Source organism: Pelobates fuscus, chromosome 3 (genome assembly GCF_036172605.1).
Source record: "Pelobates fuscus isolate aPelFus1 chromosome 3, aPelFus1.pri, whole genome shotgun sequence".
NCBI lineage: Eukaryota > Metazoa > Chordata > Amphibia > Anura > Pelobatidae > Pelobates > Pelobates fuscus.
Window position 1 is genome coordinate 229,162,191 of NC_086319.1, and position 72,089 is coordinate 229,234,279.

Consider the following 72,089-nt stretch of genomic DNA (forward strand, 5'->3'; position numbering starts at 1 on the left):
ATACATTCAGCATTTCAGTTCCACCTTTGGATCCTCCGAAGCTGGCATGCGCTGATGCAGGTGGCGAGGGAGCACTTTCCACTGTTCAGCTCCCTCACATGCACCGCAGTGATGCCAGAGCCAGAATATGACGTCACTCCAGCTCCGACATCACTAAGAGGTGCGCGAGGGAGCTGAGCAGGAAGATCAGAGCTCCTTCTCTGCCTCCACTATGAGCCTGCCTGCCCAGCCATCAGCAGCCCCACTGGACACCAGGGAAGAATCCACTCCATCACTCCCAAAGGTAGGGAGGATGAGTGGATTAAAAAATAAAAGTAGAAAATTGAGAGTGTGTTAGTGTGTGTCTGTTAGTGAGTGTTAGTGTTTGTGGCTGTTATTGAGTGTGTTAGTTTGTGTCTGTTAGTGTGTGTTAGTTTTTGTGTATGTTAGTGAGTGTGTTAGTGTGTGTCTGTTAGTGATTGTTAGTGTGTGTGTGTCTGTTAGTGAGTTTTAGTGTGTGTCTGTTAGTGAGTGTGTTAGTTTGTGTCTATTAGTGAGTGTTAGTTTTTGTGTCTGTTAGTGAGTGTGTGTGTGTTAGTGAGTGTGTGTCTGTCACTGAGAGTGTACATGCATTTGTCAGTGAGTGTGTATGTGTCACTGAGAGTGTGTGTCTGTCAGTGTGTGTATGCCTGCATCAGTATGTGCATGCGTGTTTCAGCATGTAAATGCATGTCTGTTAGTATGCGTATGCATGTCTGTCACTGAGAGTATGTGTCTGTCAGTGAATGCGTATGTCTGCTAGTGTGTGTCTGTCAGCTAGTATATGTGTGTCTGTGATTCAATGTGTGTGTCTGACACTGAATGTATATGTCTGTCAGTGAGTGTTGTATATGTGTTTGTCAGTGAGTATATGTTTGTCCCAGTGTGTGTGTGTCTGACACTGAGGGAGTGTGCGTCTGTCAGTAAGTGTGTATGCATTTCTGTCAGTGAGTGTGCATTTGTGTCTTGTCAATGAGTGTGTATGTGTCTGTCGGTGAATGCACGTCTGTCAGTGAATGTGAGTGTGTATGTCTGTGAATGTATGTTTCAGTGAAAGTGTGTGTTGGTTAAACAGTGTGTGTGACAATGACTGTGTATCTGTAAGTGAGTGTAGGTCAGTGCATGCATCAGTGAGGGCATGTGTCTGTCAGGAAGAAAAATTTGGAAGGGGTAGGGGGTGCCCAAGTTTTGTTATGCCCTGGGCAGCACAAAACCACAATACACCACTGGCTAGAAATACACCATTGTATTGCTAGCATTATAGTATTCCTTTAAATGTATTTGTAGCTAGTAACAGGTATTCTGATGAAAACTTGATATAACTTGACTGTACTGAATTGTGTTAAAAAGTGCAGTGAAAGCTCTCCTTCCTGGACATTTATTTACTTAAAGGGGCACTGTAGTCACCAGAACAACTACAGCTTAATGTAGCTGTTCTGATAAGTGTAGTGAGTGAGTGAATATTAAATCATTTGGAAAGCTTATCCAACAATATTAAATCAAGACTTGAGGTTAAATATTTTTAGATACGCTTTTTAAGTGATTTAATATTTTTGGAAATCTCACTTTAGTTAATAACATTGAACAAACAAGAATACTGCACTGTAATTGTATAAGTAATTTTTTTTATATATCTATGTTAACTAATCTCACGTCTACGACTGATAAAGTAGTGGCAATGCCTCAACTCATATATTTGTATTTGAGTTGTATGGTGCTTTATGGGTAGAAATAAACTTAAAAAGCTTTCTTGAATTTGAATTACTGATTTTTTTGGCATGTTTGTTTTCACCAGTTTGTTCAATTTATATGGCGAGGCAAAAAAAAAAAAAAAAAAAAAAAAGTTTGTATGTAATATTTATCCATAAACCTACATAGGAAATTAGTAATTTAAATTGGCTTGAACAATTTTCTTTATAGCAGTGTTGGGCTCCCTCTGCTGACCTGAATACAAAAACACAATTGAAAAAATCTAGCTGGTAGGTGTGCAACTGTAGGATAGAACTATATTTTAAAATGACTAAAGCTTCTTTCTGGTATTTTAATTAGAAATATTCTACAAATCTGACAGTGACGGACCAAGGCTAGATGAGAATTCAAAAAATGAAAATTAAAGTATATATACAAATTAAGTGATTAATGGAGCAATGCAAATAGATATTGTAAACATGATCTGATTATGGGTGACACTTAACAACATCACTGAAGTAAAGTGAGTTACAGGAATATTATAAATTATTAAACACATGGGTCAACCAATTTCCAAATCCTGATGGGATGTTCTTGATCTGGATGCAAACCTATCATTTATGATTGCTAGATGTATACTGAATTTCATAGAAGAAATAGGGGCTACATTGGTAGAAGAGAGATAGGGGCTAAATAGATTAGCATGAGCTATATAATACACTATATAAGTAATAATGCACTTATGGTAGCTTACCTAAAAAGTGTTCATCAGTGTAGCATCTGGATCTGGTTCCTGAAAGGGTTGAACAGCTTTTTTTACATTTTCTATTTTCTGAATTTTGTGTGCTTGGAGCTTTGCCTGTTGGTCTATAACTTCAAGAGTTATCATTAGTAATGTGTTGCAACATGTACTTTAACCCCTTAAGGACTGAGCCTGTAGCGGTACTTACGCTTTCCAGGGGCCGTCCGGGGTCCTCTGTTCAAACCGTGCGCGGTCCTGCTGCTGCACGAGCTGCGCGCGGCTCATCCAAAGGCAGGAACAGGAAGGCGGGCAGTGACCGCGAGAAGCATTCACATGTCCCGCCTGACTCTAAGAGCGAGAAAAAATTGGAAAAGGCCTCCCATTGGTCCCTGTCATGCCACACTCCCCATACACTTACCTTTTGGGGGCGTGGAGATGACAGGGACCAATCAAAATCGATGTTTCGTTATTTATACTCACCTTTTCCCCTTGGTTCCTTGCCCTATCGGGGTTTCTGTTTCAGTTCCCTTTAGCGCTTGTTGTATTCAGTTGTGTTCCTTCGTACTTGACCTTGGCTTTGTTTTCTGACTACGTTATCTCTTTATCCTTATCTGTTCTGTTTGCCGGCTTGCTGTTTACTGTGTACCAGACTCCGGCTAGTCCTAGTTTACGCTGTCTCTTTGTGTCCTTGACCTCGGATAGTTCCTGACTCTGTACTTCTCCTATATACGTTGAGTCCGGACACTCTAAGGTCCGGTAGACGTATCTCCCCTCTGTGTTGTCTCTGTTTAGCTGAATCCTGCGTGTTGGGGTATATTCTCGTTACAGAGCCAAATGTACACGTTGTGAACAAAACAAAACGTAAACAAAACCTGGCATTTGCGCTATATGTCTGTCCAACCGTAATTCACTTCTTTCATATTAAATGCACCCACCCTTATTATATATAATTTTATTCAGGGGAAACAGGGCTTTCATTTAATATCAAATATTTAGCTATGAAACATAATTTAATATGAAAAAAATGGGAGAAAATAAGAAATGTTGTTTTTTTTTAGTTCTACATGACATTTTAAATGTCAATGTCATAATACTGTTTGCTTTTTTATTATTATTATAAAATTATTTATTTTTTATTATTTTTTTAATTTTATTTTTTAACGTATTTACATATATATTTTTATATTATATATATATATATATATATATATATATAACAATAATTATATATATATATATATAATCAGTATCAGTCTACGTTTAATTTATATTAATATATATATATATATATATATATATAATTATATGTATATTAATAGTAAAATACACCTAGACAGTCTATGTTTGTGTATGTATATGTGTATATATATATATACTTAGATCATAATATATATATATATATATATATATATATATATATATATTTGATCTAAGAATATTATTATTTTTTTTTACACTTATTTTTACTTTATTTGATTTTATTTCCAGCCAGCAGGGAGACTACCTGTCATTACAGGCAGTCCCCCTGCTGGCAATGCAGCAGGCAGCTAACCCGGCCATGTGATTGTGAGGTCCTCGCAAGGACCTCACTCTCACATGGCCGGGGGGGGCTGCAGCAGGACGGATCTGCTGCGGGGGACTCCCTGGGAGTCCCCACAACCAGGTAAGTAAAAAAAAAAACAGAGGGCGTACTATTACGCCCTATGACGTTTAGAGCCGCTTAGAATAGGGCGTAATAGTACGCCCTCCGGTTTTAAGGGGTTATCAAATAGTAAACTGACACATAATTTACTAGTTACATCTGAAAAGGTTACTACAGCTTGGGGCACTAACAACAGCACAAAGCCCTATGTATGACCCTCACAGAAAAATATCTCAGGCCTAAATGGCTTTTGGAACCCCTACATATCATTCATTACCATCCACCAAGGCTGGATGGGAACACAATTTCACCTTGGGCTTTCAAAGGCAAAATTGCTCAATCTGAGGAGGCAGAGCTAGTGAGGGGCATGTTGGGTCATCATCAATAACATACACTTCCCAGTTTGTGTGCATGCCTCCAGAGTAGCATGCCCAGAGCCCTGACGAAGAGCTCTGGCATGGGAAAAATGTCCTTTGTTTGCTTAGCAAAAATGTCCTGTGTCTGTTTAGCAAAGTGCAAGCAAATTTAATGACACACTTGTTTTTCATTTGCAGAAATCTTGTCTCTCTTGTGTCCCCATAAGAAAAATACCCAAAAACTAAATTGGGACAGGTTTAAGAGTGTGTGCATGAAAGAAGTGGGGGGAAGTCTGCTTGTGGGGTTGCATAAAGGTTAGACTACCTGTGATATTGTGTGAGTGTTTGTGGAAGGCTATTTGTGGGTTTGCATTTGTGAGGTTGACTGCCTGTCATGGTGTATGTTTGTGTGTATGAGGAAGCTGATTGTGAGTAGGCATGTGCATGTGGAAAATTTTCGGTTCGGTTCGGCATTCCGAAATTCGGGATTTTCGAAATTCGGGACTTCGGCAATTCGGTACTTCAAGACTTCGGAACTTCGGAATTTCGGAACTTTGGAATTTCGGGACTTCGGCACCTCGGGACTTCTCTTGCAGCCACTTGGTAGATAACTCCCTAATTCCCATGGTATTGGTCTTTCAGCCAAATTTACTAATACTAAGTAAAAATAACTTAGTATTAGTAAATTTTGTCCCTACTTGCTATACGGCGAGTAGGGGCATGTCTAGTAAACAGTGAGCAGCCTGTGACTGCTCACTGTTTTAAAAAAAAAAAAGGCCCCCCCCGGCCCCCACCCCTGAGTGGTGGGTGGGGGCCCTAAAGTAAAATGACCTATTGTCCTCCCCCCTGGCCCCCACCCCTGAGTGGCGGGTGGGGGCCCGAAATACTAATAAGGGGGGACCTAATGTCCTCCCACCTGGCCCCCACCCCTGAGCGGTGGGTGGGGGCCCTAAATACTAATAGGGGGGGACCTAATGTCCTCCCCCTGGCGCGGCGGGTGGGGGCCCTAAAGTAAAATGACCTATTGTTCTCCCCCCTGGCCCCCACCCCTGAGCGGCGGGTGGGGGCCCTAAATACTAATAAGGGGGGACCTAATGTCCTCCCCACTGGCCCCCACCCCTGAGCGGTCGGTGGGGGCCCTAAATACTAATAGGGGGGACCTAATGTCCTCCACCTGGCCCCCACCCTTGAGCGGTGGGTGGGGGCCCTAAACAAGAATAGGGGGGGACCTGATGTCCTCCCCATGGCCCCACCCCTAAACAGTGGGTGAGCCCCTAAACAAGAATAAGGGGGGGACCTAGTGTCCTCCCCCCCGGCCCCCACCCCTCACCCGTGGGTGGGGGTCCTAAATACTAATATGGGGGGACCTAAGGTTTTCCCCCCTGGCCCCTACCCCTGAGCGACGGGTGGGGGCCCTAAATACTAATAAGGGGGGGGACCTAATGTCCTCCCCCCTGGCCCCCACCCCTGAGCGACGGGGGCTCTGTGTTATTTTACACAGCCGTGGGAAAGTTCTTTGGAGTTTTCCCACGCTGTGTAATTTGACTCATAACTCTCTGATTGGTGGATTAAGTAACCAATCAGAGAGTTATGCGTCAAATTACAAAGCTTGGGAAAATTCCAAAGAACTTTCCCACGCTGAAAAACGGATAGGCTGGACCATTTGGATGCTAATGATAGGCCAGTGGCACCATCTGGATTGGTTACTCCAGAACCTACTGGTCTTTCAGGCACCCTGAGTGGAAAATGTATTGGTCCACTACAGAACCCCAATATCATCAACCCAGCTCACATTGTACCAGCAAATATTAAGAAGGATAACTTGGAGGTCAAGGATGTCAATCTAGTGTCTCTGCTGATTGCCTCCCAAGATATTCTGGAAAACAAGACATAATCCTATGGCGATGTCTCGGTCGTACTGAAAGCTAGGGACCCCAGGTTGAATAGGAAGTTGTTAATCCCTGAGTTCGTTCTGGCTTTTGGTAGCTACATGTTGTGCTCAGTTTATCCTGAACGCAGAGAGGAATTTGACCTGTATTTACACAATTTGGTGGACCTGGGGCATAAGTATGGAGGTACATCATTTTATGATTACTACAGATCATTCTCCGCAAAAAGGCATCTGTGGCCCTAGCTCAGTTCAATTTTCAGACAGACTGGAGCCAGTTGGATACAGAACTGTTTTGCAGGCACTTTGCGGGCCTCAGGTCCCCAGCTTGTGGTGTTTGCTCTTCGTCCTCACACACCACGAACCTATGTCCTAATACCCCTGAGCTGGGTGCTGCCTTTCCTTTCCCTACTTCCTTAGCTAAAACTGAGAAAGTGATTAAGGACAAGCTCGGCTGTAATATTGTTTTTCTGGGTAAATTCCAGATTTGCAATAACTTTAATGCAGGTTCCTGTGGATTTAGTGCTTGACAGTTATTGCATTGTTTCAGATCACATGCCAAGACGATGTGTCCAAATAAATTGTTTCCCAAACCCTACATGGCCTCAATTAATGTGACTTGTTTCGCCGACTTACTACAGAATCATCCCTCACCGCACTTGGTGGAGTTTTTGGTGACGGGATTCACGGAAGGGTTCCATATGGAAATCATTTACATGCCATTCGGCATTGTAGAATGTAAGAACCTACAGTCTGCCCTTGCCAATCCAATAACAGTTAACAATCTGTTACAGATTGAACTGGATCAAGGTTTCCTACTTGGGCCATTCAGTTCCCCACCTTTCTCAGTATGGAGAACTAACCCTATTCGGGTGGTCTCTGGTAAAAGTTCAGCCAAGCAAAGGTTGATTATCGACCTCTCTGCTCCCCACTCTTCCATGATCCCCAGTCTAAACTATCTCATTCCTTCAGAGGAATTTTCCCTACAGTTTGCTACTATTGATAACGCCATTGACGCAATCATGACAGCAGGAAAGGGCCCATGGCTCAGTAAGACAGACATTATTAACGCCTTCAAGCTTCCATCCTTCTTTGTGGCATCTACACGGTGTTAAGTGGCAAGTTTCTTATTTATTTTTCACTCATCTCACTTTTGGTGCAAAATGTAGCCCCAGGATTTTTGATACCTTCGCTGAGACTTTATGCTGGCTACTGCTCAATGTCTGTAGATGCCCCACAGTTTTTCACTATTTAGATAACTTCTTGACTATTGAAAGTAACTTATTTCCACTTAGTAGCCTGAGAATCACAATCCAGCTATTTCAATACCTGGGGGTCCCCGTCTCCCCTAAAAAGAAAGAAGGACCCGACACGTTGATTAATTTCATGGGTATCACGCTAGATTCGGTCAATATGTTTGCCAGTTTGCCTAGAGATAAGATTGAGCTCATCCTATCATGCATCGATCTATATCTCTCTGCTGGATCTTGTAATCGTACAGAATTACAGTCTCTACTAGGCTCCCTCAAATTTGCCATGGAAATTATCCCACTGGGCAAGGCTTTCATATTCAGACTACTCAATCTGTTTCCCCGCTTTCAGTTTGATATTTCCCGCATTTCACTAAACGTGCCGACTACCTCGGATTTGCGCATGTGGCAGGAATTTCTCATGAGATGGAATGGGAAAAGCATGTTTATCCCTTTACTTACCTCTGACTCCCTTACTAATTTACAGGTGCAGCGGCTGTTGGACTTTCAGGTTGTAAATTAACATTCAATGGAAACTATTGTAGCTTTCACTTCTTTTTGCCACCTTAAATTAAAATTATCTTACAACACCATCAAATTATATCTGACAGGGATACAACACCATATACTTACACTTTGGCCAAACAACTACAGTTTCTTATCTTCTTATCAAATAAAACCATAGTTAAAGGCATTAAAAATTCAAAACCCATACCACCATCTCCTAGATCACCGATTCATAGTCAACCTTTCAAATCATTATCAGACCTCATGGATACAACCCCTTTCGAATCACACACCAATCATGGCATAAAAACCACTATCTACTTAGCTTTTTATGGGTTCCTCAGACCCGGAGAGTTTACCACTACAAACATCACACCCCAAGATGGCATTAAGAGATGCCAGATTGTCAAAATATAAGATAACTACATACTATCCCTCATCCACACTAAAATCACACAGAGGGATCAACTGGTAAAGATCCCCTATAACCCTACCAGCAACAAATGGTGCCAGGTACAAGTACTAGATAAATTCCTAACCACTGTTCCAGGTTCTTCTAACAAACTTTTGTATACCTTACATGGCAATGCTCTCACCACTAGTAAATTTATGGTCTATATTAGAGTATTGCTGGCTAGGTAAGGTCTTAATCCATCCCACTACTCAGGACACTCCTTCTGCATTGGAGTAGCCACCACTGCTTCCAGCAGAAATATAACGGTACATATTATCAAGACATTGGGACAGTGGAATTCATCGGCATATACCAGATACATACCTCATCCAATTATGGAAATATGTGAAGCTTTTTGTCACATGAACATGACATATATGACTGTCATTGTAGGCTGAATAAATCTTGCATGGTGTACTCTCTTTGCCCTTTTTTATTACAGGCCTACCACATCGTTGGTTTCGGCACACCACAACCGACTGTTTCATATTTTCTATGTTATCATATGGTATAAGTTATACAAGTTATATACTGTCATTACAGCTTTCTATGCCCTGAACACAAATGGAAGGCTGGGCCTGTAGTTGTAGGAGGGGCATGATTTCCCTACTTAAGGAGTGCCGGACCCCTCCTCATTACCGTTGTTGGTCTGGCGATTTACCCCTCCCACCGCTCACTTTACTAACAATAATACTCAGGGTGGGCCCTCTTTTATTACAGGCCTACCCCCATCGTCGGTTTAGGCACACCACAACCGAAAGTTTCATATTTTTTATGTTATCATATTGTATGAGTTATGTAAGATTATTGCGGCTTTCTATAACCTAAACACAAATATATATATAAATGTTTTTATTTTATTTATATTAAATATATATATATATATATATATATATATATATATATATATACATATATATATATATATATATAAACAAAATAATCCTTTAGGCATTCACCCCTGAATGGTGTATAGATAAAACTTGCCTCCGGTGCTTCCAGCGTCGTATATATATCCACCAATGAAGAGGAGCACTCAGAAGGACTTTACAATCGTGAATTTATTATTCAAGTAGTTTTACATCAGCATGTAAATCCTGTGATTCAACGTTTCGACCCCTCAGGGTCTTTTTCAAGAACAATTTACAAGTGAACTAAGCATGTAATATATAGGAATGAAAACAGTGCACTCACCAATCTCGTGTGTGTAGCCGCCCATTCAAACCCGGAAGTGTCACGAAACCAGCCCCACGTGGTTTCCATAGCGTGCGTCAGTACGTGTGACGTAATTAGCGTCGTTGCTAGGTGATATTTTGTCAACAATATGTTATATTCGTGTATACTAGCAACCAGACTTGGCAATGTGTTCTAAAGGAGTGAAAGGTGTCTAATCGCTAAGGAAGAGATCCCTAAGTATAGAATAAATCTTAAGTAAGAGGATCTCAAGGGATGAGTGTGTGTCGATATGAGACATGTGAGCGAAGTGCCAGAAGTGCCAGATAGTGCAAGATAAAGGGCCAAAAGTGTGCTAAAACTATAGTGCCAAACAGAAAAAATTAAAAAAACATAAGGCAACATCAATCTCAAATATTGCAATTTAAAAACAAAGAAGGAGAGAATTTCCTGAGTGTCGAGACTAGATATACAATGAAATTAGTTATAATATACCAACACTTTGTGGAAAATACTGTATGTTATATTATCTTAACTAATAGCAAATAATTAAAAGATTAAATAGCGGGATGATGATCTGAGAACCCAACGTGTTCTTATTGGGACGACATATGGTTTAGCGTTAGCAGAACATAGAAAATGAAATACATTCATTGAGTCCCTTGGGCATAACTGTGTCAAGTCGATGTATCCAATACGTTTCTCGTTGGAGTAATGCTCTAGATCTGTCCCCACCTCTTGGATTCGGTGGAACATGATCTATGGCAATGAATCGTAAAGTAGGCAGCCTATGGTTGGCTTGGAGAAAGTGTTTGGCCACCGGCTTGTCTGATTTTTGATCCCTAAATGCCGTGTTGATGGTTGATCTGTGGCCTCTAATCCTGTCCCTGAGCGTGAGATCTGTTTTCCCCACGTATGAGAGACCACAGGGGCAAGTGATGAGATATATCACATGGTCGGTGGTACATGTGATATATTGTGTGATGGGGATCCGAATTCCACTATGTGGGTGGACAAATGAGGTATTGGTATTCATGTGACTACATGTCACACAGCCGCTACATCTGTAGCAACCTTTTTTGATGGGTCCTCTTGATTTTTGGTAACAAGAAATTGGATCACTTTTCACCAATAGGTCTCTCAGATTTTTGTTTCTTTTTAAACTAATCGTGGGTTGCTGCTGGAAAATTGGTGGCAGATTCTTATCTGAACGTAGAATACCCCAGTATTTATTTACAGATCTTTGGATCTGTGTGGTTCCTGTGTGTAACGTTAAGGGTAGGTACATTTTAGTTGCTTGAGAGGCCCTGTTGGCAGGGGATGTCATCCGTTTCATGGCTTTCTCTTTCGCCTTGGCTAGTATATCTGGATTATATCCTCTCTGTTGGAATCTGTCCGTCATTTCTTGCAATTGTTGCTCACGTTTCTCTGGGTCGCTGTTATATCTCAATACCCGCATATATTGCGATATCGGGAGGGATTCTTTCAGTTTCTGAGGGTGGTAGCTATTGAACTGAAGTAGCGTGTTCCTAGCCGTCTCCTTACGATATAGGGTGTACCCTAATCTGCCGTTGTCCTTATAGATGGATACGTCCAAAAATTGGATCTCTTGGGTGTTTGATGATAGCGTCAATTTCACTGGGCAATCGGCTTCATTCAAGTCGGAGACCATAGTGTCTAGGTCAGAGCTAGTTCCTGTCCAAATTAGGAAGATGTCGTCCACAAAGCGATGATATGTGAGTATATGTTCACTATATCTGTTCAGAATGGATTGGGTTTCGAAAATTGACATATAGGCATTGGCATATGAGGGTGCCATGGCCGCCCCCATGGAAGTACCCGTCAATTGAAGGTAAAAGTGCTCTTCAAATTTGAAATAATTGCATGTAAGGGCTATAGATAACAGCTCCATGATAAATTCAACGGGCGGTCCGCAATATTTTGAAGAGTTGCTCAGAATGTGTCGTAGTGCTTGTATACCATCTGTATGTGGTATAATGGTATACAGATTTTTTACGTCCAATGTAGCTAATATATATCTCTCTTCTATCGAAGTGAGGTTCTTAATGTGCTCCAAAAAATCATTAGTATCTCGTAGACACGTTGGAAGGTCCATGACAGTCGTTTTGATGTAATAGTCGATGTATTTCGTAATTGGTTCAAGTAGACTGTCTCTGGCTGAGACAATCGGTCTCCCTGGTGGATGTTGTGTATCCTTATGAATCTTCGGTAGTGTGTATAACACTGGGTGTTTCGGGTGGTCTACGGTTAGGAATTTGGCCATATATGTATCTACGAACCCCATTTGTATACCAATGGTGATGGTACTCTTTATCCGGTTCTGGAATTTTTTCACTGGATCGAATGTTAATCTCTGATAGGTGTTTCTATCAGATAGTTGGTTACAAATTTCCTCCTTGTACTTCGCGTATGACATAACTACTATCGCTCCTCCTTTGTCGGCGGGTCGGATAATAATGCTCGTATCTGTCATCAGATCTCTTAGAGCCATCTTCTCGGCTTGGGATAAATTCTGTCTATTGTCTGTTGGATTTTTTAGCATCTTGTGTGACTCAGTTTTCACTGACTGCATAAAAGTTTTAATGGACATATTGGCAGTTTTCTGGTCTGCTGTGTTTTTGACTCTCAACGGGTTCTTGGGTAGAGTGGTGTTGTCAGGCATAGTCGATTTATCTTTCCATCGTTCATGTTTGGTCAAAATCTGTTGTATTCTAAAAAATTCAATATCTGTTTGGAGAGGTGCCGGTTTGGATACAGGGACGAAAGTCAACCCTTTTGATAGCACGGATATGTGGTGTTCAGTAAGGTTTTTTTGGGATAAATTGAATACTAATGTCTCTTCCCTCTTGGGGGTTTGCCCTTTACTCCTGTGCTTCTGGTGCCCCTTCTGTCCTCTTCTGGTGACTGTGTTCTTTTTCCTCCTCTGCTCTGCATTTGTGAGGTTCCTGGAGATTCGTAGGGTCGCATATTGGCCTCTAAAAAAGGCTGTTGCACCTGTGTATCTCTCACTTCTTTATTTTCCACATCGGAGGCTGATTCACCTGAACTGTTGTCAATGGTTTGGAACGTCGGCTTTCTAATACGATATTTGTATTTAGGGAACGATTCCCTGTTGGGTGTCTGAGTGCCGCTTAGCCATCTATATACCTGATGACATTTGTAATCGTAATTAACTTTGTCCAGTTTTTGTCTCTTAAACCGGACAAGTTCGTTCTTGTATTTGTTTATATCATCCTGTAATTTCAGCATATGTTCAGTGGCAGCCGCTGAGTGTAGTATGTCTGTATTGATGTTTTCCACCTCTTGTATCGATTGCTTAACTCCAATCAGTTCCTTGCCGACTTCCTCCACCACGATCACCATCCAATCCAGAGAACATTTGTTGGCGATATTCATCCATTTCCGACAGAAATCGGGATTTTGCCTACCTATGGTTGGAGAGTTGCGAACTCTAAATCCCCTCGGGATCCGCTTAGCTCTATGGTAATCGGAGATAAAAATACCGTGTAGATCCAAATCTACCTCTCTTCGTTTCAATTTAATTAAATCATTGTATAAGTCTTTGACGGTATTCGAGTGTGACAAATCTTTGGCTGTTCTAGACCATAGAATCGCTTGTGCCTGATCTTCAGAGATAGACAGGGTTTCAGCAGTATCAGCCATCCCACCCGCTCGCACTAGAAAATCATCCATCGTGACTGGCTTGAAGGTGTGCCTGAACGCACAGTAAGTGAATGCGGTAACAATTTGATTTCAACTTCGGGGGTGCCCAAAATGGTGTGACGCCACCATAAATATATAAACAAAATAATCCTTTAGGCACTCACCCCTGAATGGTGTATAGACTTATACAATGATTTAATTAAATTGAAACGAAGAGAGGTAGATTTGGATCTACACGGTATTTTTATCTCCGATTACCATAGAGCTAAGCGGATCCCGAGGGGATTTAGAGTTCGCAACTCTCCAACCATAGGTAGGCAAAATCCCGATTTCTGTCGGAAATGGATGAATATCGCCAACAAATGTTCTCTGGATTGGATGGTGATCGTGGTGGAGGAAGTCGGCAAGGAACTGATTGGAGTTAAGCAATCGATACAAGAGGTGGAAAACATCAATACAGACATACTACACTCAGCGGCTGCCACTGAACATATGCTGAAATTACAGGATGATATAAACAAATACAAGAACGAACTTGTCCGGTTTAAGAGACAAAAACTGGACAAAGTTAATTACGATTACAAATGTCATCAGGTATATAGATGGCTAAGCGGCACTCAGACACCCAACAGGGAATCGTTCCCTAAATACAAATATCGTATTAGAAAGCCGACGTTCCAAACCATTGACAACAGTTCAGGTGAATCAGCCTCCGATGTGGAAAATAAAGAAGTGAGAGATACACAGGTGCAACAGCCTTTTTTAGAGGCCAATATGCGACCCTACGAATCTCCAGGAACCTCACAAATGCAGAGCAGAGGAGGAAAAAGAACACAGTCACCAGAAGAGGACAGAAGGGGCACCAGAAGCACAGGAGTAAAGGGCAAACCCCCAAGAGGGAAGAGACATTAGTATTCAATTTATCCCAAAAAAACCTTACTGAACACCACATATCCGTGCTATCAAAAGGGTTGACTTTCGTCCCTGTATCCAAACCGGCACCTCTCCAAACAGATATTGAATTTTTTAGAATACAACAGATTTTGACCAAACATGAACGATGGAAAGATAAATCGACTATGCCTGACAACACCACTCTACCCAAGAACCCGTTGAGAGTCAAAAACACAGCAGACCAGAAAACTGCCAATATGTCCATTAAAACTTTTATGCAGTCAGTGAAAACTGAGTCACACAAGATGCTAAAAAATCCAACAGACAATAGACAGAATTTATCCCAAGCCGAGAAGATGGCTCTAAGAGATCTGATGACAGATACGAGCATTATTATCCGACCCGCCGACAAAGGAGGAGCGATAGTAGTTATGTCATACGCGAAGTACAAGGAGGAAATTTGTAACCAACTATCTGATAGAAACACCTATCAGAGATTAACATTCGATCCAGTGAAAAAATTCCAGAACCGGATAAAGAGTACCATCACCATTGGTATACAAATGGGGTTCGTAGATACATATATGGCCAAATTCCTAACCGTAGACCACCCGAAACACCCAGTGTTATACACACTACCGAAGATTCATAAGGATACACAACATCCACCAGGGAGACCGATTGTCTCAGCCAGAGACAGTCTACTTGAACCAATTACGAAATACATCGACTATTACATCAAAACGACTGTCATGGACCTTCCAACGTGTCTACGAGATACTAATGATTTTTTGGAGCACATTAAGAACCTCACTTCGATAGAAGAGAGATATATATTAGCTACATTGGACGTAAAAAATCTGTATACCATTATACCACATACAGATGGTATACAAGCACTACGACACATTCTGAGCAACTCTTCAAAATATTGCGGACCGCCCGTTGAATTTATCATGGAGCTGTTATCTATAGCCCTTACATGCAATTATTTCAAATTTGAAGAGCACTTTTACCTTCAATTGACGGGTACTTCCATGGGGGCGGCCATGGCACCCTCATATGCCAATGCCTATATGTCAATTTTCGAAACCCAATCCATTCTGAACAGATATAGTGAACATATACTCACATATCATCGCTTTGTGGACGACATCTTCCTAATTTGGACAGGAACTAGCTCTGACCTAGACACTATGGTCTCCGACTTGAATGAAGCCGATTGCCCAGTGAAATTGACGCTATCATCAAACACCCAAGAGATCCAATTTTTGGACGTATCCATCTATAAGGACAACGGCAGATTAGGGTACACCCTATATCGTAAGGAGACGGCTAGGAACACGCTACTTCAGTTCAATAGCTACCACCCTCAGAAACTGAAAGAATCCCTCCCGATATCGCAATATATGCGGGTATTGAGATATAACAGCGACCCAGAGAAACGTGAGCAACAATTGCAAGAAATGACGGACAGATTCCAACAGAGAGGATATAATCCAGATATACTAGCCAAGGCGAAAGAGAAAGCCATGAAACGGATGACATCCCCTGCCAACAGGGCCTCTCAAGCAACTAAAATGTACCTACCCTTAACGTTACACACAGGAACCACACAGATCCAAAGATCTGTAAATAAATACTGGGGTATTCTACGTTCAGATAAGAATCTGCCACCAATTTTCCAGCAGCAACCCACGATTAGTTTAAAAAGAAACAAAAATCTGAGAGACCTATTGGTGAAAAGTGATCCAATTTCTTGTTACCAAAAATCAAGAGGACCCATCAAAAAAGGTTGCTACAGATGTAGCGGCTGTGTGACATGTAGTCACATGAATACCAATACCTCATTTGTCCACCCACATAGTGGAATTCGGATCCCCATCACACAATATATCACATGTACCACCGACCATGTGATATATCTCATCACTTGCCCCTGTGGTCTCTCATACGTGGGGAAAACAGATCTCACGCTCAGGGACAGGATTAGAGGCCACAGATCAACCATCAACACGGCATTTAGGGATCAAAAATCAGACAAGCCGGTGGCCAAACACTTTCTCCAAGCCAACCATAGGCTGCCTACTTTACGATTCATTGCCATAGATCATGTTCCACCGAATCCAAGAGGTGGGGACAGATCTAGAGCATTACTCCAACGAGAAACGTATTGGATACATCGACTTGACACAGTTATGCCCAAGGGACTCAATGAATGTATTTCATTTTCTATGTTCTGCTAACGCTAAACCATATGTCGTCCCAATAAGAACACGTTGGGTTCTCAGATCATCATCCCGCTATTTAATCTTTTAATTATTTGCTATTAGTTAAGATAATATAACATACAGTATTTTCCACAAAGTGTTGGTATATTATAACTAATTTCATTGTATATCTAGTCTCGACACTCAGGAAATTCTCTCCTTCTTTGTTTTTAAATTGCAATATTTGAGATTGATGTTGCCTTATGTTTTTTTAATTTTTTCTGTTTGGCACTATAGTTTTAGCACACTTTTGGCCCTTTATCTTGCACTATCTGGCACTTCTGGCACTTCGCTCACATGTCTCATATCGACACACACTCATCCCTTGAGATCCTCTTACTTAAGATTTATTCTATACTTAGGGATCTCTTCCTTAGCGATTAGACACCTTTCACTCCTTTAGAACACATTGCCAAGTCTGGTTGCTAGTATACACGAATATAACATATTGTTGACAAAATATCACCTAGCAACGACGCTAATTACGTCACACGTACTGACGCACGCTATGGAAACCACGTGGGGCTGGTTTCGTGACACTTCCGGGTTTGAATGGGCGGCTACACACACGAGATTGGTGAGTGCACTGTTTTCATTCCTATATATTACATGCTTAGTTCACTTGTAAATTGTTCTTGAAAAAGACCCTGAGGGGTCGAAACGTTGAATCACAGGATTTACATGCTGATGTAAAACTACTTGAATAATAAATTCACGATTGTAAAGTCCTTCTGAGTGCTCCTCTTCATTGGTGGATATATATATATATATATATATAATACGTGTGTATGTATGTATGTATGTTTGTGTATATATATGTATATACATATACATACAATACATATTATATGTGTGTATATAATACGTGTGTGTGTGTGTATGTGTGTGTGAGTGTGTGTATGTATACATATATACACACACAGACAATTTTATTTCCTATATATGTATAATATATTGTAAAATAATGAAAGCATTATAAGTGTATTTTGAGATATCGGGGTGTGACGTCCTGTGTGTTGTTTTCTGAGAAGTAAGGTTGGAGGGTGTCTGTCACTTTGGATATCAGGGTCGGGTTATTCAACAATTGCTTGTTTAACTTTCATTGGAAGGTGTGTATTGGGAGGGAGGGAGTTTGAATGGCAAGAGACAGGGATGCGTGGTCTGACCATGTGATGGGGACATATTTTCAGTTCTCGATTAAGTGCAGGAATCTGTGTGGAAGAAAAAGCATGTCTATCCTTGAGTAGGTTTTTGTGCCTGGAGAATAGTAGGAGAAGTCTTTGGAGTGTGTGTTGGTCACCCGCCATGTTTCACATAGTTGTGCTCGGTCTAATAGGTGGTTCATTTGCCTGCGTGTGGGTATTTGATATGTGGTGGACCCTGACGTGGTATCCATGTTGGAGTCTAGGGAGACATTTAGGTCTCCGCCCATGATCAGAATTCCCTCCTGGAAGGATTCAGTGGTTCTGAGGTGTTTTCTAAATTACCTACACTGGTTCCTATTGGGTAATTATAGGTTTGCTAGGGTATAGGTTTGCTAGGGTTACCATGTTGTGTCAGCGTTAGGTAATTTCCGGAGTCAGGGTATGAGACCATGCATGGAGCGAAGTTTGGATGAGTTAAGCTAAGCTCGTCAGTAATCCGTGAGTGTTTATGGGAAAACCTTTGATGGGGGGAGTGAAGGGGGGTGTAGGGGGGAGTAGGGGCAGGAAGGGAGGCAGAGTGGTGGAGGGGCGGTATGGCAGGTGAGGGGAGGGAAGGGGCAGGGCGGCCACTCAGGGTACCTGGGGAGCAGGCATAAATATGTAGCGTTAATGGACTGGTTTCTTGACCTTGATGTCTACAGAGCCCTGTATACATATAGCATTTCACAACCATAATCATAGTCATCACCATAACGCGCCTGTGTGCACCACACGAGCGCTCCATGCCGGGCAACACAAAGCAATATTAACAGAAACAAATAACATTTGTAGTCTGAGTACATGACCCCATCATTTACAGATTTTCATGTATATTTGGGGACCATCCCCGCTGTCCCCCCGTCCCGAGCCCCCACCAACTCACCGGTGGGGTCTCCCCCGGGCATAACTGGAGTAGGTAGGCCGGCAAGGTAGAGAACTCAAGGGATCGGTCAGTGGATTAGGCCCAGAGTCCGGAGAAGGGAGGGCCGGTGCAAGCCCGAGATAGGAAAAAGAGAGATTGTATGCTGGGCATAGGATTGGCTGGGGAGGGCACAGGGCAAGGAGGTTACCTGGGTAGAAAGGCCCTTGCTGGATGGTCCATTCACTGCCACCTTGTCCTGGGAAGAGTGTATCTCCGGCAGGTTTGGTACTTCACATCAGGGCACAAACAGGGGTCATGTCCACTCTGTGTCGGGAGTTGGAAGAGAGGGAGGAGATGTGAGGAGGCCTAGTCCCGTTGTATGGATTTTGAGTGGCCTTTAAGGAGCGGGTTATTAACAGGACGCTCTTGGCGTTTTGGGGCCTAAGTCCTGCTGGGATCCTCCTGGAACGTTCATCCTCCTCTTGGACGGGGTTTGTCCTCTGCCATGTTGCGGGAGCTGGGTAGTGGATGAGCCGGGAAATGCACCGCACCAGTACATTACATTTGTATCCGGTAAGAGCAGGGCTTGTGTGAATGTTTGAATGGAAGCAATTTGGTGCGTTGAGCCCATGTGTGTTGCTATGAGGGTGAGGGGGAAGCCCCATCTGTATTTAATATTTCTCGAACTAAGGTGACCCGTGATGGGCTTTAGAGTTCTTCTTGCTTGTAGGGTGGCCCAGGATAAATCCGGATAGATCTGCACCGGGGAGTCATGGAATAATAACGGCTGTGAAGTTTGTCTCAGAGCTTTAAGGATATCTTCCTTCAAGGTGTAGCATTGCAGCCTGCATATCACATCCCTTGGTGCTGCAGAAGGGGCTTCCCTCGGTTTTAGGGATCTATGAGCTCGGTCTAGGAGTATTTGTGTTTCAGGAGACCTGTTGAGGAGGAGATTGAATAGCTCTGTTTGGGATGCCACAAAGTGTTCCTGGACTCTTTCAGGTAGGCCCTTAATAATAAAAACAAAAGGCATGATCAAAATCTAGAAAGCAATATAAATTCTGGTACTGTTTTCAAAAACATGAGATATTATAGCACAGAGTGTATAAATGTTAAATGAATGTATGTTGTGTGGTGCTTGCTATACCCACAATGAATATTTCATGTTTATCTACCATCTGTTATTGTTTCTTGAAAATTACTGACTGGAGGCAAAACAAAAGAAATATCTCAATGTTCTTGAAAGTTTGATATAAACATTGGGCTTGCTGTTTAACATTTATTATGTGCAAAATAAATTATGTTTTAAATATATAAAAGAAAACACAGAGAGGCTAAAAAAGGGGAACAAGGGACAAATGGGCTGGGGAAGGTGGGATGAGACAACGAGAGGGGTTGTGTGAAAAGAGACACAGATGTGCTGGGGCAGAAGAAAGAGACACACAGAGGTGTTGAAGAAGGGTAAAAGAGAAACACAGGGGGAGTTTAGGGGGCAGAGAAACACAGAAGGGTTGGGAAAGAGGAGAAAGACGCAAAGCGACTGAGGCTAAGAGACATGCAAAAGGGGCACACAAAAAGGGCTGGGGAGACATACAGAGGGGTTGAAGAAGGGTAAAAAGAGTCACACAAAGGGTCTGGAAGGAAGCAAGGAATAAAAAAGGGAGGATGTAAGGGACACACAATAAGGGGGAAATGGAGAACAAGATACACTATAGCAGGTAGGACACTCAAAAGAAGGCATAAGAAATACAAAAGGGGGCAAAACATATAAAAGGGGAGTTGAGAGAAACATAGGTGAAGATACATTTTGTATCTTTGCCTGTTTCTCCTGCTCTCCCTGTACCACATGAGTCTAGGCCAAAAAGTTGATTGACAGGCAAGAGAAATACCTATTAAAGAGGTTTTTATTCCAATATATACATTTTACACAATGTACAGATAGAAGTTGCAATTGATGGGATTCTGACAGCAACATATAAACACATATTTATAAATGTGTATTAGTAAGATATATAATTATGCCTATAATATTTACACATATATTAATATATGTATATATATGCACAATACATACAGAAATGTGTAACTATGTAACTATCTAAATATGTAATATATATATATATATATATATATATATATATATATATATATATATATATAAAGAAAAATAATTTTTTCTTGCACTCACGCTATAATATGCCTTGTGTGCAGGGTGCTAAGCCAGGACTTGGTTATCCAGGTATCCAAAGAGGTAGCAGCACTCACGGAATGTAAAAGTTCTAGTCTTTATTAATTCATTTAAAAAATATGACCATCAACGTTTCAGTCCACTAAACGGGACTTTCCTCAGGATCAATATTGATCCTGAGGAAAGTCCTGTTTAGTGGACTGAAACGTTGATCGTGATATTTTTTTAAATGAATTAATAAAGACTAGAACTTTTACATTCCGTGAGTGCTGCTACCTCTTTGGATACCTATATATATATATATATATATATATATATATATATATATATATATATATATATATATATATTTAAAGTTCCAATTGCTTGCACTCCTGGATTAATAGTAAAAATCCTAGTGCTTAACAGTCAAATAATAGAAATAAAGTAATGATAGCACTCCAAGGACTTCAAAAATATTGTGAAAAAAACTTAGCTTTTATTCAGGCATCTGCCACAGAAGATCAACGTTTCAGTTCTCTAAGGAACTTTCGTCAGGATCGAAAGCTCCTTAGAGAACTGAAACATTGATCTTCTGTGGCAGACGCCTGAATAAAAGCTAAGTGTTTTTACAATATTTTTGAAGTCCTTGGAGTGCTATCATTATTATATATATATATATATATATATATATATATATATATATATATATATATATATATATATATATATAATGAACATGTATTTGCCCAGTCTTGTTGCTAGGAGTACACTCCAGCACAATAACATATTCAAAGTGAAGAAGTGAAGAACACACTTGTTGAACTTCAAAATAAGCAAAATGACCAAATTTTTTTTACAACAACATACATTTAACATTTAAGTCCTATTACCAAAGTTTCTTAAATATGTCAAGGAAGTTGGACTGAAACATTGATATATGCAAATGCATGTCTGCTTAAAATAATCATCTCTTTTGTTTATTTTGAAGCCCTACTGTCATGCTGGTGTAATAGTTTTCAACTTTAAGTTATCTTTTCTCCCTATATGTCATCACACATAGCACACTATGCTGGCGCAACGCATTATTAGGCTGGTATAGAATTTATTTTTTACTCAAACATATGGTCTCAAAGGCAACAAAGGCCTAGCAAACTAAGCTGGCAAACTGAAATGAGCAAGCCCTGTATTTGACCCTGGACATGGGGAGTGCTGTTGCACTCATGAGACATGACTGAACACAATTATGAGTGTATTAGAGCAGTGAAAGGTATAATGCCGATGATATCATCAGTGAAATTGCAGTTTCTGTATGAAAAATGCAAAAAACAAATATTAACTTTGGACAGGGTTTATGGCTAAGTGGCTACTGAAATAGACTGGACCCATTTTGAATACCCTGGTTGTCTACTTTTGCAAATGGTATGCCAGACGGCCTCAAAGGCAACATAGCATCAGAAAACCAATTTCTATGTGTAAAAACTAAAATGAGCAAGCTCTTTATTTAAGCCTGTAATTATCCAGAACACCATGAAGGGCATTGTTGTACTCATGCAGCATTGCATCATATTCATTTGCGTGTTTTGTTGCAGTAAAAGCTACCAGTATTATGGCATTCACAATTAAAATGTCATGCAGGACTTGAAAAATAACAACCTTTCTTAATATTACATACTTTAAAAAAAAAAAAAAAATTAGTTCCATATATAAATATTTGATGTTAGGTAGCAGAGTCCTAGTCCTGGCAGGGACTTTTCTCTGCTGTATCAGCAACAGTAGAAATCAGGAACAAGAAATTGGCAAGTATATAGAACACCTACTCCCCAGCAACAGGACGACACACAGTTCTGGGAGTACAACTAAACTTTATTCTGCCACACACAGCTTTTATGCATTGTCCCTAGCAAGGGGTTTCCAACTCAAAAACACAAGGGTTTCTTTCCCTTTGTGTTTGAGAGATAATTGAGCTCCAATTAAGGTTAACTCAATTATCTCTCAAATACAGAAGCTTACACATATTTTCAACATACCCCCAAAATACATGAAAAGAATACAGGACACCCACAAAAATCATATTCCTGAAGAGCCCCGACCTGAGCGCACAACATCGGTTCAGTGGAATGAAAGCTATGTTTGAACAAAGTTTTTAACCGACCGGTCGGCTTTTGGGGGTTCATGTGCAAACATCGACGAACACTTCCCCTTGTTCCTATGGAGCAAATGCTCCCCCTGTGCAGTAGATCCTATCTCCCGAACACCATTTGTCTAGTTGGTCATAAAGTGGGATGGGCAGCGGTACCATCTTTGCCCGGGTTTGCTGATGTGCCAGTTCCAGGCGTTCAACAACCAGGTACCGCTGCCTGCGTTCGGGGCCAGCATGCACTGACCCACGTGCGTTCGGTTATACGAATGGTGGCCATGCAGGGAAAACACTCAAGCGGAGGTGTCAAGTCATTAACTTGTGGTTGACAGCCAGGGGAGGTCTGTATTCACAGGGGCCTAACAAGGGACCACACACTAGTCATTCGGGAGACAAACGAGGGGGTACGGACAACTGAACATAAAGGAATGGAGTCTGCTACAACCTATTTCCCCCCAACAAAAATATATATAATAAGTGTGAGTGCACTTAATATGAAAAAGGTAAATTCTGATTGAACGAACATATAGCTCAAATTCTAGGTTTTGTTTTGGTTCAGGACAATTGCCTTTGTCGTTAAGTGGTTCATTTTGATATATAACATTTAGCAATTTATATACTTTGCCATGTACTTTGTTAGATTTTTCTCTTTGTAATAACCAATTGCCTCTTTTTCTGATGTTGCTATATTTTCTTTTCTTTTTATTGGTTGCCAAAGCAACTTGGAATTGCAAAGGCTATAAGGATATTAAGGTATTACTGGTTTTGTGAAATGTTCTGTTGTCTGTATACTTCACCTTGATATATGTAGGACTGAGATAGCTAGCACAGAAAGTTCAATAACACTTTGTTTTCTATTGTCTATGTATCGTGATATAGTATTGTGGTGGAATCTCGGTAAAAATAAATTTAGTAGGCCGAGATTACCACGTGGCATGTGTACGTGCATATGCTGATGTATCGGTCGGTTGGTTGCACGTGGCAAGATACGATCAGTAGTGTACGGAGCATGTGCGAGAATACAGGATGTAGTATTCCCCTCCTCCATTGTGCTGGACAAGCCATGCGGTCAAGCAGGAAGTTAATTCTTATTTGTTTTGATTGGTTAAGAGAATGTGCGGGTGGAGCTTAATATGGGAGGTGTTATATGCCTATATAAGGAACCTGCACTATTGTGCGGGGCTCAGAACCTGTTGTATTTTGGTGACATTAGTCCCTCTGAGTCCCAATCGGTGAACCGAATAAAGAATCTCTTCCTTCCTGAAGAAACCTGTGTCCATCTCTCTGTGCTTGGCTTCCGTCAGTTTCTCCGGTATCATTTGGTGCATTGGCCGGGAAGCTCATCGTTCAACGGTAGCTGAGAAGCAGAGGCGTGAGACGGTCTATCTTTGCCCACGTTCTCTACGACTGCACCCCTGAACTTCTGCGTGGACCTCCCTTCATCTCGGCGCCACTGGTCTGTTGTCCAGGAGATCATCAGCCTCTACGTAGTAAGTGCTGGGGTGTCCCCGTCGATGAGTGTGAACTCAGGTTCACGAACGAGGAGGTAAGACGACCGCTGTTTTAGACGGCGGACCCACTAGGGGTATACCGATTGTGCGGTAGGCCCATAAGGGGTTAATCTGTGTATGGAATCTGCCCCCTCTGTCGGAGGGAAGGAGCGAAGGCGCACCGCTCAATTGAACGCTCTTTAGTAAGACCGTTTGATTTGGTTTGGAGTCAGGCGGGGTTCTGTGTAAATAGCCCTAGCCGGACACCGGTGTCTTGTCTAGACTAGCGTTCTAGGGTGTACAATTTGTTCGCTAGGTCGGAGGGACCGGGAGACTAAGCGGCGTCTGTGTAAATTCGGTCCGCTAGCTCTCAACCTATCTTGGCTAAGTGGGAAGGCGTGTAAATTTGGAACCCACTAGACTATTGATAGAGTAGAAAGACTAAAAGGGTTCTGTTGTAAATTCCGCCCTCTAGTTCGCTATATGTGGTGCTTGGGCAGTGTGGCTAACCAAAACGGATGTAGATAGTTTTAGGTAGTCCATCAAGGTACTGGCCAATAGATTAGTTGGGATTTTATATGTGATAAAGATTGTTTAGTAACGTGTATATCTTGTTAGATAGCGTGAGCTCTGCCGTCTAGCGAGAGTGTTAATAGTGTGTTGCTGTATTATAGTGCACGGTACCATAACCCTGTATATTTACTGATACTGTATATAAGTACTAATCATTGTCGTTTATTGCATGTCTAACACCATAACTTTAACTGGGCAGACTAGATGGGCCGAATGGTTCTTATCTGCCGTCACATTCTATGTTTCTATGTTTCTATAACCACTAATAATTGTATTGTGACCTTAAATTGTACTTTGACCTATGCTAACCGTACTGTAACTGCTGTTTGTAAAAGACGATGTTACTGGGGTGTGTTATAGACGGGTAATTCATATATAGAGAATTATAGCGTGGGTGACGGTGTAGTTTCGCCAAAGGGCATAATATTGATTACTTAGTGACTGGTGTAACAGCTGTGTGTGTACGGGAATTCCCTGAGTGTTTTTATTGTGTTACTGTGTACGTTTCACTTGGTAACTGTACCACGTGGTGCTGTTGCCGGAAGAAATGGGTGTGACTGTTGAATAGAGTGTGTGTATAGCATTCGTTGTCAACGACGCTCCATTGATAAGTATGGGCGCGTCGGAGTCGACGATTTCGGATCCCTTAGGATGTATGGTAAAGAATTTTAAAAGGGGGATTTCACAGTATGTGATTTTGGGGTTAAAATGTCTTCTGCCCGTTTGATCACTTTGTGCACTAGGGAATGGCCTACTTTGGTTGCGGCATGGCCGCCACGTGGCAGTTTGGATCCAAATCTGGTACAGCCTGTACACGTGGCTGTATCAGGTAGGCCTGAACTTTACGGACAGTTTCCATACATTGATTGTTGGAGGCAGGCCGTAAACGACTTACCAAGATGGGTCCGAATATGCCACGAGGAGCAATGTCGCCTCATGGTGGCCAGGACTTGTTTGTCCACTAGGACCACGGTTAAGCCCATTTCGGACACGCCCCCTGAGTCCGAGATCCCTATGCCGCCCCCTTATTTCCCTATAGAGGAAGGTGATACAAGTACAGGAAGTTCCACACTCCCTCACCCATCTACTTCCTCCTCTAGCTCTGAATCCACCCCATGCCGTAATAAACCTCCCCTTCCGACACCAGCCCCCGTTAAGTCCATCTATTCCGATTTGGCGCCATTTCAAGCTTCCGGTCAGGCTTCCTCTAGCCCGGCCCGGAATATTTTATTCACCGGCCTTCCCCATGATGAAGCTTCTCTATCCCCACGCCTTATTACCCCCCGACCGGAACCTCTAACCGACGCCCCTCCACGAAGCCCTATACTAACCCGACAACTGACCGGTACCCAACAACCCAAACATTGCCAGATGCCTCTTCGTTTGAATCCTGGGTCAGCCTATCTTAATGCTTTAGGTCAAATGGTGTATGCTGACCCAGTCTTCGTATATGTCCCGTTCACGACTACCGATCTCTTGAATTGGAAGACCCACAATTCCTCATATACTGAAAAGCCACAAGCCATGACCGACCTGTTCACCTCGATAGTCCAGACGCATAATCCAACTTGGGCTGATTGCCAGCAATTATTAATGACATTATTTAACAATGAGGAGAGGACTAGGATAAATCAAGCGGCTATTAAAGCACTGGAGGAAGAAGCCCGTACTTTAAACCAAGCAAATCCAGCAGCATGGGCCGCAACTCATTATCCTAATACTGATCCCGACTGGAATGTTAATGGCGCAGATATGGTTCGACTAAAAGCCTATAGAGACGCTATAATTGCTGGCATGAAAGCCGGAGGGAAGAAAGCCATAAATATGTCGAAGACGGTTGAGGTGATTCAGAAAAGTGATGAAGCGCCTAGTGTCTTTTTTTTTTTTAATTCTTTATTTTTCTTGTGCATAGATTGACATTAAGCGTGAAGAGTCACAATAGCATCAACAAGCTTGACCATAACATTACAGATTGTGACAGATTAGCTGGCACTTTTTTTGTTTTTTACATGAAAATATCGAACAAGTAGGCATCAAATAAACACGCATTGTTTACGAGTAATAAACAATAGTGGGATGACAGTTAACACATATTAGACATATTGAGTAGGCTGACAATAACGCTGTCAAGGAAGAGGTCTCGTAACATGCTACACTATAATTATTAATACTGTAGCTTAATATGAGCACAATTTTATAGATTTTGCAATAGCTTGACTTTCCAGAGTAGACTAATAGCAAAACTAAGCTAGTGTAACTAAAACTAAACAGTTGTAAAAGAGAGCAGGGCTGGTCTCCATGCTATTGGCATTGTATCAGCGCCTAGTAGATTATGGGATATGTATGCAATAAAGATGGGCATATAAAATATAAAAACAATGACAATAAGGGAGTAATGCTGGACTTGGAAAAAGTCTGATGAGAGCTTCTCCCGGCACAGCTGCAGTACGTCTCTCAGGTCGCCAAGCCTCCAGCTGTCTTCCCCAGACCGACTCCCGCCCACTGTCCGAGCCCCCCATGGCGCTGTGGGCACTCAGGAGCAGAAACTGTCCACTTGACCCCCACACCTTGAGTCCGCGGGCCGTCCACTCCCTGCACCTCCCCATCACCACCCAAGACTCAGTGAAACGCGTGCCCCAATGTCTCTCCCGGTGCCGGCCACATACTTGGGGCCGGCGCACACCTCTCCCGGCCACTGGTCCACCAGAAGGACTGCGCAGACCCACCCCACAGGGCTCTCAGCATCAGGGACAAGGCTTTCCGGGGACCCCCGACCCAGAAGCCGGGGCACTCACTTCTCCAGTGGGTGGGTAATCAGCGCGGAGGATCCATCCGGCGGTCAGCATTGCCGAAGTCCGCACGAGCCGTCCTGATCCGCTCCTCATGGTGAGTATTTCTCATTGTTACTCCATCTCCAGCCGTACAAAGGTGCATTTCAGCCGGTCCTAAAAGAAGAGGCTCCATAGTAAGCTCCTCCGCTTCTGACTCCATCTCCATCTGCTCAGGTCTTCTGGCGGGCTGTTCTCCAGACAGCCTGTGTCAGTATAGGCGAACAGGTATGTTCCAGCACGGTGCTCCCGTCGTCCGGAGGGCCGTCGCCATGAGGCCGGGATAACCCCCGCCGGCCAAAGGGGGGGAGCGGGGGCCGCACCGCCGGTGAGCACTGTTCGTGCAGTCTCAGTCTCTCGCTGTGGGCATCCGTGATAGGGTAACCCCACTTCATCGGTCCTCTCTCATGCTGCTTGCATCAAGGCTCCCAGCCGCGTGTAGGCCGGGGATGTCGGCATCCCCCTTCCCGGAATGCCTTTGGTGGCCCGCGGGCATCCCACGGAAGCTGGGGTAATGCTCTCCACCATGATTGTGATTATGTCGGCTTTGGGGCGCTCTGCACCCGCTTTTTTGGCCACTTTAAAGTGCTCGGGTCTGGAGCTGAATCTTGTGGCGGCCTGTCCGCCCGGTGGCCCGGCCCCGCCCCCCCTAGTGTCTTTTATGACCGATTATTGGAGGCATACCGCTTGTATACCCCCTTTAATCCGGAAGACACTGATAATTCCCGAATGGTAAACTCTGCCTTTGTCAGCCAAGCTTATGGAGTTAAAATGTCTTCTGCCCGTTTGATCACTTTGTGCACTAGGGAATGGCCTACTTTGGTTGCGGCATGGCCGCCACGTGGCAGTTTGGATCCAAATCTGGTACAGCCTGTACACGTGGCTGTATCAGGTAGGCCTGAACTTTACGGACAGTTTCCATACATTGATTGTTGGAGGCAGGCCGTAAACGACTTGCCAAGATGGGTCCGAATATGCCACGAGGAGCAATGTCACCTCATGGTGGCCAGGACTTGTTTGTCCACTAGGACCACGGTTAAGCCCATTTTGGACACGCCCCCTGAGTCCGAGATCCCTATGCCGCCCCCTTATTTCCCTATAGAGGAAGGTGATACAAGTACAGGAAGTTCCACACTCCCTCACCCATCTACTTCCTCCTCTAGCTCTGAATCCACCCCATGCCGTAATAAACCTCCCCTTCCGACACCAGCCCCCGTTAAGTCCATCTATTCCGATTTGGCGCCATTTCAAGCTTCCGGTCAGGCTTCCTCTAGCCCGGCCCGGAATATTTTATTCACCGGCCTTCCCCATGATGAAGCTTCTCTATCCCCACGCCTTATTACCCCCCGACCGGAACCTCTAACCGACGCCCCTCCACGAAGCCCTATACTAACCCGACAACTGACCGGTACCCAACAACCCAAACATTGCCAGATGCCTCTTCGTTTGAATCCTGGGTCAGCCTATCTTAATGCTTTAGGTCAAATGGTGTATGCTGACCCAGTCTTCGTATATGTCCCGTTCACGACTACCGATCTCTTGAATTGGAAGACCCACAATTCCTCATATACTGAAAAGCCACAAGCCATGACCGACCTGTTCACCTCGATAGTCCAGACGCATAATCCAACTTGGGCTGATTGCCAGCAATTATTAATGACATTATTTAACAATGAGGAGAGGACTAGGATAAATCAAGCGGCTATTAAAGCACTGGAGGAAGAAGCCCGTACTTTAAACCAAGCAAATCCAGCAGCATGGGCCGCAACTCATTATCCTAATACTGATCCCGACTGGAATGTTAATGGCGCAGATATGGTTCGACTAAAAGCCTATAGAGACGCTATAATTGCTGGCATGAAAGCCGGAGGGAAGAAAGCCATAAATATGTCGAAGACGGTTGAGGTGATTCAGAAAAGTGATGAAGCGCCTAGTGTCTTTTTTTTTTTTAATTCTTTATTTTTCTTGTGCATAGATTGACATTAAGCGTGAAGAGTCACAATAGCATCAACAAGCTTGACCATAACATTACAGATTGTGACAGATTAGCTGGCACTTTTTTTGTTTTTTACATGAAAATATCGAACGAGTAGGCATCAAATAAACACGCATTGTTTACGAGTAATAAACAATAGTGGGATGACAGTTAACACATATTAGACATATTGAGTAGGCTGACAATAACGCTGTCAAGGAAGAGGTCTCGTAACATGCTACACTATAATTATTAATACTGTAGCTTAATATGAGCACAATTTTATAGATTTTGCAATAGCTTGACTTTCCAGAGTAGACTAATAGCAAAACTAAGCTAGTGTAACTAAAACTAAACAGTTGTAAAAGAGAGCAGGGCTGGTCTCCATGCTATTGGCATTGTATCAGCGCCTAGTAGATTATGGGATATGTATGCAATAAAGATGGGCATATAAAATATAAAAACAATGACAATAAGGGAGTAATGCTGGACTTGGAAAAAGTCTGATGAGAGCTTCTCCCGGCACAGCTGCAGTACGTCTCTCAGGTCGCCAGGCCTCCAGCTGTCTTCCCCAGACCGACTCCCGCCCACTGTCCGAGCCCCCCATGGCGCTGTGGGCACTCAGGAGCAGAAACTGTCCACTTGACCCCCACACCTTGAGTCCGTGGGCCGTCCACTCCCTGCACCTCCCCATCACCACCCAAGACTCAGTGAAACGCGTGCCCCAATGTCTCTCCCGGTGCCGGCCACATACTTGGGGCCGGCGCACACCTCTCCCGGCCACTGGTCCACCAGAAGGACTGCGCAGACCCACCCCACAGGGCTCTCAGCATCAGGGACAAGGCTTTCCGGGGACCCCCGACCCAGAAGCCGGGGCACTCACTTCTCCAGTGGGTGGGTAATCAGCGCGGAGGATCCATCCGGCGGTCAGCATTGCCGAAGTCCGCACGAGCCGTCCTGATCCGCTCCTCATGGTGAGTATTTCTCATTGTTACTCCATCTCCAGCCATACAAAGGTGCATTTCAGCCGGTCCTAAAAGAAGAGGCTCCATAGTAAGCTCCTCCGCTTCTGACTCCATCTCCATCTGCTCAGGTCTTCTGGCGGGCTGTTCTCCAGACAGCCTGTGTCAGTATAGGCGAACAGGTATGTTCCAGCACGGTGCTCCCGTCGTCCGGAGGGCCGTCGCCATGAGGCCGGGATAACCCCCGCCGGCCAAAGGGGGGGAGCGGGGGCCGCACCGCCGGTGAGCACTGTTCGTGCAGTCTCAGTCTCTCGCTGTGGGCATCCGTGATAGGGTAACCCCACTTCATCGGTCCTCTCTCATGCTGCTTGCATCAAGGCTCCCAGCCGCGTGTAGGCCGGGGATGTCGGCATCCCCCTTCCCGGAATGCCTTTGGTGGCCCGCGGGCATCCCACGGAAGCTGGGGTAATGCTCTCCACCATGATTGTGATTATGTCGGCTTTGGGGCGCTCTGCACCCGCTTTTTTGGCCACTTTAAAGTGCTCGGGTCTGGAGCTGAATCTTGTGGCGGCCTGTCCGCCCGGCGGCCCGGCCCCGCCCCCCCTAGTGTCTTTTATGACCGATTATTGGAGGCATACCGCTTGTATACCCCCTTTAATCCGGAAGACACTGATAATTCCCGAATGGTAAACTCTGCCTTTGTCAGCCAAGCTTATGGAGATATTAAGCGCAAGCTACAGAAGTTAGAAGGGTTTGCAGGAATGTCCATCACCCAACTAATGGAGGTAGCAAATAAGGTGTATATGAATAGGGAATCAGAAAGTAAGAAAGAGGAAGAGCGCAAGATGCGTAAAAAGGCGGATATGCTAGCGGTAGCGATCGCAGGCGTAGATAGACGGGGCCCAGATAGAGGCGATAGTAGGTGGAATAGGGAACCAGTGCGCGTATTGTAGAGAAGAAGGGCATTGGAGAAGCGAGTGTCCAAAAAGAGAGCAATACGAGAGAGACCCACCCAGGGCAGGTTATGGAAACTTTAGAGGCAGAGCGAGAGGTAGAGGAGGTACCGGAGGGAGTAATAGTGGTAACAGAGGAAGTGTAAGAGAAGATAGATACTATCCCGCAGCGCAAAGGTCCCGCGATAGAGAAGATAGGGACTTTGTAGGATTGGCTGACACGGTGTCAGGATCGGGACAGGGATCCAACACGCAGCGTACAAACAGTAGCCAGATACGTATACCAGACCTTAGAATGGCCGGACTAACGTAAGTAGTACTGTAGAGAATAGTCAAAGACAAGCCGAGGTCGAGGGTAACAGAAGACAGGTGAGCGAGAGACAAGCCGAATCAAGGGTACAGAGGTAAGCAGAGTAGGATAAACGAGCCGGGTCAAAACCAAAAGGAATAAGCAGAATACAAGCACTGAGTGACTAGAACAAGCTAGAACCACGACAGGGCAATGAGCTAAAGAAAGATGCTCCGTTAAATACCCTGTTCAGGAAAGTAACCACGCCTCCGAGGCGTCCTGATTGGTCCTGCAGCAATTGACTGACAGGTCGTTCCGGGTAGCGTCCTGCCGTCGACTTCCGGTCGTGATGCTGTAAAAGGCAGTCACTCCCTCGCGGACGGCTTAACATGACCGGATAGACCGCGAGGAAGGAAGCCATCAGACCGTCTGGATGGAGGAACGGCTAAGTCTCTACCTCTTTCGGAGGTAGAGACCACAGGTACCCTGATAGTACCCCCCCTCTCAGATATGCCCACCGGGCGGAAGGTACCAGGGCGAGAAGGGAAGTGAGAATGAAACGCCCTGCGGAGACGGGGAGCATGCACCTCCTCCTGAGGTACCCAACTTCTCTCCTCAGGACCATAACCTTTCCAATCGACCAGATATTGCAATTTCCCCCGGGAGATTCGAGAATCAACGATGGAATTGACCTCATACTCCTCCTGACCCTCCACCTGAACCGAGCGAGGAGGGGCGATCGCGGAGGAGAACCTGTTACATATTAGAGGCTTTAGCAAAGAAACATGAAATGAATTAGGGATGCATAAGGCATTAGGCAACGCTAAACGATACGCAACTGGGTTAATTTGAGACAGAACCCTGTAAGGTCCAATATATCGAGGAGCAAACTTCATGGACGGCACTTTTAACCGAATGTTTCTGGTACTTAACCATACTCTATCGCCTGGAACAAACACCGGTGCTGCCCTTCTACGTTTGTCAGCATGTCTTTTAACCAGCATAGAATTGTGCAGCAGGATTTGTCGAGTTTGATCCCACAACTTCCTTAAATTGGCCACATGAACATCCACCGACGGTACCCCCTGAGAAGAAGACTCCGAAGGAAGGATGGAGGGATGAAAGCCATAATTCAAGAAAAGGGCTAGAATGCGTAGAATCACAAATGAGATTGTTATGTGCAAACTCCGCCCAAGGAATCAAACCGACCCAATCGTCCTGGTGTTCCGAAACGAAACAACGTAAATATTGTTCAACTTTTTGGTTAGTGCGTTCAGCAGCTCCATTGGACTGAGGATGATAAGCAGAGGAGAAATTCAATTTGATGCCTAGTTGGGAGCAGAAAGATTTCCAAAAGCGGGAAACAAATTGGGAGCCTCTGTCAGAGACAATTTGGGAAGGTATCCCATGCAAACGGAAAATCTCCCTAGCGAATATCTCCGCTAATTCGGGCGAAGATGGTAGTTTAGGTAAGGGAATGAAGTGAGCCATTTTAGTAAATCTGTCCACCACAGTGAGGATGACAGTCTGCTTTTTAGAGATAGGCAAATCAACAATGAAGTCCATAGCCAGGCAGGACCAAGGCTTCTCAGGAACTTCTAAAGGGTGCAGAAATCCGCATGGAAGCGAATGAGGTAGCTTGGTCTTGGTACAAACCTCACATGCCCCGATGAATTCTTTAATATCTTTACGTAAGTCAGGCCACCAAAAATCTTTAGAGACCAGAGCATATGTTTTGCGGATGCCAGGATGCCCAGCCACTTTGCTGTTATGGAGACAGCGTAGCACCTCCAGTTGGAGAGCGGCAGGAACGAAGTGTCGATCCCCAGGAGTCTGTTTAGGTGCCAAATGCTGAAACTTCATGATCTCGGAAAGCAATGGAGAGTGAATCCTGAGATTCGTGTTTGCGATGATATTCCCCTTAGGAACTATGGAGGACAGGACTGGTTCAATTATAGTGGATGGTTCATATTGACGAGACAGAGCATCAGCTTTGGAGTTCTTAGAACCAGGTCTATAAGTGAGTACATAATTAAAGTGAGTGAGAAACAATGACCAGCGAGCCTGTCTGGCAGATAAGTGCTTAGCCTCCCCAATATAAGACAAGTTCTTATGATCCGTTAAAATAGTAACAGGGTGTAATGTCCCTTCCAGTAAATGTCTCCACTCCTTTAAAGCCTTAATGACCGCTAAGAGTTCCCTCTCCCCGATGTCATATCTGCTCTCAGGCCCAGATAATTTCTTAGAGAAGAAACCACAAGGGTGTAATGGTTTATCCACCCCTAACCTTTGAGACAGAACAGCCCCAACTCCTGTCTCAGAGGCATCGACCTCGAGCAAGAAAGGCAGAGTCGTATCAGGATGGACTAGAATGGGAGCCGAGGCAAAAAGTTCCTTGAGAGTCTTGAAAGCAACGAGAGCTTCCTTAGACCAGATCTTAGTAACAGCCCCTTGTTTGGTCATATTGGTAATAGGCGCAATGATAGAGGAGTATCCCTTAATGAAGCGCCTATAGTAGTTGGAAAAACCAATAAACCTTTGAATAGCCTTGAGTCCTTTGGGCAAAGGCCAGTCTAAAATGGATTGGAGCTTTTCAGGATCCATTTTAAAACCTTCCCCAGAAATCACATACCCAAGAAAGTCTGTCTGAGACTGATCAAACCTGCACTTCTCCAATTTGCAGTATAGACCATGTTGCAGAAGTTTGTGTAATACCTTTCTGACCTGTCTATGGTGAGTCTCAATCTCCTTAGAGTGTATTAGTATGTCGTCCAGGTAAACAATAACACAATCATGTTGAAACTCCCTTAGTACCTCATTAATCAAATCTTGAAATACTGCAGGAGCATTGCAAAGTCCAAATGGCATCACCGTGTATTCGTAGTGACCATACCGGGTATTGAATGCCGTCATCCACTCATGACCATGCTGGATTCTCACCAAATTGTATGCCCCTCGGAGATCTAACTTAGTGAAGATTTTGGAGCCCTTAAGACGATCAAATAACTCGGTAATCAGTGGGATAGGATAGGCATTTCTGACAGTTATTTTATTCAAGCCTCGGTAATCGATACAAGGTCTCAGCATGCCATCCTTTTTCTTAATGAAAAAGAACCCAGCCACGGCCGGAGAAGAAGACCTCCTAATGAATCCCTTTTCTAAATTCTCCCGAATATACTCCTCTAGAACCGAGTTTTCCTGAACAGACAAAGGATATACATGACCCCTCGGAGGCATAGTCCCGGGTAGAAGCTTAATTTTACAATCAAATGACCTGTGGGGCGGTAAAGAATCGGCATTCTTCTTGTCAAATACTGCCTTTAAGTCTAGGTAAAGGTCTGGTATCTGTCCTTCTGTGGACTGAGTAGGATTCTCCGGTATGTTAATGTTAGCTAATGGAGAAACCTTGCCTAAACACCTTTCCTGGCAGCCCTGGCCCCATGAGAGTATCTCCCCTAACTCCCAATCGATAATAGGGTTATGTTTCTTCAACCATGGGTACCCCAGAACTATGGGAACGGAAGGGGACGAAATGAGCAAAAGAGATAAATTCTCCACGTGTAGGATACCAACATTTAAATTAATGGGTACGGTCTCACGAAAGATAACAGGATCTAGTAGTGGTCTACCATCTATGGCCTCAACGGCCAAGGGTGTCTCCCTTAGCTAGGATGGGAAATTGTTTTTAATAGCAAAGGCTTGGTCTATAAAATTCTCAGCAGCACCGGAATCTATCAAAGCCATAGCCCTGACTACTTCCTTCTCCCAAGTTAAGGAAACTGGTAGCAGAAGCCTGTGATCTTTATAATTAGGAGTAGAGGACAAAATAGAAACACCCAAGGCCTGTCCTCTAGAGAGACTTAGGTGCGAGCGTTTCCCGGACGGTTAGAACAGTTCGAGAGTAAATGACCTTTGGCTCCACAATACATACACAAACCCTCTCTTCTCCTGTACTGTCTTTCCTCCTCAGAGAGGCGGGTATACCTTATCTGCATAGGTTCAGGAAGCAAAGATACTGTGGAGTCAGGACTTGGAAAAGCGGGGGCTAACCTAAAAGAAGGTCTCCGATTCCTCTCTCGAGTGTTCTGTCTCTCTCTTAAACGTTCATCTATACGAGAGATGAACGAAATTAAGTCTTCTAAATTCTCAGGGAGTTCTCTAGTAGCAACCTCATCAAGGATTACATCAGATAGGCCATTCAAAAATACTTCCATATGGGGGCGGGGCCTGACAGCCAAGATGGCCGGACGCACAATCTCAGAGCTCCAGCAACACTAAACACAAATAAGCGATAATCGACTGGTTTGCTAACGCTGGCGGCTCAAGGTTACCAGAATCCGTCTCACGAAACCTAGAGGAACAGAATGATACCAGACTGGCACAAAAGTGAGGCGGAATGGCCCGGGCAGACCATGCGGCCGACCATGCGGCCTGTAGTGGAACAGAACCTACGGCCCGAGGGAGACGGCCGATCCCTCGGCAAGGGACCGACACAAAAGCCCAGAAACGGCATAGCCCTGCTGCCCCCCCCTCTGGACCGGCGGGGGATATCCCGGTCCTCAATGGGGGTGAACACCCCCGCAATCAAGCATGACCACGCAAGGGAACCCAAAGCAAATCAGGCCTACCTGGACCCAAACAAGATGGCGGCTCACTCACAGCCGACCCTCACACGTGTGCGCATTAAGCCTCCTAAGCATACATGGATGTTCCATGACCAGATGCGCGCCGGCCTCTGGACCAAGCACCACACCGAGGTACAGACATACAAGAGGGCGATGAGGAAGGTGGAAGCATGGATCCGCCCAGCAACCCGGCGACTCCTAAGCGGGAATGCCCCTCGCACCTCCCAAATGGCTCCCGGGGGAAGACGATGCCGGAGAACAGCAGCACCAGATACCCGAGGCCCCAACGGGCACGTCCCCACGCCTCAGGGAGCAACACGCCGACTCACCAGCACCCCAGCGACCCTCATCCAGCTAGGCGCAACAAAGCACCTGCAAACTTACGGTGTCAGCCATAAAGACGACCAGGGGGCAGCGAGACTCGATGCCGGCGGGAGGCACAGTTGGAGAGCCCCTCTGTGGCACACAAGCGGGATAACACTAGCCCAGGAGGCTCACACACAGCGACCACAGCCCAGCAGAACAGGCATCGGCTGACTGACCATACAGCCTGACAAGCTCCGATGGCCCACAAGAGGTGTAGGATACACGGACGGCACGTAATGTACACCAGTTCTCGGGCAGAGAAATTAAACTAACTGATCCCTAAGAGTCTTTACGGTGCGACCAGTACCCAGTGGTCACGAAGCAGAATTAACCCTACCTACAGCTAACTACTTTTGTATGAACATTCTCAGCTTCATAATGAGCCCAATTACTAGTTTACCCATGTGTTCATCTTTTTTTTTAGTTTGGTAAACGAAGCTTCATCTGTAGATATAGGAAGTGAATGATAGTCTCTGTTAAGCTACAGACCCTGTACTTTAATATATTTTCCAGTATGTAGCTGCCTGAAAATACACACTGTCTTAGGCTTGATAACCTACTCACCGCATTTCATGTTGGCTATAGCTGTTGATTATTGCTTATGAATATTATTATTTGTTAAAAAAAAAAGTGCTTGTATACTTGACTACCCCATTGTTACATATGTCTTAATAACGCATGAGGATTGCTGTTGGGGCACCTCACATGCGTCTGTTCATCTGATATGCACTACAAAAATAAAGAATTAAAAAAAAAAAAATACTTCCATATATGCCTGCTCATTCCACTTGACTTCTGACGCCAGAGACCTGAACTCTAGTGCATAATCCACAAGTGTTCGGTTCTCCTGTCTCAGGCGCAACAGTAATCTGGCTGCATTCACCTTTCTACCTGGAGGGTCAAATGTTCTTCTAAAAGCAGCTACAAATGCATTATAGTTATACACTAATGGGTTATCGTTTTCCCATAATGGGTTGGCCCATCTCAGAGCCTTCTCAATAAGTAGGGTGATAATAAATCCTACCTTTGCCCTATCTGTAGGATAGGAGCGAGGTTGCAATTCAAAGTGGATACTAATTTGATTTAAAAAACCACGACACTTCTCAGGAGCCCCACCATAGCGTACTGGGGGGGTAATGCGAGAAGAAGCACCCACTGTGGCTACCTCTAGACCTGAACTGACAGGAGAAATAGGGGTATTATGTATCTCCTCTGGTGGGTTATTGGCACGAGATAAAAGTGCCTGTAGCGCAAGCGCCAACTGATCCATTCTGTGATCCATGGCTTCAAACCTAGGATCAGGAGAAGCAAGCTGACTGTTTGTACTTGCAGGATCCATTGGCCCTGTCGTAATGTCAGGATCGGGACAGGGATCCAACACGCAGCGTACAAACAGTAGCCAGATACGTATACCGGACCTTAGAATGGCCGGACTAACGTAAGTAGTACTGTAGAGAATAGTCAAAGACAAGCCGAGGTCGAGGGTAACAGAAGACAGGTGAGCGAGAGACAAGCCGAATCAAGGGTACAGAGGTAAGCAGAGTAGGATAAACGAGCCGGGTCAAAACCAAAAGGAATAAGCAGAATACAAGCACTGAGTGACTAGAACAAGCTAGAACCACGACAGGGCAATGAGCTAAAGAAAGATGCTCCGTTAAATACCCTGTTCAGGAAAGTAACCACGCCTCCGAGGCGTCCTGATTGGTCCTGCAGCAATTGACTGACAGGTCGTTCCGGGTAGCGTCCTGCCGTCGACTTCCGGTCGTGATGCTGTAAAAGGCAGTCACTCCCTCGCGGACGGCTTAACATGACCGGATAGACCGCGAGGAAGGAAGCCATCAGACCGTCTGGATGGAGGAACGGCTAAGTCTCTACCTCTTTCGGAGGTAGAGACCACAGGTACCCTGACACACGGTCATGGAGAGCTATTGATACCGACCGGGCTCCATCCCCCTTGGTCGAGCGGAGCCTATGGTCGATGTATCAATAGGGGGAAAAAGGAGTGCATTCATGATCGACACTGGTGCTGAACATTCGGTGGTGACTGATCTGGTTGCTCCTCCATCTGGAAGAACTATTACCGTAATAGGAGCAACTGGTAGGAGTGCCGCAAAACCGGTTCTTAAAAGTCGACTCTGTACATTGGGAGGCCACATAGTAAAACATCAATTCCTTTACATGCCTGAATGTCCAGTCCAATTGCTGGGACGTGATATGCTATCCAAATTACAAGCGCAGATTACGTTCCTACCAAACGGAACAACATCCTTAAAGTTTAATGGACCTTCAGGTATTATGACATTATCCGTACCAAAGGAAGAAGAGTGGCGACTTTATACAGCGTTGACTAGCCAAAACCCTAAGAGTGATGAATCCTTATTCAACATACCAGGAGTTTGGGCAGAGAACAACCCACCAGGACTGGCCCGCAATATTCCACCTATTAAAATTGAACAAAAACTTGGGGTTTATCCAGTGAGCCTAAGACAATACCACATCCCGCAGAAGGCTAAGAAGAACATCCAATCTTATCTGGATAAGTTCATACGGTATGGTATCCTAAAATTCTGTACTTCCCCCTGGAACACCCCATTGCTGCCTGTTCAAAAGCCTGGTACAGATGAGTATCGACCTGTGCAGGACTTGAGAGCAGTCAATGATGCGGTTGTTAGTATACATCCAGTTGTACCCAATCCATATAACCTGCTTGCTTTAATTCCGGGCGGGGCTACTTACTTTACAGTCTTAGACCTCAAAGATGCCTTCTTTTGCCTCCGAATTGCCGCAGAAAGTCAATGTATTTTCGCTTTCCAATGGGAGAACGCTGTAACGGGCTCAAAATGCCAAATGACTTGGACAAGACTGCCCCAAGGGTTTAAAAATTCACCTACCCTATTTGGTTCAGCTCTAAGTCAAGATCTACTGGATTTCGAGTCCATCCCAGGAGAGTGTGTATTGTTACAGTATGTAGATGACTTGTTGATAGCAGCAGTTACAAAAGAAATCTTTCAGCAAGCAACGCACGATCTACTACACATTCTCTGGAAGGCAGGATACAAGGTGTCTAGGAAGAAGGCCCAGTTGTGTCTGCCAACTGTCAAATATCTGGGATTCCATATCTCTGAAGGTCAAAGAATAATGGGGCCAGAGAGAAAAGAAGCTGTGTGCCAAATACCAACACCCAAGAATAGAAGACAAGTGCGAGAACTCTTGGGGGCAGCAGGCTTCTGTAGGATATGGATTCCCAGTTATGCGATATTGGCGAAACCTCTGTATACAGCTATCAAGGGTACAGAACACGACCCCTTCCTATGGACTCAAGAACAGCAAACGGCATTTGAAGATATGAAGAGGGCTTTGATGAGTGCCCCAGCATTAGGTCTACCTGATCACACACGACCATTCTATCTGTATGTACACGAGCAGAGAAGAATGGCTGTGGGAGTATTGACACAGTACTTGGGATAATGGCAAAGACTTGTTGCCTACATGTCTAAGCAACTGGACGCAGTGGCCAGCGGTCTTCCACCTTGTCTAAGAGCCGTAGCTGCAGCCGCCCTGCTGGTAGCTGAAGCCGATAAACTCACTCTTGGTCAAGAACTTTATGTACGAGTTCCACATGCAGTACAGACGTTGTTGGATTACAAAGGAAATCATTGGTTTAGTAACAGCCGTATGACCAAGTATCAAGCAATGTTGTGTGAAAACCCAAGAGTGCATTTAGAGACTGTAAATACCTTAAATCCAGCTACCCTTCTGCCGCAACCTACTGAAAGTCAACATGATTGTTTGGAAGTGATGGATGAAGTATTTTCAAGTAGACCAGATCTTCGTGATTTTCCCATCCAGAACCCCGATGTCCAATATTATACAGACGGCAGCAGTTATGTGAAAGAAGGGATTCGCTATGCAGGATACGCAGTAACAACGATAGATAAGGTGATAGAAGCTCGGCCACTGTCAAAAGGAACATCAGCACAAAAGGCAGAATTGATAGCACTGACACGAGCGTTACAATTGGCTGAAGGTTTAAGAGTGAACATCTACACGGACTCCAAGTATGCGTTTTTAACCACTCATGCCCACGGAGCTTTGTATAAAGAAAGAGGACTATTGAATTCAGAGGGCAAAGAAATCAAGTACGCAGCTGAAATACTAGAACTATTGGAAGCAGTATGGGAACCGAAAGAAGTCGGTATTATACATTGTCGAGCGCATCTGAGAGGAGATGGTGATGTAACCAAAGGAAATCGGATGGCAGATAGTGCAGCTAAGCGTGCCGCTGAATCAGGAAGACAGGAATATGTGGAACATATAGCTGCTCTTATTCCAACTCCACTGTCTCAATGGACTCCGGTTTATACAGCTCAAGAAGAGGAGTGGTTAAAGACTGAACCTGGAAAGTATTTGGAGAACAAATGGTATCAGTTAGAAGATGGGAGAATAGTCATTCCAGCATCACTAGCGGTAGAAATCGTCCAAAACTATCATAACGGGACGCATTCTGGAAGAGATAGTACAGAAGAATCTCTCAGAAAACATTTCTACATACCAAGATTGTCCAACTTAACTCAAGCCATTGTACGAAGATGTGTAACGTGTGCTAAAAATAATGCAAGGCAAGGACCAGTAAAGCCACCAGGAGTTCAGTATATGGGGGGACTCCCTATGTCCGATCTACAAATTGACTATACAGTAATGCCTAAATCTGGTGGACATCGCTACCTACTAGTAGTTGTGTGCACCTATTCAGGCTGGGTAGAAGCATGTCCTACTCGTACAGAGAAAGCAGGAGAAGTTGTGAGATTCCTGCTACGAGAAATAATACCCCGATATGGACTACCCTGCTCTATAGGATCGGACAATGGTCCAGCTTTTGTTCATCAGTGCCTACAACAACTGACTCATATGCTTGGTAAAAAGTGGAGACTTCATACGGCATATAGACCTCAGAGTTCTGGTAAAGTAGAGAGAATGAATAGAACTATTAAGAACCAGTTGGCAAATATGTGTCAGGAAACCCAACTTAAATGGAACGTCCTTTTTCCTATAGCTCTGTTGCGAATTTGCAGTACACCTACCAGAAGGATGGGTCTCTCTCCTTTTAAAATCATGTTTGGGCGTCCACCTCCCGTACTTGGTAACTTAAGGGGGGATTTGAGTCAGTTGGGAGAAGGAATTACCCGGCAGCAGGTTGTAGAGTTGGGTAAGACTATGGAGGAGGTACAGAAATGGGTACAAGATAGATTACCTGTGAATATTTATCCCCCAGTTCATAGTTACCACCCAGGAGACCAAGTGTGGATTAAAGAGTGGAATAATGTACCGTTAGGGCCCAAGTGGAGAGGTCCTTATGTTGTTCTTTTGTCTACCCCTACAGCGATAAAAGTGGCCGAAGTGACTCCGTGGATTCATCACTCGAGGGTTAAACCAGCAGCGGTGGATTCTTGGCAAGCTACATCAGATCCAGAGAATCCCTGCAAGATCCGGTTAAAGCGCACGACTCAGTCGGAGTGACGAGGAACCTTGTGGATTACAAATTTTATTGTTTCAGAGATTGATAAGTGAGTGTTGAGACGGCCATAATAAAGCCTGTCCGCTCACCGACGTGTAGTTTAAAAGCCAGGAAAGTCTTGAAGGGACCCCTGTGAAGGGACCCTAATAAGTAAAACGGTGTTAGAATCCGTACATTCTTCGGGTGTTCTACTATTTGATGCATGTAAAGCAATATCAAGTGGTAGAAAGCCGTGGAATGTATGTGGGGATCTTAGATGGGAGAGAACGTATGGGTCTAATGATAAATATATATGTCCCAGTAGTAAAAATAAGTATGTGAGTCCTAGATGCCCAAATAGGGATTATAATTTTTGCCCATATTGGTCTTGTGTGGGGTGGGCAACTTGGGAACAGACAGCAGACAAGGACATGATTGTGACTAAGTTGCCTACCAATCCATACTGTAAGTCTATGGAATGCAACCCAGTCCATATTCTTATAAATAATCCTGACCAATTCTTGGATAGATATGGTAATTTATTTGGGTTTCAAATATACGGGACGGGTTTAGACCCTGGGACAGAATTGTTTATAGGGATAGAGACCGATACGGTAACCTCCCAAACTCATCAGGTATTCCATTCGTTTTATGAAGAGATGAGTATAGATAATAAGATCCCCCATAACGCTAAAAACCTGTTCATAGATTTAGCTGAAAGTATTGCCGGTAGTATTAATGTAACCAACTGCTATGTGTGTGGAGGTACTAACATGGGAGACCAATGGCCTTGGGAAGCAAAGGAGGTAATGTCCGGTTCTGAGGCAGTTGAACAATTAATATCTTCACAAGCCGATTATCAGATGAGTGTTAGAGGTAAATCTGAGTGGAGATTAAAGACCTCCATCATAGGTTATGTTTGCATAGCAAGGAAAGGAATGATGTTTAATACTTCTGTAGGAGAGTTAACTTGTCTAGGGCAAAAAGCTTATGATGATGATACAAAGAATACAACTTGGTGGTCGGCTGCAAATATCTCAGAACCATCTAACCCGTTTGCAAGATATGCCAATTTAAAGGACGTATGGTTTGATTTATCTATCACATCTAGTTGGAAAGCCCCAGCAAATTTGTACTGGATCTGTGGTAAGAAGGCCTATTCGGAGTTGCCACAGGACCAGGAAGGGGCATGTGTGTTAGGTATGCTCAAGCCATCCTTCTTCTTGTTACCCTTTGAAACAGGTGAGACTTTGGGTGTTAAAGTGTATGATGTGAATCATAGGAAGAAAAGGGGACCCATAGAGATAGGCACCTGGGAAGATGATGAATGGCCTCCCCAGCGTATTATAGATTATTATGGGCCAGCCACGTGGGCAGAGGATGGTACTTTCGGGTATAGGACCCCAATTTATATGCTCAACCGCATTATAAGATTACAGGCGGTGGTTGAGATTATTATTAATGAGACCTCACAAGCGCTCAATCTTCTAGCGAAGCATAATACCAGGATGAGGACAGCAGTGTACCAAAATAGATTAGCCTTGGATTACCTATTGGCAGTAGAGGGAGGTGTATGTGGGAAGTTTAACCTGAGCAATTGCTGTCTTCAAATAGATGACGAAGGGCAAGCAATAGCTGAGCTTACTAGCCATATGGTTAAACTAGCGCATGTGCCTACTCAGGTATGGAAAGGGTACAATCCAAGTAGTTGGTTTGGTAACTGGTATGAGCAGTTTGGAAGGCTTAAGGCATTGGTAGGCGGAGTCATACTGATTTTAATGTTGTGTCTACTCCTGCCATGTCTTATTCCCTTAGTAGTTAGGTCTGTGCAAAGCCTGATAGAAAATATAGCAGAAAGGAAGGCTGCAGCACAGATAATGGCCGTATATAAATATAAGGCTCTAGATCAGGGAGAACCAATGCAGGAAGAGGAGTGTTGAGGGATTCACATCATAGGAAATGTCTGGTCTGGTTCATGGTAACCTGAGGCGTATGCAAACCAAGGTTAAGTGATGCCTCAAGTAATTGTGAAATATCAAGAGGCATCAAAGGGGGGAATGTAGTGGAATCTCGGTAAAAATAAATTTAGTAGGCCGAGATTACCACGTGGCATGTGTACGTGCATATGCTGACGTATCGGTCGGTTGGTTGCACGTGGCAAGATACGATCAGTAGTGTACGGAGCATGTGCGAGAATACAGGATGTAGTATTCCCCTCCTCCATTGTGCTGGACAAGCCATGCGGTCAAGCAGGAAGTTAATTCTTATTTGTTTTGATTGGTTAAGAGAATGTGCGGGTGGAGCTTAATATGGGAGGAGTTATATGCCTATAAAAGGAGCCTGCACTATTGTGCGGGGCTCAGAACCTGTTGTATTTTGGTGACATTAGTCCCTCTGAGTCCCGATCGGTGAACCGAATAAAGAATCTCTTCCTTCCTGAAGAAACCTGTGTCCATCTCTCTGTGCTTGGCTTCCGTCAGTTTCTCCGGTATCAGTATGGTTTTTTTAGTTAAGTCTAAATAATCTAGTGAGATAATAAAAATAAGTAAAACAAAATTAATTCAGTTATACAGCAGCAAAGCCGAGGCACGTCTGTTTCATGAGTATTTTCAATCTTTGTTTCTCAGATGTATAATAGATAGATAGATAGTTAGTTAGTTGGATTTACAGACAGACAGATATCTAAGTGCTGTTTATTTTAGATCTTTACTGTTAGTCTAGAGCACCTTGTCATGGATAGTGCAGACCTCATAAATGGGCTTAAATAATTAGTTATAAGCTTTATTTTCATTACATTCGAGCACGGCATCACAGTAAAACTTTCAAGACTGCAGTCTACTTAAATATATTCTCTTAATTTTTTTTTTGTATTTTCTGCTTCTCTGCTTGTTGAGAGGAGTTCCCTAGAGACAATTTAGTGTGAGGAGTAATAGTCCACTCTTTTGATGAGAGATCAAAGTTATATAGCTACATAAATACAATGTATTGGGCTAAACCAGGGGTAGTCAACCTTTTAATACCTACCGCCTACTTTTGTATCTTTGTTGATGGTAAAATTTCCTTACCGCCCACCAGTACCACAGTAACAAATTTTGTAGCATAAGTGCGATTTGATTTATTTTTTAATATTTTTTGAAAGGAGGCTTTAAAAAAAAAAAGGTATTTAAATGTATCTATTCTTTTTCTTCCTTTTCTTCGATTTCACTTTTTTCTAGGTGTGTATGGGAGGTGCAGTGTGTGTATGTTTGTGTGGGATGGGGTGTGTGTGTGTGAGAGAGGTGTGCAGTTTGTGTGAGAAGGGTGTAGTGTATGTGTGTGTGAGGGGGCATTGTATGAGGGGGCATTGTGTGTGTGAGGGGGCTGCAGTGTGTGTGTGTGTGATGGGGCTGCAGTGAGTGTGTGTGAGGGGGCTGCAGTGTGTGTGTGAGGGGGCTGCAGTGTGTGTGGGTGTGAGGGGGCTGCAGTGTGTGTGTGGGGGCTGCAGTGTGTGTGTGTGAGGGCTGCAGTGTGTGTGTGTGTGAGGGCTGCAGTGTGTGTGTGTGAGGGCTGCAGTGTGCGTGTGTGAGGGCTGCAGTGTGCGTGTGTGAGGAGGGCAGTGTGCATGTGTGAGGAGGCAGTCTGTCTCTGTGTGTTTGTGGGAGGGCAGTCTGTGTTTATGTGTGAAGGGTACAAAGGGTCTATGCTGTGTGTAGGTGGGTGAGATGTGAAAATCTATCTTAATGTCTTCACCTCCCTTCTTCTTACCTTTTATCAGGGAGGGGAACATAATGCTGCAAGCCCTGGTGGTCCAGTGGCGGCATGTTCCCTCTAGCGTGCAGCTCCTCTATCTGCAGGCTGACTCTCCTGTCCTCCTGCGAGCACAGCATTGTACCGGAGTGTTGCCATGGTAACGCATGGCAGCGCTCCAACTAGCCTGCTCGCGTGAGGAACACATAGCATGCCAGGCCCTTCCCTCCCTCTGCTGGAACTAAGTGCTTTGATTTCCTCACCAAGGCTGGCTCTGCATGAGCCGGCAGGGGAGATTAAATGATCTCCACTGCCGGCCTTGGTCCACGGCCATCGAGGCCCACTGGGCGTTTTCTGCAGAACCCACCACCGCCCACCTGAAATCCCAAACTGCCCACTAGTGGGCAGTAGGGACCAGGTTGACTACCCATGGGCTAAACCATAGAAATTAGCAACTATATACAGTACATGTGCACTGGGTCTCACTTTCTCTTCTATATTATTATCTTCTATCACAATACTTCGAAAATATTGTGAAAAAACGTAGCTTTTATTCAGGCATCTGCCACAGAAGATCAACGTTTCAGTTCTCTAAGGAACTTTCGTCAGGATCGAAAGTTCCTTAGAGAACTGAAACATTGATCTTCAGTGGCAGATGCCTGAATAAAAGCTAAGTGTTTTTACAATATTTTTGAAGTCCTTGGAGTGCTATCATTACTATATATATATATATATATATATATATATATATATATATATATATATATATATATATATATAATGAACATGTATTTGCACAGTCTTGTTGCTAAGAGTACACTCCAGCACAATAACATATTCAAAGTGAAGAAGTGAAGAACACACTTGTTGAACTTCAAAATAAGCAAAATTACCAAATTTTTTTACAACAACATACATTTAACATTTAAGTCCTATTACCAAAGTTTCTTAAATATGTCAAGGAAGTTGGACTGAAACATTGATATATGCAAATGCATGTCTGCTTAAAATAATCATCTCTTTTGTTTATTTTGAAGCCCTACTTTCATGCCGGTGTAATAGTTTTCAACTTTAAGTTATCTTTTCTACCTATATGTCATCACACATAGCTATGCTGGCGCAACGCATTATTAGGCTGGTATAGAATTTATTTTTTACTCAAACATATGGTCTCAAAGGCAACAAAGGCCCAGCAAACTAAGCTGGCAAACTGAAATGAGCAAGCCCTGTATTTGACCCTGGACATGGGGAGTGCTGTTGCACTCATGAGACATGACTGAACACAATTATGAGTGTATTAGAGCAGTGAAAGGTATAATGCCGATGATATCATCAGTGAAATTGCAATTTCTGTATGAAAAATGCAAAAAACAAATATTAACTTTGGACAGGGTTTATGGCTAAGTGGCTACTGAAATAGACTGGACCCATTTTGAATACCCTGGTTGTCTACTTTTGCAAATGGTATGCCAGACGGCCTCAAAGGCAACATAGCATCAGAAAACCAATTTCTATGTGTAAAAACTAAAATGAGCAAGCTCTTTATTTAAGCCTGTAATTATCCAGAACACCATGAAGGGCATTGTTGTACTCATGCAGCATTGCATCATATTCATTTGTGTGTTTTGTTGCAGTAAAAGCTACCAGTATTATGGCATTCACAATTAAAATGTCATGCAGGACTTGAAAAATAACAACCTTTCTTAATATTACATACTTAAAAAAAAACAAAAAAAATAGTTCCATATATAAATATTTGAAGTTAGGTAGCAGAGTCCTAGTCCTGGCAGGAACTTTTCTCCACTGTATCACCAAGAGTAGACATCAGGGACAAGAAATTGCCAAGTAAATAGCACACCTACTCCCCAGCAACAGGACGACACACAGTTCTGGGAGTACAACTAAACTTTATTCTGCCACACACAGCTTTTATGCATTGTCCCTAGCAAAGGGTTTCCAACTCAAAAACACAAGGGTTTATTTCCCTTTGTGTTTGAGAGATAATTGAGCTCCAATTAGGATAACTCAATTTTCTCTCAAATACAGAAGCTTACACATATTTTTAACATACCCACAAAATACATGAAAAGAATACAGGACACCCACAAAAATCATATTCCTGAAGAGCCCCGACCTGAGCGCACAACGTCGGTTCAGTGGAATAAAAAGCTATGTTTGAGCAAAGTTTTTAACTGACCGGTCGGCTTTTGGGGGTTCATGTGCAAACAACGACGAACACTTCCCCTGGTTCCTATGGAGCAAATGCTCCCCCTGTTCAGTAGATCCTATCTCCCGAACACCATTTGTCTAGTTGGTCAGAAAGTGGGATGGGCAGAGGTACCATCTTTGCCCGGGTTTGCTGAGGTGCCAGTTCCAGGCATTCAACAACCAGGTACCGCTGCCTGCGTTCGGGGCCACCATGCACTGAACCACGTGCGTTCGGTTATACGAATGGCGGCCATGCAGGGAAAACACTCAAGCGGAGGTGTCAAGTCATTAACTTGTGGTTGACAGCCAGGGGAGGTCTGTATTCACAGGGGCCTAACAAGGGACCACACACTAGTCATTCGGGAGACGAACAAGGGGGTACGGACAACTGAACATAAAGGAATGGAGTCTGCTACAACCTATTTCCCCCCAACAAAATTATATATAATAAGTGTGAGTGCACTTAGTATGAAAAAGGTAAATTCTGATTAAACGAACATATAGCTCAAATTCTAGGTTTTGTTTTGGTTCAGGACAATTGCCTTTGTCGTTAAGGGGTTCATTTTGATATATAACATTTAGCAATTTATATACTTTGCCGTGTACTTTGTTAGATTTTTCTCTTTGTAATAACCAATTGCCTCTTTTTCTGATGTTGCTATATTTTCTTTTCTTTTTATTGGTTGCCAAAGCAACTTGGAATTGCAAAGGCTATAAGGATATTAAGGTATTACTGGTTTTGTGAAATTTTCTATTGTCTGTATACTTCACCTTGATATATGTAGGACTGAGATAGCTAGCACAGAAAGTTCAATAACACTTTATTCATATGTTTATTTTTTTCATTATTATGTGTTTATTACCATTTTTTTCGTTGTTGGTATTATCATATTTTTTTGGTATACTCACTTCTTTTTATTCTTAATTTTTTATTCTTTTGTATTCTTTTTTATTCTTTTTTTCTCTCTCTCTATTTTTTTATTATTTCTTTATTTTTATTATTTTTAATTTTTAATTTGAATTTGAATTTTTATTTTTATTTTTAATTTTTATTTACTTTTTATTTTGTATTTTTTATCTTTTATTTTTTTATCTTTCATTATTTTTTCATTTAGTTTTTCACTTTTATGTTTGTTTTTCTTATTTTTTATTTTTTGGTTTATACTTCAGTACTGCAGACTATTCTTTTAATTCTATATTAACCTTTCTGTTATGTTATATGTAATAAACATACTGTTTAGGGACTTGGCCCAGGTGCAGATTTTTCTAGTATATAATATATGCATCTTATTCACACATCCAGGTTTTATATAAACACTAAGGAGTAAAATCAATTTTTTCAACATTGTGTTCACCTTTGAGCAGCCTTTGGGCCTTCCTCCACTAATCACTTTAATACACTTTACACACTTTTTTAGTTTCCTATACACGTGTTAAAGTTTGTTGCTTCTCAGAACATAATAGTATTTTTTATCTTTCTATTGATCTAGCACTCTTTATTTCACAGCTACTTCTAACAGTACACAGCCATAACCATTTATATTTCTTCACATAGTAGTGTATGCAAGACTATATTCCATCTAGATACGAGCATTTCGGCATGTCTGCCGGAAATGCGTCTTGATCGCCATGACAACACTTAGTGTTATGGGGAAATTTGTCCCTCGCCGGCTCTGGTACTGCTGGGAGCAACCTTCTGATATTGTGTATCAGGGTTGCCCCAGCAACGGGCGGAGTCTGATCCAACGAACACGTCCTAGGGGGTCACATGACCGCAAACCCGGAAGTATAGTTGTCTGTGAAGGCGGTCTCGGCGATTCCGGCGGCAAGCGCAAATGCAGAGCACCTGGGGGTAAGTACCCATTAACAGTTATTGTATGTCCTATATAAGAGTGTATTCAGTGTTGTGATAACTTGTGTCCTGATGAAATCTCCCGTGAGGAGCTGAAACGTCGATCTCTGACTTCGAAATAAATGAAGATTTGATTTATTATTAACCCTTGAGTGCCGGTATTCGTTGTATCCTGTATTGTTAAGCCACCAGAGCACCGGGTATTTTTTACATAGTCTTGGTTGGAGTGAAGGGGCTATCTAGCTTTGTATACTATAGAGTGTTTGGCAAACACTCTCCCCATGCACCCACAGCTCACATTGCATAGTATTGCATATATTCCCCATTTTTGAAGGGAAATCACTTTGGATAAGGACTAACATTTTTTTATTTGCACGATTCAACTGTGGAAATCTGCAAATACTTGTTTTTTACGGTTAATATTTTTTCTTAAAGTCGCAGTACTGTTTTAATTGATCATTAAAATCTTGCTTTTTACTATTATTTTTGTGGGATCTGGAGAAAGAATATACATCCTTTTGATTGTTTGAATTTTTTATTCATTCTGGAGGGACAGTACTAGAGAGATATGGAGGATTTTGTGTCACAATCAGGGGCTTGCGCAACACAAGCTCACACATTGCAATTTAGTGATGCACAGGCGGCAGAGATTTTGTGGAATTCCACTAGCTCAGAATTTCCCATCACTATCACATTGAAGGATGTCTATCATAAACTCCTGAAGCTAAAGAAAAAGGAAGTAGATCTTGACTTACACGGGACATTTTTTTCCGACTATCATCGAGCAAAACAGATCCCTCGGGGGTTCAGGGTGAGAAATATCCCAACCATAGGAAGAAAGAAAGCTAGGGTGTGTAAAGACTGGACGGCAGTGCTCAATAAATGTTCTTTAGACCTCATGTTGGTAACCATTTAGGATGTGAAGGAAGATCTTATTGACATCAGACAGAAGATTCAAACTTTTGAAACAGAATATGCCCTCCAATTAAGTACACAGGAAGGTATGGAAATTTTGTTGAAACTGAGTGAGGAGATCCTCAAATACAAAAACCAACTTATCAAGTTTAAACGACAGAAGATGGAGATGGTTCAACTTGACTACCAGGAGGGTACAGTTTATAGATGGTTACAAGGTGACCAAAGAGGGAAACCGAGGAGATTCCGTAAGAGAATCCAGAAACCAAATATTACTACTATTGATGTAACATCGGGGGAATCAGCTTCAGAAGGCGAGGGAACTCTATCTCGTTTGGAAAGACCCACTTTTTTAGACAAAGAAGGGGAAAACAACAGGACCACACAATCCACGACGATCACCAGAAGCAGAGTAAGAGACGGAAGAGGCCACACACTAGACGAGGCCAAAAAGGACGACCCCATGGGCCCCAAGGGGAAACCGCCGATTTGCAAATAATCCCAGTGTTCAATCTATCTCAACGTGAATTAACAACTGCAGAGACCCTTGTTCTAAGTAAAGGCCTCTCATTCATTCCAACTTCCACTCCCAATCAATTCAAATGGGAGGTGGATCTGTTTAAGTTTGGCCGCTCCTTGAGACTAAAAGAGTTTTTTAAAAACTCTCCTACGCCTTCTCCGGCGGCAAGCCGGCGGCCGGCGGCAAGCGCAAATGCAGAGCACCTGGGGCTAAGTACCCATTAACAGTTATTGTATGTCCTATATAAGAGTATATTCAGTGTTGTGATAACTTGTGTCCTGATGAAAGCTCCTGTGAGGAGCTGAAACGTCGATCTCTGACTTCGAAATAAATGAAGATTTGATTTATTATTAACCCTTGAGTGCCGGTATTCGTTGTATCCTGTATATATATATATATATATATATATATATATATATATATATATATATATATATTATAGTTGCATCCTACTCACATTTTAATGAGCTTGCGTAGAAACTAGCTCAGGTATATAAACAAGAGTAGGATGTAAAGATGAAGACTCTCAGCTTCTACGTTCCTCCCTAATGGTAATATGGTAAAGGATGATAGGCAAGAATTAAAGGTAAAATCTTTACATTTATTCAAAAAAGCAATATAAAATTCTTATATATGAGAAGCAGAAAAAGCTGCATCAAGAAATCTTCATACAATAGGCACAATGTGCTTCATCAGGTGCTTAATGGTACTGTCCTTCTGTCCACTTTTTAAGTAAAAATGTTGGCGCCGAAAATCCTTATAGCCATGCCCCCTTTGAATGCACCATATCATTTCCGGTTTCGTCTAACCATTTCCTTTTTTCTGCGCCATTTTTTTACACCAGGAAAAAATCCTTGGGTGCACACATTCACCCAAAAACTTAGCTCCGGCTGAGATGAGATCCTTTTCTTTCAAAGGTTCATAAGAAGTAGTCTCTTACATGTAAACTGCTGCCAGAAGTATTCCGGTGGCCATCTTGGATGAGGTATACCATCATATATAATATGGGCAGAAAGACATAAGGGGAAAAAATAGAAATGCAGTATCATTAAGCATATTGAAACCATATAAGCTTGAAAAAACAAAATGTGTATACATGTATCTATATGGTTAAAAGATGTTTGTGCTCCAAAACATAATTAAATAGTAAAAATATTAAAAACATTTAATATATAATTTACAATACCAAATCTTATATAAATATAATAAATACATTATCAATAGTCTTTTTAAAACAAAATAGGCACCATAAAACAAAATTACATATATTTGCCTGTATGGTTAAATACACATACCCCCCAAAACATGATAACATATAATTAAAAATCTCCTAAATATAATTAAAAAAAATTCAAAATCTATGTTCATACCAGCAGGAGATAAGGTGTCTAGTTCGAAAATTCACCTCATCTCTATTTTATTAAAATTCTTGATAAAATCACCCCCTCTCCAAGGTTTTTTATCTCTTTGAATGCCCATAAATTGAAGATTATGCTAGCTTTAGTGTACTAATAATCTTAATTTTAGTAATGACAGGAGGTGAGTATGTTGCATAATCTCTCTTTACTAGCTCCACAGCAGCAAAGAAACACATAGAAAAAATAACCAATCACAAGAGAGTAGGATGTACATGAGGCATAGTGACCTAATCATTTCCTCTTTCAGAAAGCAACATCAAGCAAAAGCAAACATATAACAAGCCATAACAAGCCATAACAAGCCATAACAATAACTCCTAAATCCAGCATGTGAAGGAGCAAACTTCCCTGTGAATTCCACACAAACAACCAAAATGTTTTCAGAGATGAATCAAAATTCAAAGGAACAAAATTCCAGAGAGTTTCACACGAATAACTAAATGTCTTCAGGGACGAATCATACTGAAAAGAGAATGTGTGACAGGTTTAGACACATAGTCATAAACATATATCGAACTGTATACATCATCCCATAGAAGTAAATTGGAAATTACAATCTGATAACTGACTAACTATAACGTAAAACTCCAATGACAATTCCAGATCAATGGAAATACAATCATCAATGTAAACACAAAACATTAAGAGCCCAACCTACCTTAGCCAAGTGAGACATAGAAACATAGAAACATAGAATGTGATGGCAGATAAGAAGCATTCGGCCTATCTAGTCTGCCCAATTTTCTAAATACTTTCATTAGTCCCTGGCCTTATCTTATAGTTAGGATAGCCTTATGCATATCCCACACATGCTTAAACTCCTTAACTGTGTTAACCTCTACCACTTCAGCTGGAAGGCTATTCCATGCATCCACTACCCTCTCAGTAAAGTAGTACTTCCTGATATTATTTTTAAACCTTTGCCCCTCTAATTTAAGACTACGTCCTCTTGTTGTGTCTTTTAAATATAGTCTCCTCCTTTACTGTGTTAATTCCCTTTATGTATTTAAATGTTTCAATCATATCCCCCCTGTTTCGTCTTTCCTCCAAGCTATACATGTTAAGTTTCTTTTAGTAGCACTTGTGTGAACTCTCTCTAAAGTATCAATATTCTTCTGAAGATACGGTCTCCAGTACTGCGTGCAATACTCCAAGTGATGTCTCACCAGTGTTCTGTACAATGGCATGAACAGTTCCCTCTTTCTACTGCTAATACCTCTCCCTATACAACCAAGCATTCTGCTAGTATTTCCTGCTGCTTTATTACATTGTCTGCCTACCTTTACATCACCATAAATAACCACCCCTAAATCCCTTTCCTCAGATGTTGAGGTTAGGACTCTATCAAATATTCTGTACTCTGCCCTTGGGTTTTTACGTCCAAGATGCATTATCTTGCGCTTATCCACGTTAAATGTCAGTTGTCACAACTCTGACCATTTTTCTAGCTTATCTAAATCATTTGCCATTTGGCTTATCCCTCCTGGAACATCAACCCTGTTACATATCTTAGTATCTTAGTACATATAAAGAAAACAAACAGAAAGGATGGGCTAGCGAAGCAGGGAGGGAAAATACTCGCCTCCTATCATTCCTAAAATTAAGATTATTAGATTACTAATAATTTAGTAATTATTATTACTAAAATTAAGATTATTACACTAAAGCTAGCATAATCTTCAATGACAGGAGGCTTCGTATTTTGCATTGAATAGAAAATTTATTAAGAATCCAAAAGTGCGATGAGAGACCTAGAACGTTGGGCTAAGGGAGAGCCATAACTGTCGAACGCCCTAACATCTGTTACCTGATGGAAAGCCACTAGACCAAGCATGAAAGTCTGTCAGTAGGTGCCCAGTCCCATGGAAAAACAGAGAACGACCTCCACATTATATAATAAATAAACAAAACTGAAAGACAAAAGTAATGGCTATCAGAAAGTAAGAGGGAACAAGACAAATATTACGTGGAAGCTCAAAAAACTGGAGTGAGTGGGGTTTCACCAAATCCCAAGGATTAACGTAGAAAAGATACAATTTATCCAGGAGCTTTTACAATAAACAGAAGAGAATGCCTTATAGTTACACAATAAAATTCTAATTTCTAAAAATGAGGAAATTCTTAAAATGCAAATGTGTGTAGTACACACATTTGCATTTTAAGAATTTCCTCATTTTTAGAAATTAGAATTTTATTGTGTAACTATAAGGCATTCTCTTCTGTTTATTGTAAAAGCTCCTGGATAAATTGTATCTTTTCCACATTATATAAGCCTGAGGTGGGTGTCACTGAGTGGTTGGTACACAAGAGGATCCTTGTCCATCGGGAGTCCCCAGACCGGGACACAGGCAATTGAACCGTCTAAACCACTACATAATGGATCACCTATCAGACCAGGAACGCCCAGATGGAGAGGTAGCATCGTAACGTCCCTGGGGCTCAAAAGACTCCTAAGAGCTCCCCAGCAGCCTGTGATAGTCTGCCGATCTGCTAAAAAAGAGTCCAGGCCACCAGGGTCAGCCAACCCTCCAGGAATAGAAAATGTGGGTTCCCTTTTGGTCCACGAGAATTGTAGGAGGTGGAAATCCATATGAATGTAGGAGGTGGAGATTCTCACCAGTCTGTCCCCAAAGGTCTGGGAAACAAGATTGACTCTGTCACAGCGGGACGGTCAAGGTGGTGTTATTCGCTGAACAACGAGATGATGGTGAATTTTCTCAATCATTGCGAAGGGGGGAAAAGCAAACGTCCTCCGGGGAGGCCCAGTAGGCCGGGGTGCGATCAACATTGTGCACCATCATGCATTGTGCCAATTGAAGAACACTGCATTCTGGCGGTCCCTCCGATATGTGTCTCCCCTGTGAGATAGTCCATCCTCGGGGTTATGCAAGGAAGGCAGAAATCGAACATGCCTTTCATGATGTCTGATAGAAGACAGGAGTTGGTTCAGTTCTGGTGATTGGTATACCTTACTGTCTACCCTCTGTCCATCCAAATCCTTTGCCTGTCTGTGGATAGTGTACTGCACAAAGAATCCTATGCATTCAACCTTAACGGAGAATCCCCGAGTTGTGCACCCGCTTTCGTGGGTGTGCTCTCGCAGGTTGTCATTGTAGCCCCACAAGCTGGTATCCGACTCCTGAACGAAGTTCGGTTGAAGGTAGGGGTCCATCTAAGTAGTGGGTCTGGAAAGATAGCCAGGATGGAAGAGGGCAGTATCCCCCAATCCGTGGAAGTGTGTTTAGGGTCACAGTGTTTCTCTGGGGGACTGTGCGAATATTCCTTGAGGATAGAGGAGACCTTTGAAGGGCAAAACTTCCGCGTGCAAGGCGCGTCGTCACTTTCTAATCCTAAGAAGTTTATTCACTATGAAACATGACAATTCGAGCCGAACCACTGAGAATCGTGAGTGTTGACGCAGTCTTGAATTCTCTGAATCATACCGAAGGAGTTCGTCCAGGAAAAATAATGCCATGCACTCCCCATACATAATTCATCACTACTATCGGTAGTTTCATGAAGCCCCCAAGGATCCGAGCTGAGGAGTCAGGTGAAGAGCCGATGTTGATCGTGTCACAGGAAACCTAGTTAATGTCGCTGAGAGGGATGGAAAAGGTCATGACGTGTCTTCACATCCAGTTTGCAAGCCAGTCGTCTATGCAAATGGTTTCCTATTAGGTTTGAATGCCTTCCGCTTAGATGGGATGGTATCTCCTGTGGGCGTAGTAGAAAGAACAGTCAATGGTACCCTAGAGGTGCTTACCTAAGGAAAATAGTATCTAGCGCATCAGCATGTTCTGGGTTCTCTGTCCGATCATCTGGAGCACCAGAGGTTGTCTTCCGTTCCTTACAGGGAGTAGAGTTAGCAATAGTAGGGTACCGGTGTCAGATGTCCTGATGTGGTTGACGGCATAGCCCCATTGTCGACCAGTCCTGTAGAATGCCCCTCAGGGAGGTTACCACATAACACCTTCCTCATGGAGGTTTGGGTCTTGATGAGGGCAGCAGGAACCTAAATGTGTGTAATAAGTTCCCTCAACATAAAAAGGTGTGCCTTGTGCCTGAGGTCCCATTGATTTGGCTCCCAGATCTGCCAACCATCCGTCAGTACAGAGGAGTGCTGCTATGCACTTCCCATAGGAGAGGCGAACATTGGGGTTTCTAACGAAACAGAAACATCTCTGAGAGCATTCACGAATATCGTGTGCCCATTCCTGGATGGTGTTGGCATTGTCCGGTATTTTACCCTTGAGAGGGTCGACAGAGTCCAGCTGTTTGTCTCGGGTGTCTCCTGACTCTCCTGTGGGATCTCGGCCATCCAGAACCATAAGGGCATTATCCGCTGGTCAAACACAGCCGTCTCTGCCACTCTGTCTGGGAGGAGAGGGCATGGATCGTCCGATCGCACGTGGTTATGGACATCTTTATCTAGAGGCTACTAAACCATCGGTGCCTAAAGTAGCCAGATGTTCAAGAGGGGCCAGTCTCTCTAAAATGGGTGAAGGATGTAGTAGATTACATGGACATTTACCAGTAGAGTCCAGGGTCGCTTCCGTGTCTACTTGGTCAGTAGCGTGCCTCTCACTGTATTTCCCAGAAAGAAATAGGCAGGTAGGTTTATCATGATAGGAGGCACAATCTAGCAGGCAATCTCAAGATGCAGAGCAAACAGATGAGCCTAACAACGTAGTAGGCACTGCTCACAGAAACCCCTGCAGGGTTGTACTCTGAACAATGGCCAAGTAAAATAGACTGGGGCTCACCCAGTAAATAGAGGTTGCAACAGCATGCCTCCACTCAGCAGCACACATATAGAAGGGTATAAACCATTAAGTGCTGGCCACAGCCCTGATGAAGAGCATCAGTCAGTTCTCCAACACTTAATTCACTGTCAAGGAAGATATGCCTTTAAGCAGGCAGTGTTGAAATCTTCTCCAGCAGTTAGCCGAGGCTGCAACAGCATGCCTCCATTCAGCATTCCAGTGCAGCGCACTGTAGTAGGGGCTTCCCACGGGTGCACAGGGTATGAACCCATAAGTGCTGGCCACAGCCCTGATATAAAGCATAAATCAGTTCTCCAACAATCATTCACTGTCAAGGGAGATATTCCTTTAAGCAGGAAGTGCTGAAAATCCTGTCCAGCAGTTAACAGAGTCTGTGACGACATATCACTATTCAGCAGTGCAGTGCACATCAAGTAGGGGCCTCAATACCAGGCACACAAGGTATGAATCCTTAAGTGCTGACCATCCCCTGATAGAGAGCTGTAATGGACCGTTTTGCTTACCAGAGGTTAAAACCGTTTAGGCGATTTTCCCCTTTCCAGATACACAGGCAGCTACTGTAAGCACCAATCTCCCAAACAGGAAACACACGAATACTGGAAACAACCGAACAGGAAAAACTATACAAAAGGTTTACACTCCTGGCAGTCAGCATACAATCCAATTCCCCCAATAACGAGACGACACTTCGTTTTGAGGGTCAAGCAGAATCTGACTGTACTGGAACATACAGCCTCTTTTATTCACAATCCACAAACATAGTACTGCCCACAGGGTTTTGAAATACAACCAATCAATACGTACAATATACACAGACACTCCCACATAAAATCCTCCCCTCTGCCTGTGATATGATTACTGAACACAATGGGTAATATAATTATCACAGGCAGAGAAATACAGTTTTTTAAAAAATATTAATAACTTCCAAAATATACATGCCATTCACAATACATTTTCAGAATCAGCATGCTTGAAATATACACATACTCAAAAATCAGGGCAATCAGTTCAGGGGTTAAAAGGTTAAGGGAAAGTCCTATTTGACCAAATGAAGCATGGCTTTTCTGCCCAAAACCAGTTCCACAGAGTCTTCTATCCTGAAGATAATTGGGAAGTAATCCAATTATCTCCAAGGACAGAGGCAAAACTCAATTAGCCACATGGTAGCAAAATACAATAAAATACAAAAAATATATAACTGTGCAGCTATTGCATAAAACAGGTACATTCAACATACCCCAGATAGCTTATATCTGAGCGCACATTACAGACTGGTGCTCAGATCACATACATACAGTTCAATTGCCATGGAGCCAAAGTCTTTCACATAGTCTTTCGTTATACAAATGGGCTCCGTGGCATAGCTATCTCTGGTAACACTGCTCACATATGGAAAGTACCGAATGACCTGGCTTTCGGGTCTTTGCAGGGGAAAATCAAGCAGTTCAACATGGGGCCATAGTCACAGGGCAGGAGGCTGGCAATCAGTCTTCTCCAATGCCCAGTTGCGAGGCTGGTTCCGCCACAAGAGCCTCCATCAGGTCTTCCAATAATTAATTCACTGTCAAGGGAGATATTCTGTTAAGCCTGAAGTGCTGAAAATTCTGTCCAGTAGTTAACATAGGCTGCCATAACCTGTCTCCCTTCAGCAGTATAGAGTAAAGTATATATTGCGGGGGTTTTACCCCAGGCGCACAGTGTATGAACTCTTGAGTGTGCATGTCACCGTCTTGATAGAGTGTACTAATCCCTCCTCTAACAGTTAATCTGAAGTCAATGGGAGGTATCCCTTTAAACATCCAATATAACTGAAGTAATTCAACATTAATGTGTAATTATACGGCACAGGCCTGATATAGAGCTCTAATCTGTGTTCTAACAGTCAATCTGAGGTTATTGGGTGATATCTCTTTAAATCTCTAATATAATTGACGTAATACAACATTAACATGAAATTATAGTACAAAAGAATACTTACCTCCCACGCCTGTGTCAGAGCTGCCTGAGCTGTGAGAGCAGCATCCGTATAAATTACTCCCAAACACCAAAATCGCGGTGCACGGGTGTAGCAAGATAGGTGCTCTCAATCTCGCTAGACGTGAGATTAAAGATGGCTGCAACAGTTGATCGCGGTGTACAGGTGACGCAAGATAGCCACCCTCAATCTCGCGAGACGCGAGATTAAAGATTGCCGCCACAGCACAATCGCAAGGAGCCACGAGTCTGGCCGGGGCACCAAACTCAAGAGTGCGGCGCAGCAGGGAGGGAAAGGCTGTGGTCATGCCAGGATTAACTAGAAAACAGGAGGAAAGAGGAACAATAAACCGGGAGCCGGCAGAACCCACGGAGGGGTTGGGATTAAGCCCCAGCAAGGCTCAAAGGTTGTTAAAGACCCAGAGAAAGGAAAATAAGGAAGGGAGAGGGCCAAGCAGCCCAAATAGGTTTAATGTAAACAGGGCCGGCCTTAGGCATTTAGACACCCTGTGCGAAAAATCTTCACAGCGCGCCCCCCCCCCCGTCATCCATGTATGCTGTTATGTTTGTGTTGTCTGTGTATGTAATAGTACGTGTGATGACTGTGTGTGATATGTATGCTATGTGTGATATTTGTAATGGGTATATTAACAGTGTGTGATATGCGTGTATTGGTTGTATGTGACAGACACACACACACACACACACACACACAGAGTCAGACGGCCATACACACACAGGAAGACATCCACACACACACAAGCAGACAGTCATACACACACACACACACACAGGCAGACAGTCACACACACATACAGGCAGACAGTCAGTCATACACACAGACACACACACAGAGACACACACAGGCAGACAGTCATACACACAGACATACAGAGGCAGACAGTCATATACACACACACACACACACACAGAGGCAGACAGTCATACACACACACACACACACACACAGAGGCAGACAGTCATACACACAGACACACACACAGTCATACACACAGAGGCAGACAGTCATACACACAGACATACAGAGGCAGACAGCCATATACACACACACACACACACACACACAGAGGCAGACAGTCATACACACACACACACACACAGAGGCAGACAGTCATACACACACACACACACAGAGGCAGACAGTCATACACACAGACACACAGAGGCAGACAGTCATACACACAGAGGCAGACAGTAATACACACACAGACACACAGAGGCAGACAGTCATACACACAGAGGCAGACAGTCATACACACAGGCAGAGAGTTACACTCACCTGGCAATCACACAGTTACCTGTGGAGTTCATTGTTGAGGCAGTGCAGCTCCTGGTGACTGTTTGGTGGGGAAGCAGGGACTCCTTCCTGCTTCCCCTGCAGCCGTTTTCCGGCGCTTTTAGCTCCGCCCCCGCCACACGGTAAGCTCCGCCCCCGCTGCAGGCAGACAGTCACACACACACACAGGCAGACAGTCAGTCATACACACAGACACACACACACACACACAGAGACACACACAGGCAGACAGTCATACACACAGACATACAGAGGCAGACAGTCATATACACACACACACACACACAGAGGCAGACAGTCATACACACACACAACACACACAGAGGCAGACAGTCATACACACAGACACACACACAGTCATACACACAGAGGCAGACAGTCATACACACAGACATACAGAGGCAGACAGTCATATACACACACACACACACACACACACACAGAGGCAGACAGTCATACACACACACAGAGGCAGACAGTCATACACACACACAGAGGCAGACAGTCATACACACAGAGGCAGACAGTCATACACACACAGACACACAGAGGCAGACAGTCATACACACAGACACACAGAGGCAGACAGTCATACACACAGGCAGAGAGTTACACTCACCTGACAATCACACAGTTACCTGTGGAGTTCATTGTTGAGGCAGTGCAGCTCCTGGTGACTGTTTGGTGGGGAAGCAGGGACTCCTTCCTGCTTCCCCTGCAGCCGTTTTCCGTCGCTTTTAGCTCCGCCCCCGCCACACGGTAAGCTCCGCCCCCGCTGCAAATTTTTTAAAAAAAATTTTAATCAGCTGTGCGGCCGCACGGCGCCCCCTGCTCCATGGCGCCCTGTGCGGCCGCACAGCTCGCACACCCCTAAGGCCGGCCCTGAATGTAAAAACAATATAGACAAAAACCCCAGATGCCTATAGAATAGAAGCACAGCAAAACAAATAGCAAAGCCAATAGAAATACAATCCCCAAAACAGTCCCAAAGATGCAATAGAAATACAATAATGACAGAAGAGTAATACTCTGCTTGATGGAGCAGCAAAGGAAGAGGAATAGGTCACAATGTCTTATGTACATCCTACTCTCTTGTGATTGGTTATTTTTTTCTGTGTTTCTTTGCTGCTGTGGAGCTAGTAAAGAGAGATTATGCAAAATATGAAGCCTTCTGTCATGTTGTAAAATTGGAGACATTTTGGATCACCATTAAGGTGTTGGGCAAAATGAATGGTTTTGTACTTTTTTCCTGATATTTCTAGTATGTTCTCCTATTCTTATTTTCAGAGATCTAGCGGTTCTTCCAACATATTGCAGACCACAATTACAAGAAAGGAGATAAATAACATTATTCATATTACAGGAGATAAAAGAATCAATATTATGTTTTTTGTTCGTGACATTGGAAATAAAAGTGCCCACAAAAACCCACTTATCTATGCCATTGCGATTTGTTTCAATTCAATACCCATTTCCTAGGTTACCTAGCTACTTCCAGTCCAACTCAGGACAGAAGGCACAAAAATATTCTTTAGGCGTTCCGCTCCCCCACTATCTAAACAGTGCCTACACAAAGCAGGCCATGTTCATCCACAATCTTCAAGTTTCCAGACCGGCATCCATTCACATTCTTAGTTCACCATACCTCACATCAATTTTGCAGCTCACACAAGATCTTCAAGGTATTGCGGTGCTCACTGGGCTGGCATTCGGCCTTTACTTATAGTTATTATGCTACATTCAGCTGGCATTCGTTCCTTAGAATACAAAGCTGTTTGCTATGCTCTATATTAGGAAGAGCGATAACCCATCATTCTACATTTTCAGGAATTATATTATGTAATAAAGTGAGCATTTTGAATTTCTCTTTGCCTTCTTTATTTACAGGCCTACCCATGTGTCAGTTTTGACACACCATAACCGATTTTGCGCTATACTATGGCTTTTGTAGATGACCACAAATATTAAGGCTAAGGCCTGTAGTTGTAGGAGGGGTTCACCTGCTATTTAAACTCGGGTAACCCCCTTACTTGGGCTGTTACTTTTTGGTTTACCCCATCCACTTCTCCCCTCTCTATCATATCACTACCTAAGTGAGCCCTCTTAATTTACAGACCTACCTGTACGTTGGTTTTGTTTTGTACCATGACTTTTGTCCCTGACCACAAATATATATATATATATATATATATATATATTACATAAAGGTTCTTATCTGCCGTCACATTCTATCTATCTATCTATCTATCTATTTATTTATCAGTTATTGTGTTATTGCACAATATATTACAGAGTTATTATTGTGTTATTGTGGTTTTATTATTATTGAGCAAATATCATGCTTTTATGTGTTATATAAACTGTTTTGTTGATTATAGAAGCAATAAAACTGGCCTTCATTATTATAGTTAAGTATCGGGAACATCAACAATTGTGGGTTGATTACAGAACTTTCTTCTGAATCTCGTCAGTCTATTCTTGTTCTGGGAAATTAACCCCTTAAGACCGCAGCCAAATGTACAAGTTGTGATCCAAAAAAACGTAAACAAAACCTGGCATTTGCGCTATATGTCTGTCCAACCATAATTCACCTCTTTCATATTAAATGCACCCCCCATTATTATATATAATTTTATTCAGGGGAAACGGGGCTTTCGTTTAACATCAAATATTTAGGTATGGAACATAATTTAATATGAAAAAAATATTTAAAAAATGGGAGAAAATAAGAATTTTTTAATTTTTTTTAGTTCTACATGACATTCTAACTGTGAATGTCATAATACTGTTTGCTTTTACTGCAATACAATACACATATTTGTATTCAGCGATGTCTCGCGTGTAAAACAGTACCCCCTATGTACAGGTTTTATGGTGTTTTGGGAAGTTACAGGGTCAAATATAGCGTGTTACATATTTCAGTTTTTTTACATTGAAATTCGCCAGATTGGTTACGTTGCCTTTGAGACCATATGGTAGCCCAGAAATAAGAATTACCCCCATGATGGCATACCATTTGCAAAAGTAGACAACCTAAGGTATTGCAAATTGAGTATGTCCAGTCTTTTTTAGTAGCCACTTGGTCACAAACACTGGCCAAAGTTAGTGTTAATATTTGAAAATGCAAAAAACTAATTTGAACACAAATTTTGGCCAGTGTTTGTGACTAAGTGGCTACTAAAAAAACTGAACATACCCTATTTGCAATACCCTGGGTTGTCTACTATTGCAAATGGTATGCCATCATGGGGATAATTTTCATTCCTGGGCTACCATACGGTCTCAAAGGCAACCTGGCGAATTTTAATGTGAAAAAACTGAAACGCAAACCTTATATTTGACTCTGTAACTTTTGAAAACACCATAAAACCTGTACATGAGGGGTACTGTTATACTCGGGAGACTTCGCTGAACACAAATATTAGTGTTTCAAAACAGTAAAACGTATCACAACAATTATATCGTCAGTGTAAGTGCCATTTGTGTGTGAAAAATGCAAAAAATGTCACTGTCACTGACGATATCGTCGTTGTAATATATTTTACTGTTTTGAAACACTAATATTTGTGTTCAGCGAAGTCTTCCGAGTAAAACAGTACCCCCCATGTACAGGTTTCATGGTGTCTTGGAAAGTTACAGAGTTAAATATAGTGCTAGACAATGTAATTCCCTGAACTTTTGGCCTGGGTTGGCAGGCAGGTCCTGCAAATTGTAATTAATAAAATGACCTAATTATGTAAAATTATTACATAAATATATGCGTAGAATTATTATATATATATGTGTGTATATATATATGTGTGTATATATATGTATATAATTTTTTTTAATTATTTTTATTTATATATAGGTATATACATAGTGATATATACGTATATACTTATGTATATAGATATATATTATTTCGTTCTACATGTATTTTGATATCAATATATATATATTAATTTTAAAATACAGTTAGAACAAAATTACGCATGTTTATATATTTTTTATCTATTTTTTTTAATTATTTTTTTATTTATTTTTTTAACGTATTTATATATTTATTTATTTTTTATTATATATAAATATATATATAATGAAAATTATATATATATATTTAATCAATATCATTGTACGTGTATTTTGATATTAATATATATATATAATTATGTATATATTAATATTAAAATACACGTAGACAGTGTATGCATATTTATGTGTATGTGTGTATATGTGTGTATATATATACTTAGATCATATATATAATAAATATATATATGATCTAAGTATATATAATTTATTTTTACACTGTTTTAACATTTTTTTTTTTTTCAGACAGCAGGGGGAGTACCTGTCATTACAGGCACTCCCCCTGCTGGCAATGCCTTGGACTGCTATGCCGTCCATGTGATCGCGGGGTCCTCGCAAGGACCTCGCGATCACATGGCCCTGGGCGGCTGAAGAGGACGCAGGGGGACTCCCTGGGCTCCCAGGTAAGTCCCCCATACCGCGATCGCCGGCGACCGGGTAAGTACATAAGATCGCAGGACGTACTATGCCGTCCTGCGGCTTTTAGAGCCACCAAAATAAGGACGGCATAGTACGTCCTGCGGTCTTAAGGGGTTAAGGCCATGCCATGAGGGGGATTGCCATATACTTAATATCTTTTACAATGAATGTGTACGACCCCCTTCACATAACAGCCAGAATAGATATAGTAGTGGGATGCCATGGTACACAACTGAGCAAGAGGATAAATACATTAAAGTGTCTAGTTAGTGTGGTGGAACCAGCCTCGCCAATGGGCATTGGAGAAGACTGATTGCCAGCCTCCTGCCATGTGACTCTGGCCCCTGGGAGACTTTGCCCTGTGTAAGCATTATTTGGGCTTATTGGATTTTGAAACATTTTTTCTGCCCCTTTGAATACATGAGAAGGTGTGCCCCTCCCCAGTTTCCTGTCTATTGTTCTCCAGCAGGGCGTTGTCCCAGGGACACTGCCAGACCAGTTGGAACTTGTTGCTAAACTTTAACCCCATGGTGATTTTATTCTGTTTGTGGGATCTGAGCGCTGTTCGGATATAGTGAGCGCTCAGATCCAAGCTATCTAGGGATAGGTTGAATGTGGGGGTTCTGTTCAGTATGATAGGAATTATGTATTTTTATGTGTTTTTACTGTTGTTGCAAATGGAGATATTTTCTGTATGCTGGTGATAATTGGCTTACCACACTGGACCAATTTGTATGATTGACATATGTTTGTATTTGGAGTATGCTGATTCTGAAAATGTAAGTTTTATGCAAATGTGATGTATACTTTTAAAGTGATAAATATTTTGTAAAATTGTGTATTTTTCTGATAATTACGTCAGCCCATTGTGTTCAGTAATTATATCACAGGCAGAGGGGAGGATTTTGTGTGTAATTGCTGGGAGTGTCTGAGTGTATTGTATGCAGGGCCGGCCTTAGGGGTGTGCGAGCTGTGCGGCCGCACAGGGCGCCATGGCAACAGGGGCGCCGGGCGGCCAACACAGCTCGCAGGCCGGCCGAGTTCTGTATTTAAAGTGCAGAGCAAGTGCATAATGCTGCTTTGCACTTGACTTGCAAATTATGAGCAGAGAGCCGCCGCCGGGAATCCACTTCTGTATGGAGTGTGGAGGAGGAGCGTGGGGGCGTTACGCCGCGTACATGCGTAACGTCGACGTGCTCTGTCATCAGAGGGAGCCGCGGAAGGATCCAATTCAGTGAGTGAAGGTGGCGCCCGGTGCTCTTCAATCGGCGGAGACAGCTCAGTCCAGGGCGCAGCATCCATTACTGTGAGTGACTGTTCTTTTTTTTCTTCTTTTTTATTAAATAGGTTTTGTTGAAGGGGTGCAGGAATTTAATTAAGGGGGGCAGGGGATTGATGAAGGGTGGCATGGATTGCATTAATTGCAATGCATTTATTAAGGGGGCTGATAAAGGGCGGCAGGAAACTGAAAAGGGGGGCATGGGGCTGATTAAAGGGGGCAGGTGGTTGATAAAGGAGTGGGAGGGGATTGATGAGGAGATCGGGGGGCTGATGAAATGGGGGCAGATGGCTGATAAATGGGTGAGAGGGAATTGATGAGGGGGCAGGGGACTGATGAAGGGGTGGCCAGAGGTTGGATTAATTGGCAGGGGATGTATTAAGGGGGCTGATGAAGGGGAGCAGGGGATTGAAAAGGGGGGCATGGGACTGATTAAAGGGGGCAGGTGGGTGATAAAGGGGTGGGAGGGGACTGATGAGGGGGTCAGGGGGCTGATGAATGGAAGCAGAGGGCTGATAAAGGGGTGGGAGGGGACTGATGAGGGGGTCAGGGGGCTGATGAATGGGGCAGATGGCTGATAAAAGGGGGGGAGGGGATTGGTGAGGGGGTCAGGGGACTGATGAATGGGGCAAAGGGCTGTTAAAGGGGTCAGAGGGGATTGATGAGGAGATCAGGGGGCTGATGAAATGGGGGAAGATGGCTGATAAATGGGTGGGAGGGAATTGATGAGGGGGAAGGGGACTGATGAATAGGGGCAGAGGGCTGAGAAAAGGGTGGGAGGGAATTGACGAGAGGGGCAGGAGACTGATGAAGGGGTGGCAGAAATTGATAAAGGGGTGGGAGTGGATTGATGAAGGGTAAGGGGTGGATTCATTGGCAGGGGATGTATTAAGGGGGCTGATGAATGGGAGCAGGGGATTGAAAAGGGGGGCATGGGACTGATTAAAGGGGGGCAGGGGACTGATGAGGGGGTCTGGGGGCTGATGAATGGGGGCAGAGGGCTGATGAGGGGGTCAGGGGGCTGATGAATAGGGGCAGAGGGCTGAGAAAAGGGTGGGAGGGAATTGATGAGAGGGGCAGGGGACTGATGAAGGGGTGGCAGAAATTGATAAAGGGGTGGGAGTGGATTGATGAAGGGTAAGGGGTGGCTAGGAGTTTAATGAAGGGATGGCCAGGGCATCAATGAAGGGGAAGGGGTGGCCAGGAGTTTGATGAAGTGGTGGCCAGGGGCTTGGTGAAGATCTGGCCAGGGTTTTTGGTTAAGAGGTGCAGGGGTTTTGTAGAAGGGGGTGGAGGCGACAGATTGTGAATGCTCCTAAAATAGTTTGAAGGGGTCCAAACAGAGACAGGTGAGGGTGGGGGGCGCCACAAGATTGTTTCGCACAGGGCGCCTAAACACCTAAGGCCGGCCCTGAATGTATGTATTTATTGGTTGTTCTGCAAAACCCTGTGGGTGAGACTTTGTCTGTAAAATGTGTATATAAGGCCAATAAAGACACAGCTCAGTCTTTATTGTATGCTGTTCCAGTTCGACTGCTAGGAGTGTAAACCTTTCGTATGTTTTTTATGTTTGGAGCATTCGTATGATTCCGGTTCGGCTGTTTACAGCATTCATTTGGTTTCCAGTTCGGAAGATTGGTGTATAGAGTAGCTGCATGTGTATCTGTAAGGGAATATCCTCTAAACGGTGTTTAACCCCTTTTATGCTTGGGGGTGCCGTTACAGTTAGAGAAACATATGACATGCAGTCTTCAACTCAGAGTTTCATTAAATAGTACCCACAAAACACCAGTCTAAACGTCAAGTTTAAAGAGACAACTCCAGGATGCTAGCCTTTTGGGCAGAATTGGGAAGAAAAAGCCATATCAAAGATTGAATAAAAAAAAGATTAAGATTAGATAATCTAATAAAATAGGCACAAGTATACAGACATTGGATATAGGAAGATTGGACAATGTGTTACGGAAACACAAAGCTAAGTTTGAGGTGTTTGGCTCACAAAGAAGAACATTAATGAGACGCAGACCAAATTAAAAGTTGCTGGATGAGTGCTTAATGCCTTTGGTCAAGCATGGTGGAGGCAATGTGATGATCTGTGGGTGTTTTGGGGGTGGTGGTAAAGTGGAAGATTTATAGAGGGCAAAATCTATAATATATAATGTGGTGAATAAGGCTTCAATACATAGGTACAAGTTCACATCACTGTTGAAAGTGGTAGCTTGCATTTTGAAAGTGGAAGCTTGCTTGTCCAAACCTCAGGCATGTGGGCCATCGGTCAAGGGCCAGTAGTGGTGAATGGTCTGGTGATGTTGCAAAGAAAAGTGTCAGTTGGGGAAAGCAGAATATTTCCACATCCAGTGTGGCACCATTTCTCTCTTTTTTTTTTTTTTTTAAGTTGTGCATAGGCTAGACATATACGTTTGCAATGCCACAACAGCTATTGCGTACTTAATCAAGAGATATATAGCAAGAGAGTACAAACTTACTGCAATGCACATATATATCAATTTTCAACATAACGCATGGCTAAGCTTAGTTGCTATGAGAGGCCATATATGTGGATCTGGCACATGCTACAAGCACTCTAATCATTGCTCTATGAGCTTATAGAATATAGACACGTTTTAAGAGCTCATATAACTAAACAAGGAGCAAAGCTAAGCTAAGATGCATGTCTGTGTAATCTAGACAAGTATAGATATGGTTAAGGGTAAAAACAAAAAATGAGAAACAAAATAAGCTACATTAACCAACAAATTGCTAGATAATAGAAACCACCAGGGCCGGATTTACATAGGGGCTGGTGGAGCTGCAGCTCCAGGGCCAGGCCCAGGCCCAGGCCCATGGAATAGGCCCATTTAAAAAAAAAAAAAAAAAAAATATTTTTCTTTTTTACTTTTTTTTTTTTTTCACACACTACTCTTAGGTTTGCCACCTGGCTGGTATTTTAATGGCACAGCCGGTATTTGAGGCTGCCTGGCACAGCCGGTATTGCAGTAATACCGGCAATACAAATGCAGGTCATTTTCTTAGTATAAACGGACATTACTCTTCAATACCAGCACTGGCCAGTAGGGGTCACTGTGTGTGGAGAGAGGCAGGGATAGGAAGTTACAGCATTTCCCTGCCTCTCTCTACTACTCACTGATCCGTGGGGGAGCAGCTACACAGCACAGAGAGTCCAGACAGCAGCTCTACAGCTCAGGTAAGTTAGGGATAGGGTGAAAGGCTGCAGGGAGACATGGGGACACTGAGACACTAGAGGACACATGGGGACACATACACTAGGGGACACTGGGAGACCTAGGGACACTGAGATACTTGGGGACACTGGAAAACATGGTGACACTGAGACACTAAGGGGCACTGTGAGACATGGGGATGCTGAGACACATGGGGACAGTGTGAGACATAGGGACATTGGGAGAAGCTGAGACATTGGGACACGGAGATTCTAGGGACACCGTGTCCCCATGTCCCCCAGCCAGTGTCCCCATGGCTCTCAGTTTCCCCTAGTCTCCCAGTGTCTGTGTCCCCATATCTCTGTGTCCCTATTGACTCAGAGTCCCTATGTCTCCCAGTGTCCCCATGTCTCCCAGCCAGTGTCCTCAGTGTTCCATGTCTCCCAGTGTCTGTGTCCCCATGTCTCAATGTCCACATGTCTTCCAGTGTCCCCATGTCTCCCATGTCTATGTCCACAAGTGTCCCCATGTCTCCTAGTGTCCCCAAGTGTCTGTCTCCCAGCCAGTGTCCATAGTGTCTCAGTATCCCCTAGTCTCCCAGTGTCCCCCAGTCTCCCACTGTCTGTGTTCCCATGTCTCTCAGTGTCCCTAGTGTCTTAATTTCCCCAAATGTTTCAGTGTCCCCATGTCTCTGTGTCCCCATGCCTCTGTCCCCATGTCTGTATTCACATGTGCCCCCATGTGTCCCCAGGTGACTGTGTCCCCATGTCTCACTGTGTCCCCATGTATCCTAGTGACATACTGAGACATGGGGAAAATGGGAGAAATGGGGACACAGACACTGGGGGACTAGGGGACTGGGCTACATGGGGACACTGACACTGTGATACATAGGGACACTGAGACACTGGGTGACTTGCGAGACTGGGAGTCAGAGAGACACTGGGAGCAATTCCTCTATACAGCAGAATCAAACTGTGAGTAGTTTGTTGGTGATTTTACAGAATTTTCTCTTATGTCACTCCTTGTGATTTACATCATGTGATGTCACGCATAACTAATTAATTATACAAATGATTAAGGCTGGTATTTTTTTCCAAGAAAGGTGGAAACCCTAACTACTCTTCACATACTCTTGCTTAAAGGAACACTATAGGGTCAGGAACACAATCATGTATTTCTGACCCTATAATGTAAAAACCACCATCTAGCCCCCTGGCCCCTTCTTGCCTCCCTAAATATAGTAAAATCTTACTTGTATTCTGTAGTCTGCAGCTGCTGGCTCTGCCTCTGAACTGACTCTGTCTGCTGACATCATCAGAAGTGGTGGTCTGAGCAAATTGCAATGCTTCCCTGTAGGATTGGCTGAGACTGTCAACTAGGCAGATCAGGGGCAGAGCCAGCACAAGTCAAACATAGCCCTGGACAATCAGTATCTCCTCATAAAGATAAATTGAATCAATGCATCTCTATGAGGAAAGTTCAGTGTCTGCATGCAGAGGGTGGAGACACTGAATGGCAGTGCTGCACACTAGGCAGTACTGCCCCAGGAAGCACCTCTAGCTACCATCTAAGGAGTGGCCAGTGGAGTTATTTTCTCTGAAAAGACATTGTTTACTGCAAAAAGCCTAAAGGGAATGATTCTACTTACCAGAACAAATACAATAATCTGTAGTTGTTCTGGTGACTATAGTGTCCCTTTAAGTTTGTTCAAGAAGGATGTATGGCAACAAAACTTGTGTGGACTGGCTGACAATAAAATTAGGTAATTAGGTAATGCAGACTTTGGTTTCTCTAACACTGTGACATGTCCTCTTTCTTCTACACTCACTATATACACCTTTACTCTGTCCCAGACTATATACCAGGAACATCTGCCTGCTAGTAAGATGATAAGGAGACAAGTGGACATGTGAGTGCTAGGGGACAGTCCTTAGAAAGCGT